Source organism: Hypanus sabinus, chromosome 6 (assembly GCF_030144855.1).
Source record: "Hypanus sabinus isolate sHypSab1 chromosome 6, sHypSab1.hap1, whole genome shotgun sequence".
In the NCBI taxonomy this organism is placed as follows: domain Eukaryota; kingdom Metazoa; phylum Chordata; class Chondrichthyes; order Myliobatiformes; family Dasyatidae; genus Hypanus; species Hypanus sabinus.
In genome coordinates, this window is record NC_082711.1 from 157,561,682 (window position 1) to 157,633,770 (window position 72,089).

The following is a 72,089-nucleotide window of genomic DNA, read 5'->3' on the forward strand; positions in this document are numbered from 1 at the left end:
CTCCTATACTTTTATAGTTTGTCATACATTGGAGTGACCAGAACTGATAATAGACTTCAGGAGAGGGATACCAGAGGTCCATGAGCCAGTAATCTGAATATCAGAGGTAGATAAGGTCAGTAACTTTAAATTCCTGAGTGTCACTATCTCTGAAGACAATGTCCTAGACCTATCATGTGAATATGATCTTAAAGCATGATGGTGCCTCCACTTCCTCAGGAGTCTGTGGAGATTCAGTGTGTTGTCAGAAACTTTGGCAATCCTCTATAGATGTGTGGTGGAAAGTGTGCTGACCGGCTGCATTACAGCCTGGTATGGGAACACCGATGCCCTTGAGCAGAAAATCCTACAAAAGGTCGTGGATTCAGCCCAGTACATCATGGGTAAAGACCTTCCAACGATGGAGCACATCTACATGAAATGTTGCCATAGAAAAACAGCAACTGTCATCAAAGATCCTCTCCACCCAGGCATGTTGTTTCTCCCTGCTGTCATCAGGACTCACACCATGAGGTTCAAGGACAATTACTACTCCTCAGCCATTAGGCTCTTGAACATAAAGGGATAACTACACTCATTCTACTTCTGGTGTTCTCACAATCGATGGTTTCACTTTAAGGACTCTTTTGTCTTGTTATTTCATGCTAATTATTTATTGCTATTTAATAAAATGTGCATTTGCACAGTTTGTTTTCCTTTGATCTTGTTTACAGTTACACTTCTATAGATTTGCTAAGTATGTCTGCAGAAAAAGAATCTCAGGATTGTACGTGGTGACATTTATGTACACTGATAATATATTTTACTTTGAACTTTGAACTCTGAACTGTTGGTAAAATATTCTTACATTATGCAGCATCAGTTGCAATGGCACTTTGCAATGTTTAAGGGGCTCATTGCCAGGGCTCAATTGATGATTTACTGTACATGGCTCTTTGTTAAGGGCTGGTAATTCAGTAGGTAACTTGCCAAGCAATAATACTGGAGCATACCATCATAAGGAGTAGCAGAGGTGAAAGGGACCTCTGATGAAAGAACGTGGACAAGTACAACAAGGGAAAAGGAATGGGAGGATATGATGGTAAGATGGAGGAAGATTGTGCGGAGTATAAATGACAGCATGGGCCCGTTCCCGAGCTGTAGGCTGAGTGAAGTTTTCTGTGGAGTACTTCTTCCTTTCATTTTTGCAATTTATAACCTTTTTTACCAATCTTTCTCTTCACCATCCAAATGGAAAATACTCGGATTGCTTAGTAGGTCAGGCAGCATCTGTGGAGAGACAATTAAATCTTCCAGATTGATGAAATGTTAAACTTGTCTACCTCTGTCATCCTCTCTACAGGTGCAATATGACCTGCTGCATGTTTTTAGCCTGTTGTGTTTTCATTTCAGATCTTTTTTTACCTGAAATAGTTTTATTTTGCGATGAAGATAAATTGCTGCACTGCAATCTGCCATCCCCACATACTGAGCAAGTTAAAATCGTCGCTGTTGCTTCAGTTTACCTGCAAATTTCTGACCAGTTTCAGTGTTTTACACCACTAGAAATCTCGGTGAAAGTACTATCCAGTTAGTTGTTACTGCTTCTGCAATATCCAATTGCAACAGAGTCTGTTTATCCCCTCATCCCTCCCTTTACTCTTCTGCTCGGTGTGATCTCTCTCTCTCTCTTCTCTCTCTCTCACTTGATTGTCCTCCACCCACTATGCCCAAATCAAAGATGCAATGGGCTGTAGTAAAGTGATAATTAAGGAAAATGTGTGAAATGTAATGGATGTGCAAAACACAGGATCCAGAATAGTTTACTTGGGCCCTTGTATCTGTTCTGCCATTCAATAAGAACTTGGCTGATCCAAACTTAGCCTCAGCTCTGCATTCTAATCCTCTCAAACTCTTGACCTGATTGCAATTCAAATACTTTCAGTCTCCTCTTTTAACATATTTGAAGACTCTGCCTTCACAGCTTTCCACGAGGTGGGGAAGGGTTTGGTGAGGGTAAGGACAGTGAGAATACCAAAATGTCATGAGAATAGCAACTTCCTCCTTATGACAGATAAAGATTACTTGTTCTGAAAATCTGTCCTCCCAGTTCTAGATTGTGGAATACCAATAGTGAAGGACCTCTAGTTAGAGTAACTTACATCAACCACTACCCGCTATGGGCACATCTAATCTGAATCCAAACCATGGAACACCAATGCATATTAATCAACTGAATGAGTCTCCATGAGTGACTTTGTCAAGTACCTTATTAAAATCTACGTAACTTCCCTACCACTGAAATTATGCTCACTCATCTATGTTTTTGATGATCAACCCTATTTCTCTTCCAGAGTAATGGAACAAAATTTGCTACTTGCCATTCCACCAGTACATGGGAGGACATGGTTAGCGAGGACATATGGTCAAGGCTTCAGCAATCTCTCTTGCCTCTCTCAATGACCTGGAATATATCCTGTTGGATCCTGGTTTTTTTATGATCCAAAGGTTCTTTCAAAGTCAAGAATGAAGAAGGCATAAAACTTCGTGCTTGTGGGCATTTTATTAAGTCATACAAAAACAATGAACAAACAAAGAAAGAGCTAGCCGAGAGAACAAAGAAAGATAAAGGAAAAAGCAATTGTGGTCACAGCATACTCAGACTAAATATAACAAAATTCCGGAAATAACAATTAACCTATAAACTAGCCGTATACAACTGGTGCGACACATGTTGAAGAAAGCTAAGAAACTTCTAAACAAATACAGAAGGAATTGTACCATAATTGCCGTAAAATTCACTGGATAATTATACGCATATGGATGATTATATAAAAACACAAGCAAGCACAAGAAAAGAAAACTACAAGGAACTCTACAGGCTAATCCACCAATCCCATTAGGCCCTAGGAATTTGTCCACCTCAGTTTTATTTAGGAGACCTCACACTGTCTCCTCTTACAATGTCCTAGCAAATTAGTATGCGTAACACTGATCTTCTTGGCCAACACATTCTTCTCCTTAGTCAATACTGATGCAAAATACTCATTTAGGACTTGGAGACTACTGTGGGATTTGTAATATAATCCCATCAGAGTAGGTGCATCTTTGTTATCTTTGAGTTCCTCTCAGTAGATGAACCTTTCATTATGTCTTCTCAGTCTACTGTTGTGATATTGTTCCTTGATTAGTAGTGCAACACCCCACACTCCTTATATCCTCTATATATTCTAAAACATCAAAATGTTAACATGTTCTGTCCACTTTCCCTTGATTTCCTGCCACAATCCACAGATATGCTTGAAAGATAATTGGTTAATGTAACCCTCAATGTAAAATAATGCCAAAACAATCAAAGGGGGATCGATGAGCGCTTGTGTGAGAGAGACTAAGTTTCAGACATCTAAGAGAATGCGGAGGTGGAGGAATGGAATTATTGGGATTGCTTCCCTAGGAGGCAGTTATGGGCTGAAGAGGTTGGAGTAATGCACAGATGTGGTCATGACGTAGGTAGAAAAATATGCATACATGATATTTAAATGGTTTACTGGAAGGCACTTAATGAAGACACTATAAAAGATACCAGTGAAGGATGAGGGCTGTGCAATTGAAAGAGACATTTTGACCTTGTGAGAAAATTAACTGTAGAGCAGGAAACAGCGAAGAGCAAATAAAGGATATGCAAACGTGAGAAAATCCGTGGATGCTGGAAATCTGAGCAACACGCACACAATGCTGAAGAAACTCGGCAGGCCGGGCAGCATCTATGGAAAAGAGTAAACAGTCGACGTTTCAGGCCAAGACCCTTCATCAGGACTCACTAAGTGAATCTGGATATGCACTTAGATTGGTAGGATGTGCTGTTGATGGATCTGTGTTAGAGTCACATTCATAAAGAACAGGATAATGACAAGAGCACAGAGATTCACAGAATAAGACAGCAGTGGAAGCAGACCGCCCACCCTACCAATCAATGACATCATAGCTGGCCTCCCCCAACTCCTCTTCTGCCAGTTCCCAATCACTAATCTTTCAGATATTTGTCTATCTCCTCGACAAACACCTCAAAGGTCTAACCTTTGCAACTCAGAGGGGAGAGAATCCCAGAGATTCACCATTCTCTGCGTCAAGAAATTCCTATGCATCTCACTTCTAAAAGATTTTCCCCTTGTAACTATGTCTTAGTACGAACACCTATGTCAGGATGTTGTTCATTGACTATAGCTCAGAATTTAGCACCATCATTCACACAGACCTGATTGATAAGCTATAGAACCTGGGCCTCTGTACCTCCCTCTGCAACTGGATCCTCAGCTTCTTAACTAAAAGATCTTAGTCTGTGCAAATTGGTGATAATACCTCTTCCTCGCTGACAATCAACACTGGTGCACCTCAGGGGTGTGTGCTTTGTCCACTGCTCTACTCTCTCTCTCTGCGCATGATTGTGTGGCTAGATGTAGCTCAAATGCCATCTATAAGTTTGCCGATGTTACAACCATTGGTGGTAGAACCTCAGATGGAGATGAGAAGGGGTACAGGAGTGAGATATACCAGCTACTTGTGTGGTGCTGCAGCAGCAACCTGGCACTCAGTGTCAGTAAGATGAAAAAGCTGATTGTGGACTTCAGGAAGGGTAAGATGAAGGAACACATACCAATCCTCATAGAGGGATCAGAAGTAGAGAGATTCATCAATTTCAAGTTCCTGGTTGTTAAGATCTCTGAGGATCTAACCTGGTCCCAATGTATCGATGCAGCTAGTATAAAGAAGGCAAGACAGCAGCTGTCTTTCATTAGGAGTTTGAAGATATTTAGTTTGTCACCTAAAGCACGTGAAAACTCCTATAGATGTTCTGTGGAGAGCACTCTGACAAGCCGGATTACTGTCAGGTATAGGGAGGGGGGCTACTGTACAGGACCAAAAGAAGCTACAGACAGTTGAAAAATTAGTCATAGAAACATAGAAAAACCTACAGCACAAAACAGGCCCTTCAGCCCACAAAGCTGTGCCGGACAAGCCCTTACCTTAGAGCTACCTAGGCTCACCCACAGCCCTCTAGTCAGCTCCATCTTGGGAACTAGCTTCCATAGTATCCAAGGAGCAGTGCCTCACATTGATGGCATTCATGATTAAGGACCCCCATCACTGGGAAGTGCCCTCTTCTCATTGTTACCATCAGGAAAGAGGTACAGAAGTCTGAAGGCACACACTCAACAGTTCAGGAACAGCTTCTTCCTCTCTACCATTTGATTTTTAAATGGACATTGAACCCATGAACACTATTCACTTATTTAAAAATATATATTATTTCTGTTTTTCTCTATGTTTAATCTATTGAATATGCATATAAGTATTTAGTGTAACTAATAAATTTATTTTTCTTTCTATATTATTATGTATTGCATTGAACTGCTGCTGCTAAATTAACAAATTTCATGACACATGCCAGTGATAATAAACCTGATTTTGATTCTGCTTCTCCTTGTTCGAGACTCGCCCATGAATGGAAGCATCTCATCCGTTGACAACTAAACCTCGACTCTTTCCTCAATGAGAAAAAAATCTGCATATGCTGGATATCCGAGTAACACACACAAAAAGTGCTGAATGAACTCAGCAGGCCAGGCAGCACCTATGGAAAAGAGTACAGTCGATGTTCCAGGCCGAGACCCTTCAGCACGCTGTCAACTGTACTCTTTTCCATAGATGCTGCCTGGCCTGCTGAGTTCCTCCAGCGTTTTTTGTGTATGTTGTCTGACTGTGACGTAAGCGGCTTTCACAGTCGGAGATTATGATATTTATTGAGCATGCTCTGTTTACACAAGGGATGGCAAAAATAAACATCTTGGAAGTACTGGGAGGTTTTGAAGTGGCCATTTATAGACTGACACCACACTGTACATGCACATCTGTCATCCCTGATCTAACCATTATGTGAAACTATTTTGGAAAAAGGTGTATCTTTCATTGCATTGATGGGAATTAATTCTAATTCTCTAAATATAAAGGTCCATACAGCAGGAGATATTGCTTGGGTCATGCAGAGGGAGATGGCTTCTTGATGAGTTTTCCAATGTGATAACCAGAAGTATTCTGAACTTCACATTTCAAATAAAGAGGAAGACCTGCCGGCGAATGCTTCGTCTCTGATCTGACATTTCCATTAATCTTATTCACTGATAACATCATGCTTACGGACACACAGTGAATTGCTTCAGTAGGGCTGACAGCTTTGATTTACCTCAAAACTTCAACTGAATATGTAATACCAACCTGGATCTAATAGGCACAGAAGGAAAAATTCTTCCTCCAATAGATTATGCCACCAACAATTTAACATCAATATATTGTATCAATATGCAAAGTTTACATTGTTAGTTTTTAATTGATTAGCACCAATATACAAATGATGAAAAGCCAAGAAAGTAAAGTTATTAAATATTTCCCTTCAGCATTAAGATCCAGTATTATGTTGTTACAATATCTTTATAAGGAATTATTTTGTGAATTTCCAGTCTTAAGCACAATACTCAGGCAAACAGTAAAAGTTATTTATTTTGGAAATACATTTGGAACTATAAGTTATCTTGATTTACCATGCCAGTTCCATTATCTCTTTTGGTTACACAGCTATTAGGTCATACAGCAAAAGCCTTGAAGCTTCTCAGGGCAATGTTAGCAACAAATTGGCTATTGCATTTTGAACAGGTTGATATCAGGCCTGTGCTGAAACACACAGACAGAATTTCAGGCATTTGCTATGATTGCAAGTTCAAGACAAATGTGTTACATTTGATAACATGCCAACAAGATACAAAAATCACAAACAATGTAATAGAATCAAAAGTATTAAATGATGAGAATAGGATTAGGTTCACACTTATGATTATGGAAATAACAATTACTAATTGCTATAACAATAATAGTGATATTAGCCATAATTTAAGAATGTCAATTAATAATACTCTAAAAATGAAATCAATCTAACAGAACTACGGGAGTAACCTCAAGTAACCTCAAGTATTGCAGGAGTCCAAGAAGGTGCTTCACATCACCTTTTCAGGATCAATCAGAATGGACTTTCTAGCAAAGAAGGTATCCTGTACATAGATTTCAAAAAGGGATGCTTTCATCTTGCCTTCTGTCCTAATGAAATTGAGAACAAAAAACTCTTAAAAGACCTGTCAATGGTGATCTCCCTTTTATAGATCCATGTTAACTCTATGTAATCATAATTGCTCTTTTTGCCATTTTCGTAATAATAGATTTCTGCATTTTTCCTACAACTGAGGATAGGTTAGCTGGTCTATTATTCATCACAACTGTCCTAAATACTGTGGTACCAACATACTGTACTACCTTCCATACTAGGGTCACCCCACTGAAATCCATAGAATTTAGGAAGATGATAACCAGCACATCCATTATGCATCACTACCTTCCTTAAAGCTGAGAATGCAAGTCACCAGTTCCTGGGGATTTATCACATTCCTGACTCATCAACTTCTCCGTGACTAATAGATTAACTAATGATACCTCACATTCATTACTTCCAGGATATATTGCATACCTTCTTCCATGAAGACAAACAGGGAAATTATTTAATTTCTCAGCCATTTCTTCATCACTTTGACTATCCTAGTCTGTAAGGTAGCCACACACTTTGGTTAATCATTTGGGGCTGCACGTAGCATAGCGTAGCACTACGACAATGCCAGTGACCCAGGTTCAATTCTCACCGCTGTCTGTAAGGAACTTGTACATGCTGGTTCCCCCCACATTCTAATATGGGTTAATTCATCACATGGGTGTAATTGGACGGTGTAGGCTCTTGGGCCAGAAGGCCCTGTTATTGTGCTGTATCTCTAACAAAATGAAATAATAATTTCCATTATACACTTCTCCAGAAGCTGTTACAAACTTCATTTGCTTCCTCCTGCCCACTCTTAAGTTCTGCTTCCCCTTTCCATATCAATATCTTGATCCTTCTATGCAGAGAATTTTCCAATCAGCAGAAGTATTTATTTGGTTTAATTCTGTCTTTATAGTCACAGTTGGGGTTATTTGACTGATATACCTCATTACTTGTAAACAACACTAACCATTGTTGTTTGCTGTCAAACTTTTTAATGTATTTTTCCAAATCATCCAATGCAGCTGATGCTTTTGTGGTCTGTACTGCTCCTTGTAAGATTAGATTGAACAAATGCCACATATAAACTACATTGCATTTCCTTCGCCGAGCTGTTCAGTGCTTCATCCAAAATTTCTATCAAGCTAATCAGTTACTATTTGACTTTAACAAATCTATGCTACCTTTCTTTAATCAAGCCACAACCAGTGACTTAACTGATTCAGTCCCGAATCAACATTGCTTGCTCTTTCCCTAAATCCAAGGTTATTGGTTATCCCAACTCTCTTTTCTGGACAGGGCTGCAAGGGTTGCTATAATTCCTGTTCTCAGGAACCACCCTATAAGCATACCGAGATTCAAGGCTCTGCAATTTTCTCCGTTACTTCCCTCAATAAAGTCAAGCATCCCATTTGTTCCAGGTGATTCATCCAGGTTAAGTGCAACCAATATTTCTTGTATCTCTACTTTCGATATATTTTAATTCATCCAGAATTTCATTCACATTTCCTTTGCTGAGTTTCCAGTAGTTCTTCTTCCTCAGTGAAGGGTCACCAATATACTCACATATATAAACGTATACTCACATTTTTATCTCCATGAGTCTATGTTCTTCATAGTTTCTCATTAACCCTGGCTCTCTTACAACCCTTTACATGTCTACATGTCTATAAAAGTATTTTGTGAAGCCTTTTAAATTAGCTGCAAAGTATTCTTCCTGCTTTCTTTCTCATTTTCCTGATTTAATTGTTTAACTTTGCATCTGAATTTCATGTATTTAGTCTGATTCTCTTGTGTTACCAACTTGCAATGTTCAATGTATTTTTTCTGCTCGCTTTTTGTCTCTTATCTTTTTGGCTGCCCATCGAACTCTGGCCTTATCTTCACTACCTTCATCCCTATAGGTATATAGCTAGACTGTAGCTGAAACATCTTCACTTCAAAAAGCTCCCACTGTTCAATTACACTTCTGCCTGCCAATCTCTGATTATGGTTTATCCAGGCAAGATTGGTTATCATCCAATTGAAACTGGCTATTATCCCATTGAATATGTTAACCTTGCATGATCTCTATCTTTTTGTTTTACAGCTATGGTATCTTAAAAATTAGCAGCCAGTGGTCTTGCTGATCTTATTTTTATGCCCAGAGTGATTTAACACTGTGGACCATTCTGTAACACTCCTATTGAAGCTATTGAGCAAGGTTCTTGGGTAAAATAGTTGCTGATCATTCAGCCATGCCTTCAAAGAGTCATTCAACTTCCATTTGGGAGTCCCAACCGACAAAACAAAATGCGTTAAAATTTCACTTAGTGTAATAGGTTGCTTGACAGACAGGTCTTGTAATTGTGGTCTTTTTTTTTGGTGTCTGGTAAGGCAATGTGTGAGCTAATACATACTGGTAGGGTATACTTAGCAGAGAAATAGATTCAGCATTTCAGATGAACAATCGTTCACCTGTTCTAATGCAGGTCTTCAATTTGAAACATTAACTTTGTTTCTCTTTCAACAGACGCTGCCTGCCCTCCTGGGTATTCCAGCAATTTCTGCATTATCTTTAATCTGAACATTAATAAAAGGTAATTTCTGTTAACACTGTTCCTTTTTTGATAGATGCCATCTAATCTGCTGAGAATTTTGAAGATTGAAAGGTTAAAGATTAAAGATTATCTTTATTTGTCATATGTACAGTCTTAGGCACAAATAAATATCTAGGGTGTCTAAGATTTTTGCACAGTACTGTAGTAATTGTATGTACTGCTGTCACAAAAAAGCCATATTTTATGAAATATGTAAGTGATGATAAACCTGATATGGGTCTTTACTGTGAATTGAAAGGTGGGAAGGGGCAGGGAGAGGAGAAGCATGGTTGGGAAAGGGGAAGGGAGAGGGAGGAGTGAAAAGTGCAAGAAAGACATTCTGTAACGATCAATAAACCAATTGTTCGGAACCAAATGGCCTTGCCGTGAGTCTCAGGGCAGGGTGTGTCCAAACCTATGCCACCCTCTGCTCCTTGCAATCCTTCTCAGCGTAAGTCCCATACCCCTCCCGCGGTGCTCCACCCTCACTATTCCCAACATCATTTGCTCCCACCAGAGTTATAAACTCACTCTCCGCTCCATGTTGACAAACACAGTACTGTGCAAAAGTCTTACATACCCTACATATGTGTCTAAGACTTGTGAACAGTACTGTATACCAAATTTTTGGATTCATTGTCTTGCACTGAGACTCTGAGGGAAGTACATAACAGCGATCTATTCATCGATTAAAATTATTATCTCAGCCTGAACCCAATTCAGCCATGGCCAATCTGAACCCAATCCAACCATGGCCAAGGTCAACCCAATTGGAACCCAAGGATCTATAATTGTGAACATATCCAACCCAACCAGAGGACATTTGCCCACTGCTGAGGCCAGCCACTAGCATTGAATCATATTATAAAGTATGAACTGCATTTGCAATGTACATTTGCATGTATGAGGAATTTCCTGTGGTGCGTTTGGCAGAAGTGCAACAGAAACAACATTCATCAATTATAAAGAATAAAGTATTATATAAAAGTAAACTTAGAAGTACAAATATGGAATAAAATGAGTATAATTACATAAATACCAGCATGCATTTACATTATAAAAGTAGATTAAAGTGTTTGCAGTGCAGTGACTGAGGAAATAGATAGAGGGGGCTGGAGGGGCACACCCAGACACTTTCCAGTTATAAGAAATGGAAGAGGCAGTCACTGTCCACAATGATTTTTCCTGCTGCTTCTTTGTGCTGAACCTATACAAGTCCTGCAGTGATCATAGATTGAGCCAATGACTTTTTCTGCAGCGATACAAGTTCATTGTAGTTTACATAGATTGTGCACCAAACCAAACAGTAATAGCTGATGTGAGGATGCCCTCTGTGATAGCAGTGTAGAATTGCACTAGTATGTTCTGGTGAAGATGGAATTTTACCAACTGCCACAAGAAGTACATCCTTTGCTGATAAAGGACATTTCCCACCCTTACCCTTTAAAGTCAGGTGAAGTTCCTTCTCCTGTCCCCATGCCGTGGTCTGAGGTAGCACAGAGACATACTTGAAACCAGTGGTGTGAGTGCAAACCCAAGTCAAGACAAATTCTGCATTCACTCTCTGGCTGTGCATCCATTGCAGACACCATGTCACAGATATTACCCTCCCATTCTGCATTATCCATTGTCTGTTACCTGGTTGAGTGGGTGTTTAATGTAATTAGCACTCACTGAGAGTGAATCAAAGAGACCTGGATAAAATATTAAGCCTAGCTGGACAGTTTGGCCTAATGCAGTCTTAACTTGATTTCAGTTGCATATTCATGCAGACTGACCCTACCCTAACATGACTAACAATTGTTCCTGTCAGACTCGGGTTTGGGTACAGTATCCAGTTGTAGGGCCAAGCAAAGCAACAAAGAACTGAGGAAAGTCGGGATGTTAGTGTGCATCACACACAAACATACAGCAGGAAATCCTGCAACTTATTGATAGTCAGCACATTATTTTCAGATATTAGAGAGACAGGCATGCATGTTGAAGATAGGAGCCTTTTGAGGCCGCATTGTGGATGATGCCTAAAGCGAATCCTCAGAATCACAAACAGAGCTCATTGGTTTAAATACAAAATGCATGGAATATGAAAGGCCAAGAGAGTCAGAAGTTATGGAAATGTGCAAAAAGCATGATGGGAATAAAACAAGGAATACAGAAGAGATGAAATACTGAAGAAAGTAAGGAAAATAATCAAAGTAAACATAAGAGACTGATAAAATAAAAAAGGACTGAATTAATTATTACAGAACAAGATGACAGAAAATTTATGGAATAAATTTACCACCTGCACAGCAATCCAAAACCAAATGGAATCGTTTAGTTCATTATTAATGAACTATTAGTTTTGTTCTGATGGTTCAGTTTAACTGCATTTATAACCATAAGAGCACAGGTGAACTGTTTGATCCGGGAAAAAAAGAGGAAAAAACATCAGCAGAGTAAATTGCAGAGTTGGTTAGATGTAGGAGTTTTTTCTTAATATCCTGGTGAATGGTGATGAGTGAAGACAGCTTTTGCAGAACCTTTCCTCAGAATATGTAATCCGTCGTAGAACATAGAACATTACAGCACAGGCCATTCAACTCACAATGTCTGTGCTGACCATAATGTTGATCTAATCTAATCTTATCTTCCTCTACAGGATCCATATCCCTCTATTCCCCGCCTCTTCGTGGGTCTGCCAAAATACCTCTTAAAATTCTTATTGTATTTGCTTTTAGTGCTTCTACTAGCAGGTACCTACCATTCCTTGTGTAAAAAAAAACTTGCCTCATAAATCTTCTTTAAACTCCCCCTCTGTTCTAAAATCTATACTCTCCGACATTTGATGTTTCTGTCTGGGGATAAATGCTCTGACTTTCTCTCTTATCTACTTCTATCAGGTCACCCCTCGGCACAAAAGATCCAACTTTGTCCAACCTCTATCTTGTGCAATGTACACGGCACCTGTAATCTGATAATCCCCTGTAGGTATGTAAGTCTTCTCCTGGTTTTGAAGCTCTGGTTTTCAAATTAAATTTGATCCAGGGTTTTCTACACCTTCTCCTTGCCCACTGAAAGAAACCATTCTCAAGGAAACAGCTGTGAAGTTGTAATATTTAATGCCAACATTGTCCCTCAACTCTTGTAACCCCTCCATTGCTGTTGTGTCATTGATTTCACTGGGAAACCTACCTGCGTCGAGCAAAAATCCAACTTGATTTATCTTTTATTACTGGATACCATGCGGAAGTCTAATATTGAAATGAACATTAAACTTCTTTGATGTGCTAACAGGGATCCTAATGATGAAAATGAACCACAAACAATTTCTATCTCAAAGGATCCCAGAAGCATTTCTAATTATTTTTAATGAGGAATATAATACTTTAACTCTACCACGGATGGTTCCCAGCTTGGCTGAAAAAGGAGGAGGGTTGGACATGGGGGCTAGGAACCCCATCCTGTAAAATCCCGGACCGACAGAAACACCAACGACCTCATTCCTGGGAGAGGGATGATCTTTGCCTAGAAAATGTAAGAACTCGTGTGGTGAAAGTTCGAAGCCACAGGACACGCAACCTTCCATCAGCCCAGGAACAGAGGACTCGGGCAAGCTGCTGTTGGCAGCCGATGCCCCAGTAGGTCAACGGCCTTAAGAAGAAGGTAATCCTAATACTTCAATTCATATTTACAACTAGTCATTACAACTTAGACAGGGTTTGAATAATAGAAATAAAAATGTCTGCACTGTACATAAGTGCAGTTTATCCTGGGACATGAAACATTTGTTGTTCAGTCATTGTTTTCATGTAGAAATGGGCCATGCACTGAACCATGGCTTAATGTCCTGCTGTGCCAGAGACTCAAATCATTGTTGTTTGCTGTGTATTACCTGTGCTTATGATAGTAACCTTCTCATTCTGTCATACCAGCTTTCTGTTAAATGTCAGATCAGGGCTTATTATTAAAAATTAATTTAACCAGCTTGACTGGCGGTATATTAATTTTTTTTCTTCCTGATACGATCCTAAATCAATTTTGATAACTGGCCAGTACAGCAAATAGTTTTCAAAAAAATAAAGCTGGATCATTTGAAGACCAAACATTTCAGCTGGGATCTGGTGACCTTTGATCTAAGTGCTGAATATAGCAAAGGACAGCTAAGCCGATAAATATCTTCTTTCAAAAATGTTTAGTAATTCCTTTGGAATATGAATCCGTATCCCTGATCACTCTCCAACTGTATTTTGGTGAAAGCTACTAAATATAACTTTTTTATTTCCATTTAGAGTCTTGGAGTTGTGGATCAATACGGCAAGGATAGAAACATAGAAACATAGAAAACCTACAGCACAATACAGGCCCTTCAGCCCACAATGCTTTGCCAAACATGTACTTACTTTAGGAATTATGTAGAGTTACCCACAGATCTCTGTTTTTCTAAGCTCCATGTACCTATCCAAGTGTCTCTTCAAAGACCTTATCGTATCGTAGCCAGCACATTAAACACATTTTTCTACCCATGACACCACTTTCAATGAACTATGTACACGTAGTCTTAAATCCCTCTGTTCCATTACATGCCCTGGTGCACTGCCGTTCATAGTATAAATCCTAATCTGGTTGGACTTTCCAAATGCATCACCTCATAGTTGTTTGTATTAAAACCCATTTACCACTCCTTGACCCACTTTGCTAACTGATCAAAATCCCCTTGTAAACTCGGATAACCTTCACTATTAACAATACCTAAATTTGTGTCATCTGCAAACTTCTGATCAAGTTTTGTGCATTCACACCTAAATCATTTATATTAAAATGAATAACAAAAATGACCCCTGTGGTACAGCAATGGTCTCTGTTCCTAGAAACAACCTTCAACCACCATCCTCTACTTCTTGCCTCCGAGCCTACCTTGAATTCAATTAACTACAGTAGCTCTCCCTAGATTCCATGGGGCCCAAACTTCCAGACCAGCCCACCATGTAGGCCTTGCCCAACCATCATCTACTCTTTTGGTTATTTTCTTCAAAGAACTCTAAATAATTTGTCAAACATGACTTCCCATGCACAAAGGTACAACAACTTCTCCTAACCAGACTCTGTCATTGTGGATGATCAGCCATGATCACATTGAATGGCGGTGCTGGCTCAAAGGGCCGAAGGGCCTACTCCTGACCTATTGTCTGTTGTCTATTGTCTGTCCATCCAGCTGCTGGAAGTTTAGTGATTTATGCCATTTACTCATCTATAAGGGCAGCCCGCGTTCAGACAAAGAGACTTCCGCTTTGATTTTTTAATATAATTATTGCTAACTCTAATTTCTGTTTCTGCTGTATACTTTTGAATATATTTTTCTGTCTATCCTAGTTGTGCTTAGATTTTTGTTCTATTCTTCATTACACTCCTCTTGCATTTATTTTGGATTTATTAAGTCCCATTACCTCTCGCCCCCTTTAATCAGTTTAATCCTATCTGTAACCCTGGTTATGCAATTTAGGACACTGGTCCTAACTTGGCTCATATGAAGCCCAAAGAGACAGCTCTCTCTTCCCTCAGTGCTAAGTGAACTGGGACCTATTTCTCCCATATCATTTTGGTGTGGTCTGCTTTTCGGTTCTGTTCTGATCTGTTCACAGTCCTTGAGCAAAACCTTCTTCTACTTCTCACCAACTTTGTTAATATTCACATGGACCATCACATTCAGGTCTACCCCTCTCCAATCCCACAGTTCCTCTCTAATTCAGAGCAGACAGCAGAGCCCTCAGGAATCTCTGTCTTTGCTGCCCAGAATAATGTCTGTTCCCCTAACTGTGCTATGCACCATAATTACTAGCTTAAGCACAACAGATACTGCAGATGCTGGAAAGCTTGTGCAACACACACAAAATGCTAGCAGAATTCAGAATCTAGATGCTGCCTGACTTGGTGATTACTAGCTTTCTCTTTTCTTCCTCTGTTTGAATGACTCCTGTGCTGTGGTGATCTTGATAGTTTGCTCTCTGTGCATCCCTACCCTTGTCTATACAGAGAGCAAGGATCTTGTACCTGTGATAAAAGTTGAGTCTCTCCCAGAGCTACTTTCTGGGTCTCTTGATCTGCATTTTCTCATCCCTGACCACTGATCCAATTCAAGCTAAAAAAAAAAACTAAGGGCTGTAGAAACAGGAGAACCTGCAGATGCCGGAAATCTTGAGCAACACACACAAAATGCTAGAGGAACTCAGCAGAGCAGGCAAGCATCTATGGAGGGAAATGAACAGTTGATGTTTCAGATTGAGTCCTGATGAAGGGTCATCAGTATATCAGGACTCTGCCCAGAACATCAGCTGTTCATTTCCCTCCGTAGATGCAGCTTGACCTGCTGAGTTCCCCCAGCATTTTGCATGTATTAATCTAAGACATGGCTGCTTCACACAACCCACCCCAGAGATTAATGACCCTGAATTCGATCTCCCCCTTTCCTGATGTGTCTGAAGTTTGGACTTGAACTCATCATGGGTTCCTCAAGTCGCCAATGCTTGCTGCAGTTACGATCACAGTGAACCACTTCTGAGTCAACCAGTTACACATACAGCCTCCAGAACACATCACTTGTTGAGTTATCTCAGTTCTATTTTATTAATTGAGGACTGCCCCCAGCATATCCCTAGGGAGTGTTGGTTGTTGAAGCAAGCAACACATTTCACCGTATGCTTTGATAATGTTTGATAAATAAATTTGAATCTGAATCTGAATCTAATTATATTAGATTTAATTATTTTGAAGGTCTGCTAATTGCAGTACTAATGTCTCTGAATTTAAAATCCCTTGTCTCATTTCTTGTGTCTTCTGCCTATTGCTTTAAACATGCTGCACAGCCAGAGTAACACATGCAAATGTTGGAGGAACTCAGCAGATATGGAGAGAAATAGAGAACCTTCACCAGGACTCCTACATGGGGACTATACAACCAAAGGACATTTAGTAGTGCACCCACATCCTGGAGCAATTGGCCTGTCTAAAAGTTGTAAAATCCGTGAAATGTCTTCAGCTCATGCCTTGCTTCTCCCTCCGGACTTTGTAAACCAAAACAGCTGCGGAGATCACCAATCACTCATAAAATTACAGCAGTTATTAGAAGACATCAGGGTGCATCTAACCAGAAAACAATTGATGGTCCATTCCAGTAGTGGTGGAAGAATCAGTCTTTTCTGCTGTTGAGAGCACAATTACTCAGGCAGGTGTGAGACAGGGCATTGGCCAGAATACTGAGATCTGAAATTGTAATGCCAGCGGTAATTCATCTGAAGAGAGAAGTAAGCAGCTTTGGGAAAAGGAGGATATTTCATTACAGCTCTGTAAGGGAGCCAAGAGGAGTGACAAGCTTATATATTTATTTATTGAGAATCAGTGCAGAATAGGCCCTTCCAGCCCTTTGTGCCACATTGCCCAGGCAAACCCTTGATTTAACCCTAGCCAAATCACCAATCAACCTAATAACTGGTACCTCTTTGTACTGTGGAAGGTAACCGGTGCCACCAGAGGAAACCAATGCAGTCACAGGGAGAACGTGTAGACTCATTATAGGCAGCATCGGGAATTGAACCTGTAAAGCGTGGTGCCAACCACTGCACTACCAGGCCGCCCAGTTAGTCTTTCCTCTCAGCTCACCCATCTCTGCCAGAAACCAAAATCAATGATCAAAATAAGTAAAGATTAAATATTGCAATGGGAGAGTAAAAAAGTGCCTATCTGGGCAAGGAGTAAAGACTTTGACAATTTCATTGTGCCATGATTAAGGGCAATGCGGATGGAACTCTAAGCCTGCTGGAATTCAGAATAAAAATATTGCCCGTGCCACTCCAACCTGCTACAACAACCTGATATGAATCAGTATTGTTAAAGTTTGGGTAAAATCTTAATCCTCATAAAGGAGTGTATTAGAAAGAGTTAATATTGCTGATATTTAAATGGGACCAGATCTGTAGTTTAAAAGCCTGCTTTGCACTCCGTGGAAGAGTATGGAGATACTGCCGAGGAACCTGCTGACTGAAGTCAAGCTTGGATGGAGTCGGGTGCTCATTGATGCATTCAGCATCCACAGGACGTATTAATGAGGCTCACAAAATTGTGCAACATAAGTTTCTTGAGGCTCAGGAAGCTTATCAGAGAAATGGTCCCGAGACTGAGCAGCTGTTCTCATGGATACTTAAACTTATCTATGTCCCAAATGAATAAAATTGCACCTTAAGCAGCTGCTGCCTCTGTTCCCAAAGGCAAGCATTTGGAGGGGGGGTTTTTAGTGGCTGCTGCATTTATTGAGGACTTCAGAATAATACAGTCTGGAAAGGAGGCGTCTGGAGAGTGCTTGGCAGGGGATCAGAAAGCGAAGACCCTCCCTATCTATTGCAGCGATGACATAGCAAGGATTCATACAGTTAGTGGAAATGTTCAGCAGGGACAATGTCCCTGTTGTACCCTTGTTGGTCAAAGAAGAGATAGTCTACTCCCACCTTTAAGTATTGGGTCTGTAACCCTTCAAATCATGGCTCAAAAAGTTCACACTCAGCCATAGTTTGAACGTTCCAACATGTGAGCTCTAGACTCCCACTATCATCCAGATGAAATCATATTTTCCTAATCTTCTCAGATTCAAATTCATTTATTTATCATAAGTACACTGAAAAACACAATAAAATTTGCATTAACACTCAACACAACCCAAGGACGTGCTGGGGACAGCCACACACCCCAGTGCCAACATGGCATGCTCATAATGTTCAGCAGAGCAACAGCAATGAAACAACAATGGCAAAACTAGACCCTTTCCTCCCTCCCACCAGCTCACACACACTAATCTTTCTCCCAATTACATTGAACTGACATTTTAACTGCTTGGCCAAGATAAATAGTCCATTATACTTACACTACCTAGACTCTTCATAATCTTATACACCTAAAGAAGTCACTCCTCAGCCTTCACTCTTTCAAAGGAAGCAATCTGAGTTTATTCTGCATATTCTTAAAACAATTTTCAAATGCTGGCAATATTTTCATAAACCTCTAGATATTCTACAGTGTACAATGGCAAGAAGTGCTTCCAGCAGTCCAGCTAATACTTATTCTTCATTTAAAAGTATTAAAATAGAAGTAACAAATAAGACCGTCTTTTCCTCCTACCACCAGCACCATCTTAGATCAATCCTGAGCTTTGAGCAAAAAAGCCTGCTTACCTATCTCTGGAGTCTGTCTAATGGAACAAAAAGCATCAGGAGACACATGGAACAGCAAGTTGATCCTCAGGTTAAAACCACAGTGGAGGTTTAGAAGCGTTACTTTCTAATAAATGTTGTGTGCCATTATTTAAATAATGATAAACAGCAAACAATTCATGTGCAGGAGCTCAGTGAATTCCTTCAACTTATTCTTCCTCTCAACTCTTCATTGGAAGGACAGACAGCTGTTCTGAGTTTTGACACACTGAAATTCTTTTATGGTGCAGGAGGTTGTTAGATATCTTGCCAGATTGCTTCATCTGCACCAGTATGGGGGCAAACTCCACCATTAGGAAGTAAGACAACATGTCATGGACTAAGAGATCAGTAGGTAAGAACAAGGCATGCTCTGAGTAAAGTTGACACTCCAATGATTTTTTTCACCTTTGTCACTGATGTGAGCCAGCAGCACATTAAATTACCCTTCAGCTCCAGACCAGCATGGCAGAGATTAGTGAGCATCATAAGAACACAGATACCATAACTGTCATCTTGTTTAAGGTAGCAGGTAAGCTGTCTTCTAAATTGGCTGAAGATCTTGCTTCAAGCTCCACGAAAGTGGACTCCTTCCTCTTGTAGACACTCCTACCACTTCCTGATTGAGTTGATTCCTTCATTCATTTTTATTCAATGAGTTTTCAATGTACCCATGGCTCTGTTGGGAGATTAGAGAGTATATCACCCAACAGTTTAAGTGTGCCACAGATGTTACTTGTGTGAACAAAATTGTCAGATGAAAGCTCAGCCTACAGTCTGGTCAGTGTGCACTGAAATGCCTATTTTGGCACTGGCCTGCACATCCAGCCACAAGGCATACTTTGAGGAATTGTCCTCATGGATAACCTACCACATTTGTTGCATTCATTAAAGGTTTGGGAGAGAGAAGAACATATGATTTAAGCATGTCAAATTCCTAATTTTGACAATAATATTTAACTTACTGATGAAATGTAATCAGCATATGTACAATAGAGACAACTTTAATTCTATTGCCAGTTACCACTTAATTCTCAATCTTCACCTCTCCAAATTTAGCTCCTTTAGGATAAGATTCGGTGCCATAGAAAGGAATTGTGTGTTCTCGCAGGTTCATAACATGTGCTTTACATTGTTTTGCTCGATGGGGGCTAAAACAAAGGCATTAAATGTGTGAAGATAGAGATGTGGTAATCACCCATTGGATGAAGTGCTTTACTGAAATGGATGAAAGCTGATATATCACTTTGCAGAGGATAGGTTTGAGTTTTAACATGAGTGATTAAAAGGGAGCTGATGGCATACTTAGAATGCTATGCTTATGCAAATTAATCCAGAATGAAGAGTGGTATGATAGAGAATGTGATGAAATGGGGGCTTAAAGAGTAATATATTATTCAGTCAATTAATCTATTCAGTATTCCTGATGTGGTTATGTCATTAAACTCTCCCTATGGTGCACTTAATATATACCTACAGTACTTCTGCCTCCTGAACAAAATTAACTGATATAATTGAATGCAGAAGCTTAGGTTCCAAACTGCTTAGTTGACTTTTGGGCTAATATGTTAAAATTCCAACGCAATCCTTCTACTCCCCAGCCAGACCTTCTTTCTTATTCTATTCCATTGCTCCCTCCTCAAAGTCTGTTTGATACTACTATGGACTCTTTCTTTGATAGTCAATCAATTTATTGTCGGGACTCTTTCACCTTTTCTGCCTTACTCCACCTTACCCAGAGACCTCCTTGACCTTCTAATTCCATCATTCTAGGAGCTCTGCAACAGTAAGAAATGTAAAGGAAACATCTGACAAAAGATGTTCGTATGGCATATTCCTATCTCACATCTGGAACGTCAGGCTGAGGAAGGTTTATGAGTTCAAGTTTCAATGTAAGGTTATTATGGAAGTACATATATGTATATTTACTAACCTGAATTCATTTTCTTGCATTCACAGTAGAACAAAGAAATACAATTGAATCAATGAGAAGCTATGAATGAGTAAAGATTTCCTTCTACATCAGATTCAGGTTTTTTCAGATTTTTTCTGCAAATGACAGGGTTGGGGATTGTTATTGTTGCTGTTTATTCTGCTGTGGAGGGGGGCATATTTTGGGGGTCTCTACATTTTGTTTCTTTCCTTTCTTCCTGCAGGACTGGGTAGTTGATGTCCTTTCTTTCATCATCACCCTTGATCTGTCTGTATTTAATGGCTATCTGGAGTAGACAAATATCAGAGAAGTATTGTACAGGTGTATTTTGCCAATAAAATGAACCTTTGAACCTTTGATTCATTTATTTATTCCATATATATCAAAACATACAGTGAAATACATCTTTGTGTTAACAACCAACACGACATAAGGATGCGCCAGGGGCAGCTCACAGAGGTCGCCGCACATTCCATTGCCAACCTTGAATGTCCACCATGTACAGCAGAGCAACACAAACAACAACGATAGTAACAAAACAACAGCAACAAAGCCACAACCACAACAGTACAACAACAACAGAACAACAGCAAAACAAGCCTCTTTCCTAACCTTGAGCTAATATTCACCTAACACTGTATTTAGCATAATTACATATTAGGGAATTAAAAGTATTTGTTAATGCTTCACTAGTCATCAAAGTATTAACTTAACATCTAACACTACCAAAAACTCCTACTGAAACTAAAATTAGATGATTATCCAATTTGAAGTTCTGATCATTTTAACCATATGTACAGTTAAATCAGACAATGTTCCTCTCTGACCAACTATTCTTCTAACAAAAGAACAAATTTGCAATTGCAACTATAGAGGTGGGAGGGCAACAGATTGAGTACTGAGAAGCAATTGCCATATTTTATTTGTTTATAGATATGCGCAATGCCCGCATGTATTAGCTGTCCCTAATAGCATTTGAGAATGGTGAGCTGGCTCATTGAGCTACTGTGTCCTTCTAGTACAGATCTCCCCTGTATGGTCAGACAGGATTAATTAATATTCATTAAAAATAAAGGATTTTCTTGGAAGGAGTGTTCATGATGTGATATAAACTGTAGTAGCCATCTACAAGGGTTCTTGGCGACTAACTCACCTCATAACTACTGGAAGCCTGCCAACTATCTGCAGGTCTCAAGTCAAGGGCATGATTGACTTGCCTAGATATATTATTTATTTATTGAGATGCAGCATGGAATATGCCTACAGCCCTTTGAGCCACACTTCACCTATTCAACCCTAAACATGGGATAATTCACAACGACTAATTAACCTACCAGTTGGTACCTCTTTGGACTATGGGAGGAAACTAGAGAACCCGGGAGAAACCCACATGGCTACAGGGAGAACAAACTAGCTCCTTACAGACAGAGGCAAAAATCGAACCCGGGTTGCTGGTACTATAAAGTGTTGTGCTAACCATTATGTCATGGTTCTGCTTAGTGTGGCTTCAACAAGACTCAACAAGGACATCATACTGGACAGTGGCAGCTCTCTTCATGGGCACCCTATCCATAACCATTCACTCCACCATCAATGCACAATAACAGCACTTTGCAAAGCAGTAAATCGCCAAGCTTCCTTAGATAGCCTTTTCCAAACCTACGACCTCTACTACCTTGAAGGACAGGAGCAGCAAAAACATCAGAACACCATCATCTAAAATTTGCCCTCTAATCCATGCATGACCATGACTTGGAAACGTATTGCTGTTCCTTCCATCACTGGGCTAACGTCCTGGAATTCTCTCCCTAACAGCATTGTGGTTATACTCAAGGATGGTCATGGTTCAAGAAGGTAGCTCACCACCACCATTTCAAGGGCAACTTAAAGAGACACAAGAGATTTGCCAGATGCTGGAAATCCAAGGCAATACACACAAAATGCTGGAGGAACCTAGCAGGTCAGGCAGCATCTATAGAAATGAATAAGTATTTAACATTTCAGCCCAAGACCCTTCATTGAGACTGGAAAGGAAGGGGGAGAAACCAGAATATGAAGTTGAGGTGGGGTGGGGCTGGAGTGCAAGTTAAAAGTTGATAGATGAAGACAGATGGGTGGGGGAAGGGGATGAAAAAAGGAGCTAAGAGGTGGTAGGTGGAAAAAGGTAAAGGGGTGGAGAAGAATGAATGTGATTGGAGAGGAGAATAGGCCATGGGTGAAAGGCAGGTCAGGAGAAGAGGTAAGCAGAGAGTCAGAGTGAGGAATTGAAGAAGAAGGAGGAGGGGGAAAATTACCAGAATTTGGAGAAATTAATATTCTTGCCATTAGATTGGTGGCTACCCAAATGAAATGTGAGGTGTTGCTCCTCCAATCCATGCCATGGTCCAACATCTTGGAATGGGAATGGTGATTGAAATTAAAATAGTTGGCTACTGCAAAATCCGACTTTTTTGCAGATGAAGTGAAGGTGTTCAACAAAGTAGTTCCCCAATCTATGCATTCTAAACATCCACCAATGTAGAAGAGGCCACGCCACTGGAAGCACCAGATACAGTAGATGACACCAACAGGTTCACAGGTGAAGTATTGCCTCACCTGGAAGGACTGTTTGGGGCCCTGAATGACCAATTAAATGCTGCCTCAGCCTGCAAAGCCCACATACCTTGAATAAATACAAAAATAAATTGAATTCACATTGAAAATGACAATCACATGTAACAATGAATCTGGTGACTGAATCTTCAAACTTAAGTGAATATATAGTTCCTTGAGGAATTGAGACTCTATAAGAAGGACAATCCATCCTTAAGGAAACAAGTTAGAAATGGTATAAATAATAGGATGTTACAAAAACTTAGAGATTGGAAAGTGAAGTTTAGGGTGACTAATAAAATAACAAGGGGGGAAGAGATTGTGATGGTGAATGAGCAGAAAATAATTAAAAAGTAGTAAGAGCTTCTACAAATTTATAAAAAGGAGATGAAAGAAAAGGTGGTTCAGGTACTGCTGACTAAGTGTGGACTAAATGTGTGCAGGTAGGAGGGGACTATATAGAAAAATAAATGTACTAGGTTTTCTAAAATTGACTCCTTCTACCTTAGGCCACGAACTTATCAATCACCTCTCGTATACCCTCTCTTTTGCTTTTACATTGAATTCCCTTGTCTGCCACAGTTGTATTATTTTGCCAATTGAGAATTTGTTTGTTTTTGGAAGACGTCTATCCTTCACCTTCCTCATTTTTCCCCAAAAATTCAAGCCATTGCTGCTCTGCTGTCATCTCTGCCAACATCTTCCTCCAATTTACTTTGGCCAGCTCCTCTCTCATACCACTGTAATTTCCTTTTCTCCACTGAAATACTGCTATGTTGGATTTTTCTTTCTCCCCATCAAATTTCAAGTTGATCTTAATCATATTGCGATCACTGCCTCCTAAAGGTTCCTTTATTTTAAGCTCCCTAATTGCCTCCAGGTTATTTACATAACACCCAGTCTAGTCTAGCTGATCCCCTAGTAAGCTCAATGACAAGCTGCTTTAAAAAAACATCTCACAGGCATTCAACAAGTTCACTCTCTTGAGATCCATTACCAACCTTATTTTCCCAATCCACTTGTATGTTAAAATCCCCCTTGACTATCATAACGTTGCCCTTTTGACATGCCTTTTCTATTTCCCCTTGTATTCTGTAGTCCATATCCTAGCGACAGTTTGGAGGCCTGTATGTAACTCTCATCACAGTTCTTTACCCTTGCAGTTTCTTAACTCAACCCACAAGGATTCAACATCCTGCATCAAATCTTTTTACTGATTTGTTGCCATTCTTTTCGAGCAGAGCTACGGGACTCCCTCTACCCATCTTCCAATCCCTCTGATACAATGTGTAAGCTGGGACATTCAAGTCCCAACTACAACCATCCTTCAGCCACAATTCAGTGATGGCCACAACATCATACCCGACAATCTGTAGTGCAACAAGATCATCCACCTTTTTTCTTATACTCCATGCATTAAGATATAACATTGAGTATTGTATTTGCTACCCTTTTTGATTCTGCAGCTCTAATGTCTGAAGCTCACCCTGCTGCCTCTAATTTTGTCCTCTTACCAGACTGCCCTTCCTAACAGTCTGACTGCACTCTATCTTTCCTTTTTTACCATCCACTCTATCCTGAGTCCTTTCATTCTGGTTCCATCTGCCTGCTTAATTAGTTTAAACCCTCCCCAGCAGCTCCCAAAAATCTGTCTGCGAGAATACTAGTCCCCATCAGGTTTAGGTGCAACCCATCCCTTTTGTAAAGGTCATACCTCCCCCAGAAGAAATCCCAAGAACCTGCAGCCTTTCCCCCTGCACCAGCTTCTCAGCCATGCATATATTTGCTAAATCATCCTGTTTCTAACCTCACTGGCATGTGGCACAGGTAGCAATCTGGAAATTGCTACCCTGGAAGTTCTGCTTCTTAGCGTTCTGGCTAGCTCTTTAAATTCTCTCTTCAGGACCTCTGTGCTTTTCCTTCCTATGTCATAGTTAGCAATATGTACCAAGACATCTCGCTGTTCTCCCTCCCCGTCTAAAATGCTGTGGACACAATCTGAGACATCCCTGACCATGGCACCTGGGAGGCAACACATCATCCAGGTGTTCTGTTCATGGCCACAGAATCTCCTCTCTGTTCCTCCGTCTATTGAGTCCCGTATCAGTACTGCTCCCCTCGTCTCCCGCTTTCCCTTCTGCATCACGGGCCCATGCTCAGTGCCAGTAACCTGGTCTCTGTGGCGTTTCCTTGGGAGGTCTTCCCCTCAAAAATATCCAAAATGGTATATTTATTATATTTATTTCTTGCTGGGTTTGGAATTCAAGGGTTTAGATTCAGTGGCAATGCAGGAATTGCAAAGCATTTCCAAGTCAGGTGAGCAACTTGCATGGGGTGGCTCCCATGCACCAGTTGCATTTGTCTTTCTAGTGTAGATGCCCTACTATAAGATGAGATGAAAATCTGCAGTACATTTTGTAAATGATGCACGTTACTGCCAGTTGTGCTAGAAAAGATTTGAGGGGGTCAGATGGTGATTCACCAACTGCTCAATACACAATTTCTATCCTGTTCTTGTAGCCGCAATATTCATGTTCTTGGTTTAGTTAGGTTTCTGGTCAGAAGATAAATAATGGAAGGCAGTGAATATATCATTGTATTTTCAATGATGTTATACATCATCTCATTGGAGATGATCAATGCCTAGCCTCAAAAAACAATTTCACTTCTTAACCTTGTTCTGATGTTGTCCAGGTCTCGTTGCATTGATCTTGTGGCATACTGTGTTTCATTTTCTGAGTAGTTGTGAATGGAATTGAACAATCTGTCACCATCAATGAATATCTTCCCTTCTGAACTTATGATGGAAAGAAAGATCGGGAATCAAGTAGTCTGAAGATAGTTGGGCTTAGAACTAAGGAGTGTGATAGTGTGAACTAAGCTGTAACAATGCCAGCTATCTTTTGTGTGATAAATAACTCAAACCACTGGAATGTTTTCCCTTGTTCCTTGAGTTTGTTTTACTGAGGCCCTTTGACTGCAATTGTCAGATGTTGCCTTCATGTCAAATATACCCTAACTAACCTACTTCTGTAATTTAAACTCAGATCGGTGTTTGACTCAAGGCTGTAATGAGACCTGATGGAATCTAAACCTGGTATCAGATCGGTAAGAAGATTATTATAAATGTTGCTTGAGAAACTGATGAGGTAGTAATTAACATTTCTGTTGACAGGACATGGACCCTATACAGATTACTACGGAGTTGGTGTTTGCATTCTTGAGGAGGCAAATTAAGGCAGATAAATCCCCAGGGCCTGTTACAGTATTCCCTCACACCCTGTGGGAGGCTCGAGCAGAAATTACAGGGGCCTAGCAAATATATTTAAAACATCAGGAAGTGTGCCTGGTTGAGGGAAGTGCCTGGTGTGAAAGTGCTAGTCTTTGGCTCAAGAGTCTTCGGCGAGGAGACTACGCCAGGCACAATTGCAGAGGGTAAAGACATGACCGCTAAGCTGATTCAGTGTGCTACGTGCATGATGTGGGAGGTCAGGGACACTGATGGTGCCCCCCGCTGCTACAGATGTGGAAAGTGTGTCCAGATTCAGCTTCTGAAGGAGCATGTTGCAGCACTGAAGAAAGAACTGGATGACCTCAGGTTTATCCACGAAAACGAGGGTTCTCTGGACAGGACCTACAGTGAGGTCGTTACACCGAGGATACCGGAAGAGAGAAAGGGGGCAACAATGAGGAAGGAAATGATACTTGAAGTACAGGAGACCCCAGGGGATGTACCTCTCGTAAACAGGTTCACCTTCTTGAAAGATGTCAGGACAGAAGATACTGCCAGTCTGAGAGGCAGACAGGTCTGCGAGCCGAAAATTGGTGCAGAAGTAGAGCCGAGGAGTCAGACATCAGGAAGAGCCGTGGTAGTAGGGGACTCCATAGTAAGAGGTACGGAAAGGGGTTTCTGCGGCAACAGGTGAGATTTAAGGATGGTGTGTTGCCTCCCTGGTGCTAGGATCCAGGACATCACGGACCATTTGCAGGGAATCCTCAAGGGTGAAGGTGAACAGCGGGAAGTGGTAGTTCATGTCGGCACAAATGACATCGGCAAGAAGAGGAAGGACATTCTGCAACGGGACTTCAGAGAACTCGGAAGAAAGCTGAAAAGCAGGACTTCCAGGGTGGTCATCTCCGGTTTGCTTCCAGTTCCTCGTGCTGGAGAGGGCAGGAACAGTGAGATAATGGATCTGAATGTGTGGCTGAGGAGCTGTTGCAGGAAGCAAGGATTTACATTCTTGGACCACTGCGATCTGTTTTGGGGTAGGGATGAATTGTACAAAAGGGACGGGTTGCACCTTAATAGGCGGGGGACCAGCATTCTGGCAGACAGGTTTGCCACTGCAACACGGATGTGTTTAAACTAAGTAGTGGGGGGGAGGGGATGAACTGGAAATATAAGGATGGAGTTAAAGGGAAAGTGAAAATAAGAAAAGTTAAGAAGGACAACAGAATCAATGGAGTAGAAAGCTCAAGAAGAGATCATACAGCATGTCCAAGTGAAATAGGAATTGATATGAAAGGAGAGGGGAGTACTGAATTAAAAGTATTATATATGAATGCACGAAATATAAGGAATAAAGTCGATGAGCTTGAGGCTCAGTTGGAAATTGGCAAGTACGGTGTGGTGGGATTAACTGAGACATGGCTTCAAGCGGACAGGGCCTGGGAAATGAATATTCAAGGATATACATCTTATCGAAAGGACAGGCTGACTGGCAGAGGGGGTGGGGTGGCTCTGTTGGTGAGGAATGTTATTCAGTCCCTTGCATGGGGGGACATAGAATCTGGGGATGTAGAGTCAGTATGGATAGAACTGAGAAATTCTAAGGGTAGAAAGACCCTAATGGGAGTTATTTACAGGCCCCCAAACAGCAGTCTGGATGTAGGGTGTAAGTTGAATGAAGAGTTAAAATTGGCATGTCGCAAAGGTAATGATACAGTTGTCATGGGGGATTTCAACATGCAGGTAGACTGGGAGGATCAGAATGGTACTGGACCCCAAGAAAGGGAGTTTGTGGAGTGCCTCCGAGATGGATTCTTAGAACAGTTTGTACTGGAGCCTACCAGGGAGAAGGCAATTCTAGATTTAGTATTGTGCAATGAACCGGAGTTGATCAGGGACCTCGAGGTAAAGAAACCATTAGGAGGTAGTGACCATAATATGATATGTTTTAACCTACAATTTGAGAAGGAGAAGGGAAAATCGGATGTGTCAGTATTACAATTGAACAAAGGGAACTATGGAGCTATGAGGGAGGAGCTGGTCAAAGTTCAATGGAACAATACCCGAGCAGGGAAGATAGTGGAACAAAAATGGCAGGTATTTCTGGGAATAATGCAGAAGGTGCAGGATCGGTTCATTCCAAAGAGGAAGAAAGATCTTAAGGGGAGTAAGGGGCGGCTGTGGCTGATGAGGGAAGTAAAGGGCAATATAAAAATAAAAGAGAAGTATAACATAGCAAAGATGAGCGGGAAACCGGAGAACTGGGAGGCTTTTAAAGAGCAACAGAAGATAACAAAAAAGGCAATACGCCAAGAAAAAATGAGGTACGAAGGTAAACCAGCCAAGAATATAAAGGAAGATAGTAAAAGCTTCTTTAGGTATGTGAATAGCAAAAAAATAGTTAAGACCAAAACTGGGCCATTGAAGACAGAAACAGGTGAATTTATTATGGAGAACAAGGAAATGGCAGATGAGTTGAACAGGTACTTTGGATCTGTCTTCACTAGGGAAGACACAAACAATCTCCCAGATGTAATAGTGGCCAAAGGAACTAGGGTAAAGGATGAACTGAAGGAAATGTATATTAGACAAGAAGCGGTGTTGGATAGACTGTTGAGTCTGAAAGCTGATAAGTCCTCGGGACCTGATGGTCTGCATCCCAGGGTACTTAAGGAGGTGGCTTTAGAGATCGTGGACGCATTGGTAATCATTTTCCAATGTTCTATAGATTCAGGAGCAGTTCCTGCTGATTAGAGGGTGGCTAATGTCCCACTTTTCAAGAAAGGAGGGAGAGAAAAAAAGGGAATTATAGACTGGTTAGCCTGACGTCAGTGGTGGGTAAGATGCTGGAGTCAATTATAAAAGAGGAAATTACGACACATTTGGATAGCAATAGAAGAATCAGTCTGAGTCAGCATGGCTTTATAAAGGGAAAATCTTGCTTGACTAATCTTCTGGAGTTTTTTGAGGATGTAACTATGAAAATGGACAAGGGATTGCCAGTGGATGTAGTGTACCTGGACTTCCAGAAAGCTTTTGATAAAGTCCCACATAGGAGATTAGTGGGCAAAATTAGGGCACATGGTATTAGGGGCAGAGTACTGATATGGATTGAAAATTGGCTGGCTGACAGGAAACAAAGAGTAGTGATTAACGGGTCCCTTTCGGAATGGCAGACTGTGACCAGTGGGGTACCGCAAGGTTCAGTGCAGGGACCACAGCTGTTTACAATATACATTAATGATTTAGATGAAGGGATTAAAAGTAACATTAGCAAATTTGCTGATGACATAAAGCTGGGTGGCAGTGTGAAATGTCAAGAGGATGTTATGAGAATGCAGGGTGAATTGGACAGGTTGGGTGAGTGGGCAAGTGTATGGCAGATGCAGTTTAATGTGGATAAATGTGAGGTTATCCACTTTGGTGGCAAGAACAGGAAGGCAGATTACTATCTAAATGGAGTCAAGTTAGGAAAAGGGGAAGTACAACGAGATCTAGGTGTTCTTGTACATCAGTCAATGAAAGCAAGCATGCAGGTACAGCATGCAGTGAAGAAAGCTAATGGCATGCTGGCTTTTATAACAAGAGGAATTGAGTATAGGAGTAAAGAGGTCCTTCTGCAGCTGTACCCCACCTGGAATATTGTGTGCAGTTTTGGTCTCTAAATTTGAGGAAGGACATTCTTGCTATTGAGGGAGTGCAGCGTAGGTTCACAAGGTTAATTCCCGGAATGGTGGGACTGTCATATGTTGAAATACTGGGCTTGTATACACTGGAATTTAGAAGGATGAGAGGGGATCTGATTGAAACATATAAGATTATTAAGGGATTGGACACACTGGAGGCAGGAAGCATTTTCCCACTGATGGGTGAGTCCAGAACTAGAGGCCACAGTTTAAGAATAAGGGGTAGGCCATTTAGAACAGAGATGCGGAAAAACTTTTTCACCCAGACAGTGGTGGATATGTGGAATGCTCTGCCCCAGAAGGCAGTGGAGGCCAAGTCTCTGGATGCATTCAAGAGAGAGTTAGATAGAGCTCTTATAGATAGCGAGGTCAAGTGATATGGGGAGAGGGCTGGAACAGGGTACTGATTGTGTATGATCAGCCACGATCACAGTGAATGGCAGTGCTGGCTAGAAGGGCCGAATGGCCTACTCCTGCACCTATTGTCTATTGTCTATTATCCTTAGCCATGGCTGAGGTGCCAGAGGATTAGAGGATAACTAATTTTGTTCTATTGTTTAAGAAAGGCTTTAAGAATAAGATGGGAAATTATTATTTAAGAAAGGATCTAATGTTAAGTTGGGAAATTATTGTTTAAGAAAGGCTTTAAGAATAAGGTAGAAAAGCTTAATATCAGTATTGGAAGGCATTCTAAGGGACTGCAGTTATGATTATTTGGATAGATAGGGACTGATTAGGGATAGTCAACATGGTTTAATGCCTGGTAAGTTAAGTCTAACCAATCATATTGAGTTTTTCAGAGAACATTACCAGAAATGTTGATGAAAGCAAGGCAGTGGATGTTCTGCAACACAAGAAATTCTGCAGATGCTGGAAATCCAAGGCAATACATATAAAATGCTAGAGGAACTCAGCCGTCAGGCAGTATCTATGAAAATGAATAAGCAGTTGACATCTTAGACCAAGACCCTTCATTAGGACTAGAAAGAAAGATGAGAAGCAGTGGATGTTGTCTACATGGACTTTAGCAAGGCCTTTGACAAGGTCTCGAATGGGAGGTTGGTCAAGAAGGTTCAATCACTTGGTATTCAAGATGAGGGAGTAAATTGGATTAGATATTGGTTCCGAGAAAGAAGCCAGAGAGTGATTGCAGATGCTGCCTCTCAGACTGGAGTCCTGTGACTCATGGTGTGCCACAGAGATCGGTGCTGGGTTCATGTTGTTTGTCTTATATGACAATGATCTGGTAAACTGGATCAGCAAATTTGCAGGTGACACCAAGATTGGGGGTGTAGTTGACAGTGAGGAAGAGTATCAAAGCTTGCATTGGGATCTGAACCAGCTGGAAAAGCAGGCTGAAAAATAGCGGATGGAAGTTAATGCGGACAAGTGTGAGGTGTTGCACTTTGGGAGAACCAACCAAGGTAGGCATTACACTATGAGTACTAGGGTACTAAGGAGTGTAGTAGAATAGAGGGATCTGGAATACAGATCCATAGTCCCTTGAAAGTAGTGTTACAGGTAGATAGGACTATAAAGAAAGCTTTTGACACATTAGTCTTCATAAATCAATGTATTAGTTGTAGATGTTAGGATGCATGTCGAAATGGTATAAGACACTAGTGAGGCCTAATTTTGGAGTATTGTATGCTGTTTTGGTCACTGACCTACAGGAAAGATATAAGTAAGATTGAAAAAGTGCAGAGAATATTCAGTAGGATGTTGCCAGGACTTGAGAATCTCAGTCATGTGGAAAGGATGACTAGATGAAGACTTTATTCTCCAGAATGTAGAATATTGGGGGGAAATTTGATAGAGGCATGCAAAATTATGATGGGTATAGATAGGGTTAATGCAAGCATTCGTTTCACACTAAAGTTGGGTGAGACTACAAGTAGAGGTCATGGGTTATAGGTCAAAGGTGAAATGCTTAAGCAGAATATGAGGGGGAACTTCTTCACTCGGTAGGTGCTGAAAGTATGGAACGAGTTATTAGCACAAGTGGTGGATATGGATTCAATATCAACAATTACGAGCAACTTAGATAGTTACATGTATGAGTGGGGTAGGGAGGGCTATGGTCCAGGTGCAGGTCATTGGGACTAGGCAGGTTAATGATTTGGCACAGTCTAAATGGTCTGAAGAGCCTGTTTCTGTGCTGTGGTGTTCTATGATTCTATGACATTCCTAAGTAATTTTGTTCAATGTCAGGTAGATAGCAGGACTGTAATTAAAATGGAATTGCTTGGCTGGAGGTAAGACCAGCTCTGAAGCAAATATTTCTGCAAGAACTGTCTACACTTCCTTATTCCAACATGCCAAGGATAGATACATCTCCAATGGTACATTAGTAAGGGCGAGGAACTCACCATCAGGCTCAGGCAGTCAGCTGTTTCCTTTAGGAGTTAGCCAGCTCAGTTAGTGGTAGTGCCCCCAGAGGATCTTTTGGTGATGGAGATCATAATCCATCCAGCAAAGTACATTTTGTGTCCCCACTTCTCATTGTTTCTTCCGAATATTGCTCAACATAGAGAAGCTGTGATCTGATGCCTTGAGATTTCATAGGTCTGCGCCTAGTTGCTTTCCCACCTGATTAAAATACCTTAAGTGAAGCTTCCCAGTTATTCAAGGTGCACTTCAAGGGAGCTCATTGTTGGAACTGAAATAGAACATGCGGTTGTTATTGTATTATTCCTATGAAGAATTTCTAGGTAAGATATTGGAAAAGCTTTCAAATTAAACAATTTTAACATATGCAACATAGTGGTATATTGAAAATTATATCATTATTTTCATGAGGATATTTCTAGAAATATCTGGAGTATGTTGAAAGGACTAGATAGAGTGGATGTGGAAAGGATGTTTCCTATGGTGAGGGTATTCAGAACCAGAGGGCACAGCCTTAGAATTGAGGGGAGACTCTTCAGAGCAAAGGTAAGGAGGAACATTTTCGCCAGAAATTAGTAAATCTGTGGAATGCTCTGCCATGGTCAGAGAGGCCAAGTCTGTGCGTATGTTTGAGACGGAAGTTGATCATTTCCTGATTGGTCAGGACATCAAAGGATATGGCAAGAAGGCAGGTGTATGCAGGTGAAGGCAGGTGGATCAGCCATGATGGAATGGCAGAGCAGACTCGATGGGCTGGATGGCCTAATTCTGCTCCTAAGTCTTATGGTCTTAGAATGCAAAGTAGGATTTTGCATATATACCTCAACTATCTGTCAGCCAATAGCACTGTTGTCTCTGAATTATTCTGATAGAGTTGTATTCACAGAATCCTATCCTTATGTCAATATTCCAGATCTTCTAACACACGTCTCTTCAGCATCATCTGAAATTCTGCCAACAATGGCTGTGTCTTCGGCAATTTTAGATGGTGTCTGACCTGTGCCTAGCCACAAAGTTGTGGGTATAAAGAGCGTAGAACTGTGGGCTAAGCACACGTACTTAAGGTTGTCAGTGAGGGGGAAATGTTATTTCTGCCTGCACTGAACTTGCTTTGTAACTGCGACACTTTATTACACATTCTGTTATTCCTTTCCCCTTGTGCTACTCAGATGTGTGACGGGGGAGTTTGCTACATGGCTGCAGCTTGTTCTCCCATCATACTGCCTAGGTTTGCCTATCTAGACGGCTAGGACACAATATCCATGGTCAACTCTGACCGATGGAGGCCTCATACATCACACACCTCAATGCACAACTGTGGTGAATTGATTTGTATGGACAACATGTAAACCCAAGATTTCCATTGTACCTTGCTACATGGGAAAATATTATACCAACAAGCGTAACTCCTGCTTCAGCATCTCTTTGGGCAATCCAAGGGAAAACCAATGGACCATTAGAACCACGAACACTTTATTAGGATTCTAAAACATTGCTCTGTCTTTCTGAAAAGAACGTGCCTGTCTAGCTTTATATTGAAGCTCATCTACTTGAGTGTCTGACTGCCTTCATAACCCTCCGCTTTACTCTACAGCATGTAGCCAACTGTAGGGAGGTGCTTAAATGGCACAGATGCATTTACATCTCTTTATGACACATACTACTCTACTCTGACAAAGAAACTATTCTCTTCCAATGAGTCACAGGGACAGAGATGAGCAACTCATTCTGTAGGAGACTGCATAAAATCTCCATGTCATGCCCATTGTCCTTTGAATCATTCTGTCTGCAGAGTGTCAAATGTAAGTGTAAAGATTATAAAAAGATAAAAAATTATAAAATATAATAAAAATGTAAACCTAAGGTTAATCAACATCAGACATCCCACCCTGCAAAAACTAATTTCAGGGAGGTAGCACCACCACCCCCACCCCCCACAGCATTTTGCCGGAAGTCTCAACCTCATAGCGGTCTGTGTCAATGAATTTGTCAATTTGGCCTCATCAGCTAGGTCATCAATAGTGTAGCTCCTTAGCAGCCAGCCAGCTAGTTTAAATAACATTAGCTATACTAATGAATGAATGACACCTGTTAAACTCACCTCAACATATCTTTTGCAGTCATTTAACCCACTGTGGGCAATAGAAAAGTCACTGCTGCAAACAGTGCAGTGAGCAACACTGCCATTATTTTTTACTCCTATTAGGCTGGGGTACACTTTAGTGTAGTCTGGGGTGAAGTACATTTTATATTTTCTTTCTTTGGAACACTCTGCCATGGTGCTGGAGGACACTAAATTGAACTGATGGACAATGAAAGAGAGAGAGAGAGAGGTCAACTGTAAAGCCCGCCCACAGAGAAAACTGATAGGTCTACTTAGCACAAAGAGAGACCAATCAGGATTCTCTCTCTGTCACTCTCTCGCTACATCTGTCACTCGCTCTCTTGCTCTCTCTCGCTCTCAGAAAAATCGATTTCGGGGATATTGTATATAAATTGCGAGTGCCAGAGAGCCGCTATCAATACGTGGGAGACTCCTGGAACTTCCGGGAGAGATGGGAAGTCTGTATTATGTAGTTGCTACTATTAACTGTAGGCCCCAATTTAAGTGTGAGTGTAGGTATTCCATGGAATTTGTGAAATTACATTAGCTCAATGACTTACAATTTCTAGAATTAGACATATTGTATTCTACTAAAAATTGAAATGCAGTTCACCAATTTTACAAACATAAAATGAGCCCATTATTGTGGAAATCACATGCAGATTCTGTTATGTAGTGTGCTGTTCACCTTATGGAATTGATTTTAATGTTTTCCTGACTTTCATTTTGAAAATACCAAGTCTGATTTCTCTCTTTCTAAATCCATTTGCCTTTCTAACTCTCTCTCCTCCTTTAGAATGAACCTCCAAAAACCAAATACCCTCCAAAGGTCAAATTTGTGATTAGTGTTTCAGTCAAGATCTCATCTGTTTGCAGTGGTGTGAAGTGTAATGTTACTACAATGAATATGTTTATGCAGTATGGAGATTATCATTTATGTTATATAACTCCAATCGATGAAGGCCCTGAAAGTGCAATGCAGCCTCACCTGGTAATTTACAGAAGATCCCACAATGAAGTAATGTTATTGGTTGAAAATTGTTTCTCTACAGGGTTGTCACTGAATTATCTGAACCAGGACTGAACCATCATGGAAACTTGTTAAACGATTCAAGAAAGAAAGTTTGCAACAAATTTATAACTTAACTGGCCAATTAGTAGTTTGCCCTAATACCTATTCTTAAAGTTTTGGTTTCAGACGGTCAAAGCCAATGACCCTTCAGAGATGTAACACTTGCAATGCTCCTATTTCTGTATTTATGGGAAGACTTTCTGCCTGATCAAAGTTTCCAGTCAGGTTTTACCTCCCTCCTTCTCATGTATGGATATCAAAATCATTCATGAATGTTACGTCCTTGCTGGGTTTGACAATCTCAAGAATAAGGAATCAAATCAAATCCAAATACAGTGGATTCCAATTAATTGGGACACATTAGGACCAGCACATTTTGGGTCAATTAAGTGATTGCCCCAATTAGCTGAAGTTTCATGGAAAGTTGTAACAAAGTCAAGCTACTGTTTAACTGAGTAACAAATTAAGCATTTAAGTGAAATACAGAACAAATTAGAGCACCACCAATACTACTACAGTATTATAAAACTGTATATTAGTTCCTAATAGTTATTGATGAGAGAATTCATCACTGCCGTGTTCTTTTACTTGACTGGAAATGATCAAAATCAGCATAGATATCACAATTAAAAAGAAACGAAGTGATGAAAAACATTGCATTTTGAATCGGCATCTTCAGTTTAAACAGTTAACATAACACAAGCACGTGCAACTGATGCTATTTAAAAAAACACTGTTTGCTCCTTAATGTCAAAACACCCTTTCTGGCACCTCCAAACCTGAATGTTTGAAACCCACGGTGAGTAAAATAGTTCTGAACTGTCTTACTGCTGATTTCTTACCAACTATCAGTGACCAAAATCACTGCTTTTTGAACACAAACACATGCAACTGGCACTTTTTAAAAACTGTGCACTCTAAGCATAGTGTAGAGTCTAGCAGTCTCACAAGAGTTTGAAACAGTTCAGTAACAGTTCCCTGTCCCAATTAAGTGGCATAGTGTCCCAAATAAATGAAGGGAATCCCAGCCATTTTCTTGATTAGCTTTAGTCCTTTATGAGTTGTCTCAAATAAGCAACTAACCCCAATTAACTGATGGCCCAATTAATGGAATCCACTGTAATCCAGTTTGAATAACAAACAGAACTCTTGTATTATCTATACTTCAATCTTATTTTCCAATAATTCATTATGTTCACTAACTTAACAGGGAAAGTAGAAATCAAACTTTGATGAAAATCTTATAAAAGAGATCAATAAAATTCATTTTTTGATTCTATTTTAAAATAGCTAACTTATTTCACTGATGTAAGTAAGTTTTCAATTTTCCCTTCAATTAGTTGTCAGTGTGAAGATTCGGCTGTGATTACATGTCCTACCACAAATTACTCAAAAGCTCAAATAAAACTTGATTCATCCATTTAGTTTATTTTGCATTATTCAGAACTTTCTTCTGTCTGCTTCTTGGTAGACCAGGATAAAAGGCAGTGGAGGATCAAAAAGATTAGAGTTATGGTATTAAATGAGATATGAAGGTGTCTGCAGGATTTAGGTTTAATGGAGCTGAATCATTGTTGCTTCTCCTGGCCGGGTGTATTTTGTGCAGATGGAATTATACATTCAATCATAGTCCAATCAAAATTGCAATCAGCATTTATAGGGATGATATACACAGGAAAATTCCATTATAAAATTCTTGGTGTTGGAGTCTATGGAAGAGGTTTAGATTTAATAGTATAAAGTGAGAGAATATTGGTTTTCACAGTCCTATTGTACAGATGTGAAAGCAAAACTTCTTGAGAGAGAAAATCAAAGCTTTTGATGCATGATACTGAAGAAGACTGCTGTAAATTCCATGGGCAGCAATGGGAACCAATCATCCAGTTGTGGATCAAATAAGGTCAATGTTCCCATGGTGCTTATGCAGAGTTTGACATATCTTGGACACATGAGTCCAGCACGGAATGAAGAATATTATCAAACTTGGCAAAGTGAGTGAAGATGAAGCTGGTGATAGGTCCTGAATGATAGAAACTGATCGAATGATTCACCATGAGCTGGCTCCAACTCAACGGCACTTAGTGGATTATCTGGAATTGGCTGACCAGAAGTTGTTATTCCACTATATATCGTGGCCACGTTTTGTTAGAAATATTTCAATAGATAGAAAGCCCATTGAAGCTATATAACAAGGGAACACATTAGCCCAGCAGCAGGAGATGCTGCCATGTCACTGTTCCAATAGATTGGTTTCAATCTTGACCATGGGTGCTGCTTGTGTGAAGATTGCATATATTTTCCATGAGTGTGTGTGTGTGTGTGTGTGTGTGTGTGTGTGTGTGTGCGCGCGCGCATGTGTGTGTGTGCGTGTGTGTGTGCGCGCGCGCACATGCGCGCAGTCTTGTTTCTTCCCATATTCCAAAGATATGCAAGCAGGTTAATTGCTCACTGTAAATTGACCCTAGTGTAAAGGGTGTTGGAATGAGTTGAAAGCAACAAGTGAAAGAATAGGTTGCACAAAGGCAGTTGAGACATGGTACTGATGGGTGCACTCTGAGTGCTGGCAGAGACTTGACAAGCATAATAACTTCCGCCCATGTTGTAGTATGAAATTCAAATGATTATAGCCATTTTACACTCTCTCCTCTCCACTTGTGTGCAGGAGGCTTACCAGATCTGACTTCTACATTCAGATGTCTCTGAAGCATAAAAGTAGGTAACCACAGTCCCTCCTGTTAAACCATAAGATTTTTTGATGTATAAATATTTGGTGTTTGAAGGAAGTCGAAACTGATTATGAACGCTTTAGGAAATGAACTTTATGGGACGCTAGTACATTAATGGAATCGATATTGTGAACATTCACATAGCAATGCTAAGCCACAACAGCAAGCAATCTACCAGTGACTCTTTCAGCCTATTGATCTGTTTAATGATATTTGTAGATGCTGAAATAGGTCAGGGGTGGGTGCTGGAAGCTGAACATCTCAGACCCATCTACATGTAGAGCGAAACAAAAAATGTCACAAGATGAACAAGATCTATAACCTGAGACATACAGTATTTTACTATAGAAAAGGACAGAATAAAACCAAGAGACAGATTAGTTCATACTAAAGTATAAGGATTATAGAAATGAAATCCTAAGATTATTCAACACATTATGTAGTTGCTACGATTAACTGTAGGCCCCAATTTAAGTATGAGCGTAGGTATTTCATGGAATTTGTGAATTTACATTAGCTCAATGACTTGCAATTTCTAGAATTAGACATACTGTATTCTACTAAAAATTGTAATGTATTTCACCGATCTTATAGACACAAAATGGAGCTTATTATTGTGGAAATCACATGCAGATTCTCTTGTTAGGTGTGCTGTTCACCTTATGGAATTGATATTCCTCCCCAGGCATTTGAGGCAAAGTACCAAAAGAATTAAAAGAAGATCCTTATAACATTTACACAATATTTACATAAATTTACATTTCCCCTGGAAGAAGGAAGCGAGTTAATGAGCATTTTGTAAGGTGCTTGAGATTCCTTAGTCAAGAAGCTTGTATGCTGTGTGCAGGATAAAAGTGTATGAAGTGCTAAGTAGGTGAATAGGAGAAAAATAACTCAGTGCGGAAGCTGGATACTTAAGCAACTGGAAAGTCAAACAATTACACCACAGAGAATTGCAAGCAAACGTGAAATGTGACTATGGTTTACATTTGAGCGGGAGATAAATGACAGAGAGTAAAGGTAAAGGAAATATTCCCTGGTGTGATGTAATAATTGGTGTTCTCCAGAAATGTATAGATGGACCTCAACGTTTTGTCATTAATATTGTTGACATGGATAAAGAAATAGAAGGAAATATGCTGAAGACGGCAGATAATCCTAAACTAGGAGGAATGCACAAATGAAAAGTTGGGATGAAGAAGCATCTGTGTTAACCACACATAAGTGAAACTGGAATGAACAACCAGTAGATTCAGAATCAGAATCAGATTTAATATCAACAGCATATGTAATGAAATTTGCGGTTTTTGCAGCAGCAGTATAATGCAAAACATAACAATAGAAAAACGTGAGCATCAAACACAAAATGCTTGTGGAACACAGCAGGCCAGGCAGCATCTATAGGGAGAAGCACTGTCGACAATTCGGGGCCTGAGTCCTGACGAAGGGTCTCAGCCTGAAACGTTGACAGTTCTTTTCCTTATAGATGCTGCCTGGTCTGCTATATTCCACCAGCATTTTGTGTGTGTTGCTTGAATTTCCAGCATCTGCAGATTTCCCCGTGTTTGTATAGAAAAATGTGGACTGTATTAAATATATTTAAATAGTTAAATTAATTAAGTAATGCAAAAATAGAAGTGAATGTAGTGAGGTAATGTTCATGAGTTAATAGCCATTCAGAAATTGTATGACAGAGAGAAAGAAACTGTTTCTGAATCACTGAGCGTGTGCCTTCAGGCTTCAGTACCTCCTTCCTGATGGTAGCAACGCGAACCAGGCATGACCTGGCTGATGAGGACTCAGAGGGCTTAGGATATTTATCACTATGGGTCAATAAAAGTTGATAGTCAGGAGCAAACTGTTAAGATAAAGGATAATTGAATGCTGGCCTTCAACATAAGGGTGCTAAAAAATTTTAAAAATAGAAGATTATCCTTTGTGCACTGCTTGATTGAGTCCTATTGACATTGCACTCAAGAAGTTTTGTCTGCAAAGTTTGCACAACACAGACATGCCAGAATTATACTGCAACTCTATAAGTTAAGTTATGAGGGACAATATGAAGAAAGCTAACTTTAGAATTCATTCAGTTTTACATAGAGTTACACAGCAGGGGAGCAGCCCTTTTGGCTATGTCAGCCAAAAAGCACCCATCCATTCTAATCCCCGTTTCCAGCATTTGACTTGGAGTCTTTATGCTATGGCATTACAGGGGTTCATCTAAATACTTCTGTGAGGTACTATCGCCAACTCCTGCAATGTATTCCATATTTTGACCACCCTTTGCTTGAAAATATTCTTCCTCAGATCCCCTCTAGATCTCTTATTCCTTGCCTTAGACATATAGTATGTGCTCAGACTACAGATAGTTCTACTATGAGGAAAGTTTTGCACCATACCACTCACATATATCAGTGCCAGGTGTTTTCTCAGCTGCTTTGTTCCATTTTAACTAGAATTTTACTTATTTCTTATTGCAACTTATAGTATATTTCAAGTTTTGCTCTGTACTGCTGCCAAAAAACAAATTTCACAACATATGTCCTAATAATAAACGTGATTCTGATTCTGATTTAGTCTGATTTAAAATATCCTGTTGAATTTTCCTTTGTACTCTCTCCAGTTAAATAGCATTCTTCCTTTAATATGTCAACCACCACTGCAATTCATTGTACACGCCTGATTTTATTCATCCTTCCAAAAATGCCTCACTTCATATTTTTCTGGATTAATTTCCATCTACCATTTACGATATTTCACCTACTTATCAGTAGAAGTTTGAGGAATTGTGTAATGGTGCTGCAGAAAGGAGTTCAGTAGGATTCTTGGAGACAGAAGAAACTGCAGATGCTCTAATGTGAAGTAACAGACCGGAGGAACTCAACGGGTCAGATATCCTTTGTGGAAAGAAATGGGCAGTAGATGTTTCAGCTGGACTATGGACTGCACATGGTTGCTATCAAATATCAATGAATCCAGAACAATGTGCATAATCTTAAATTGGACTTTTCTGAAAAGGAATTAACAATCTTTGTTTTCACAAAAAGTGTAATGAAAATCAGGTACCATTCAGTGATTTCGCTGATGATTTCAAGATGTGAGATTGACACTTTTTTTTAGATACACACAAACAGAAATTAATAAGCCAGGGATATATGTTTTTAGACATAAATTACCCAGGATATAATTAAAATACAGCACAGACTCAGTGGGTTGTTTATCATTTTGCTGCCCATGCTCCTCTGACAAATGGTACTCAGGATTAAAACGCATTTGAATAACACAGTGGAGAATGAAGGACTTGTGTTTCTGCAGCTCCTTCTTCCCACAGCTTCTGGAAACATCTCAAACCATTCAATAAATTACTTATCAAACTGCCCAATGAATTATTTGTAACTACGATACCGCTCGTTCTTTAAATGAACTTGCACCCATTTTTATATGGTTATCTCAAGTGGCTCCGAGAGGAGTAACTAGTTCACCTGCACTTGATGGCATTTGAAAAGGGCAGGATGTTGGTTAGGACAGCATGAGAACTCCAAAACCACTTTCTGTAAAGATGCAGCAATATCTGCTTGAGATACCAGAAAGCCAAATGAAGCTTTATTTTAAGTCTTCCTCAAATATGCAATGCTTCCTTAGTGCTGATGGATGAGCATATGTCCAGTTGTGTATACCCAAGAACTGCTGCTTTAAGGTAAACACAGCCAAGTTAATAAGCCCAGGTGTTACTCCCTGTATTGAGTTTGGGGCTAAAACTAACTTATTTCTTAGTTGAGCTGAAGCGTATGTGTAACTGCTCTGGAGGGAGGTAGCAAAGGATTTGTTTTGAACCTGTTAAAACGAATCAAGCTGAAATCTTGGTCCATTGAATTCAATTTTAATTTATAACAGAGCTGCAAGGTACTTCAGATTCAATAACTTATTTTTTTAAATCTAATTTAGCATAACTAAATTAATTACCAGATCAGCAAATGAGGCATATTATTATTAAGTGTAAACGCAGGTTATTCGTACAATGTTTTGGAGCTAACAGGTTTTCAGATACTAGAGTATTGCTGAGTCAAGTTGAAACAGTCCATGTTACTCGTTTTTATTGTGAGATGACATGTGGACATAGCTATTTCAAAATATAGGGAAAATATACCTTCTCCTACACATGTAATTCCCCTAATACCTCTTGTAAAGCACATGGGCAAGAAAGATGATCACAGGGGAGGTGAAATGAGGCTCATCTCATTCATAGCCCAATCTCTTAAATAATGATTACTAATACATGAACCAGAGTCTGAAATTTTGATGAGGTTTGTTTCTCTGAGATACTAAAGAGTCTGTTCATTATACCAACTGAGGGACAAATCTGAGAGTTGCTCTCAGGGTCAGAAAAGGTTAAATAGCTTTGGATCCCCACAAAACACGGAGTTTAATATTTCAAGATTTCATGCTAAGAGACACTTTAATATAATGGTATGAACGCCTTCACGGCATATCAGAGAGCAATTACCATTATAATGTGTGTTAGCTGTGTTTATATTGAACTAAATTGAGTTCTAACAGAAAATAATTCTTTACTTTACTGCAGCATTTGATCTACTCAAATGTTTTATGCTTATTTGTAAGCTAATATCAAATGGAAAAAGCTTCTGACTGTAATTACAGCTGAAGTACAACATGTTCAAAGCACAAATGTGATTCCTTTGAGTAATAAATGAAGCTACCTTAATAGTCCTGAAATATAACTCCTTCTAAGACAAAACAGCCCATTTGATTGGTGCCCCTAACCTAAATATAGGCTCACTCACCAACAGCGTACAGAGCCTGCAGGGTGTATCACCAACAAAGGCAGTGCAGCACTTTGCCAGGGCTATTTTGACAGAACCTCCAAAATCTTCAAAACCCTCACCCCTAACCCAGAAGATCAATTACACGATTACACAGGTGCATGGAGACACCACCATCTGTAGGTTTCTTCTAAGACGTTCACCATTAGGTCTTGGAATTATATATCACTGTACTTTCATTGTTACTGGATCTAAATGCTGGAACCCCTGAGGTGTGCCAGTGTTGATCATCAGCGAAGAGGATGTATTATCACCAATCCGCACATACTGTGGTCTTCCAGTTAGGAAGCTGAGGATTCAATTACAGAGGGAGGTACAGAGGCCCAGGTTCTGAAACTTCTCAGTCAGGATTGTGAGAATTATGGTATTAAATGCTGAGCTATTGTCGATGAGCAGCATCCTGATGTACGTGTTTGTGTTGTCTAGATGGTCTAAAGCTGAGTGAAGAGCCATGGAGATAGCGTCTGCCATTGACCTATTGTGACGATAGGCAAACTGCAATGGGTCCTTGCTGAGGCAGGAGTTCAATCTAGTCATGACCAACCTCTCAAAACATTTCATCACTATCGATAATGTGTGCTAGCGGGCAATAGTCATTAAGGCAGCCCACATTATTCTTCTTTGACACTGGTATAATTGTTGCCTTTTTGAAGCAAGTGGGAACTTCTGCCCATAGCATTGGGAGGTTGAAAATGTCCTTGAATACTCCCTCTAGTTGGTTGGCACAGGTTTTCAGAGCCTTACCAGGTACTCCATTGGGACCCTCTGCCTTACGAGAGTTCACTCTCTTTAAAGACAGTCTAACATCGGCCTCTGAGACAGAGATCACAGGGTCATCAGGTGCAGCAGGGATCTTCACAGCTGTAGTTGTGTTCTCCCTTTCAAAGTGTGGATAGAAGGCGTTGAGTTCATCTGGTGGTGAAGCATCACTGTCATTCATACTATTGGGTTTTGCTTTGTAGGAAGCAATGTCTTGCAGATCCTGCCAGAGTTGCCGTGCATCTGATATCGCCTCCAATCTTGTTTGAAATTGTCCCTTCATTCTTGAAATAGCCCTCTGCAAACCATACCTGGTTTTCTGATACAGGCCTGGGCTGCCAGACTTGAATGTCACAGATCTAGCCTTCAGCAGACAACGTACCTCCTGGCTCATCCATGGATTTTGGTTTGGGAATGTACAGTAAGTCTTTGTAGGCACACACTCATCCACACAGGTTTTAATGAAATCGATAACATCTGCAGCATACTAATTCAAGTTCAAAGATGAATCCCTGAATACATTCCCATCCACTGATTCAAAGCAATCCTGTATGCACTCCTGTGCTTCCCTTGTCCAAAACTTCTTGATCCTCACTACTGGTGAGCCTAAAGGCACAAACTCAGTGACTCAGGAACAGCTTCTTCCCCTCTGCCATTCGATTCCTAAATGGACATTGAACCCATGGACACCACCTCACTTTTTTTTTAATGTACAGTAGTTCTGTTTTTGCACAGTTTTTAAAATCTATTCAATACATGTAATTGATTTACTTGTTCATTTATTATTATGTTTTATTTTATTTATTATTATTATTAGTTTTTCTCTCTCTGCTGGATTATGTATTCCATTGAACTGCTGCTGTGAAATTAATAAATGTATTATCACATGATTCTGATTCCAACTTTGATGATTTACAACATTTCAAGGCAATGGTTCACCACCACTTCTCAACGGCAGTTAAGGAAACATGATAAACATGTGCTGGAAAGGTGTCAGGTATCCAGGAAAGAACATTATACCCTTCCTCAAACCCCAAACACAAAATCCCACCCTCACATCTGTGAGAATTACAAATGAATATGGATACTATATTTGCAATTAGATCCATCTCTTCCCACCTGAAGGGTAAAAAAAGAATACAAGGAATTGGGAGAGATACAATAGATGATATCAGATATTTTACTCTAGCCCCATAACAAACAAGCATGATTAGAACCAGAGCAACACACACAAATAGCTGGAGGAGCTCAGCAGGCCAGACAGCATCTATGGGAAAGAGCAAACAGTCAATGTTTCGGACTGAGACCAGCAACTATTTACTATTCTCCATAAATGCTGCTTGGCCTGCTGATCTCCTCCAGCATTCTGTGTGTGTTGCTTTGATTTCCAGCATCTGCAGATTTTCTCATGTCTGTGATTAGAATGGGTCATTTTATTTCACTACGACTTAAATCATGAATAGGAGCTATTGCTTTGAAACATAGTTATTGTGCAGAAAACTTGCAGTATGAAAGGAGGATAGCAGGCACACCTAAAATGAGAATTTAAAAGCTTCTCTGACCACAAAGAAGCAGACTAAACTAAAGCTGGTGTGTCTGATTTGGGTCAAATTCTGACGCTATCAGATATTCTGGCAAATGTTAGTCTTGATTGCTCAAAATTTGCTAGCTAGTTCAATGCTTATCACTTGCAAGAGAATCAGTATTATACACTCAGCTGCCACTTTATTAGGTACACCTATACACCTGATCATTGATGCAAATATCTAATCAGCTAATCATGTGGCATCAACTCAATGTATAAAAGCATGCAGACATGGTCAGTTGTTGATCAGACGAAACACTAGGATGGGGAAGAAATGTGATCTAAGGACTTTGACTGTGGAATGATTGCTGATGGCAGGCAAGGTGGTTTGAGTACCTCAGAAACTGTTGAAACTGGGATTTTCACATACTCCAGTCTCTGGAGTTTACAGAGAATGGTGCAAAAAACCCCAAAAATAAACATTTAGTAAGCAAGAGTGGATAGACCTTCTTGTATTCAGTCAAACGAGAGAGTGTAATACTGTTTCTGTATAATCTATTTCCGTATATTGTTCTGTGGGCAAAAATGCCTTGGTATAGAGAAAGGCCACAGGAGAATGGCCAGACTGGTTCAAGCTAACAATAGCTCAAATAATCACCCGATACAGCAGTGGTATGCAGAAGAGAGTCTCTAAACACACACAACATGTTGAACTTTGAGGTGGATGGGCTTCAGCAGCATAAGGCCATACACACACATTCAATGCCACTTTATTACTTACAAGAGGAATCTAATAAAGTGGTCACTGAGTGTAAACTAATAAAAAGCTGAAATGCTACAAATACTGTCAGGCACCATCTGTAGAGCAAAAATGAGCTATCATTTCAGGTCAATGACCTTTCGTCAAACTGGATTAAAGAGGAGTTTAGGAGAGACAATGGCATCTAACGGCAACTCCTTTGCTTGCATCTTCAGAAACAGCTCTATTTCCATCTTTAATATCTCTATTTTCCCCTCTCAGGATTCTTTTGAAGACCCTGACCCGGAGTTACATGCTGACTATAGTTCTTTGTGGGAATAGGACCCACTCTTGGGGTCTCACGACACGCCGTTATTTGATGTGCCAAGGATGCGGCCTAGGAGGGGTCAACTCACCTTCAGAGTTCCGTGATTTCATGGCTCTGGAGGCAGACGGACTGAAGGTTGGTGCCTCTGCAGAAATCCAGTGTGTTGGGAGAGATGGAAGATTGATAGCAGCAAGCTGGCCATTGACTGTGTGCCCAAAGACCCGAGTTCTTTGGGCACAGAGCTTGGAAAAGGCGACACAACGGACTTTTAACATCATAAATCAGCGAGTTGCTTGTTATGTCTCCCCTCTCGCTGAGAAACGGAGACACCTTTTTTTCCCTTATTAGGGAGAGAGGAAACCTGTGGTATGTCAAATACTGGGTAAATGAGTAATCTTAAGGGTACTGCGACTGTGTTTTTATTGATGCTTTGCTGCACGCTTGAGTGCTTGGTGGGTGGGGGCCGCCGATGCTTTTTTTGCTGGTGAGGTAGGGGAGATATTGTGGCTTTGCTGCTGCTCACGTGCTGGAGAGAGAGGAGTTGGGGGGTCTTTGGGGTTCTAACATATGACCATCGTTCATTCTTTGGAGCACTCCTCTGTTTTTCTGGATGGTTGCGAAGAAAGGGTATTTCAGGATGTATATCATAAACATTTCTCTGACATTAAATTGTACCTTTGATACTTGTTTTCTCATTTTTCCAAGTTCTTATGAAGGACCCAAACTATTAAATTAGTTTCTTTCTCCACAACATTTCTAAACTTCTTTGGTTTGGAATCAGATTTTCGGCATTTGCATTTTTCCTTTATTTTCAATTCAGGATTAAAAGTTGATTGCACATCAGATGACAAGGCCCTACGAACCATATATAGAATCATTTTTTCCTGGTGTAAGGGGTTGTAGATTAAATAAAATCAATACTCAGAAGTATAAACACAAGACTTTCTGCAGATGCTGGAAGCTCACATAGGGTGCTGATGAAGGGTCTCACCAAAAAATGTTGACTCTTTATTCCTTTCCTTAGATGCTGCCTGACCAGTTGAGTTCCATTGCATTTTTTGTGAAATACTCAGAAATAGTAGTGTTTTGGATTGGTGAACAATGAAAATGGGAAGATAGCTGGGGAAGGAGAGGAGACAGGGTAGGCATGAGGAGATTAGCATGCGTTTTTTTTTACTGCTGAAAGCACCTCTTACATTATAATATTCTAAATATACCAAAGATTCAAAGTACATTTATTATCAAAGTATCCATGCAGTATTGCGTGGTGGTCCTGAGTTCGAATCCAGCTGGCTCCTTGCACACTTTCCATCCCTGCTGGGTTGAGCATTGAGCTGGCAACTCAGCCTCATAAAAAAAACATACAGAAATGCTAAAGAAACAACAAGGGTGCCGCTAAATATACCACAACGCGGAGAGAGGAATAAGATAGGATGTATGCAGTATACAATCCTGAGATCTTTTCTGCAGCCACCAATATGTTGTGTTCTAATGTTTGATGTTGGCATAGAATTGAGAGAATCACTCTCCAATGTAAACTTATGTGGCCTTAGATTTTCCTAAAATGATTCACCATGAAATTCTTCTGAAGTAAGTATGCTGTTGGAAATCTAAGGAATCACAAGGCAGCCCTCTAATGAAAATTTAACAGTCATTGCAAAGTTTTGAGTCTGAAATGTAAGGAATGAACTCATACATTTAAAAAAGCTTTCTGTTGAAGTGCCTATGCCACTGAAATTTGATGCAGGGGAACTTTGTCCAGTGGCTTGAACACAATGGAAAAGATGTAAAGAAGGTTGGATGGGACTGTATTGTATGAAAGGTAAGCTCTGACCAAAAACTTTTCAACTAAATTTCTCTACCTCTACCTTCAGTGGGAGAAACAGCATGATTTTTTTTTTCTCTCTAACTTCTGAAGGCACCTCCGACAATGCAGCACTCACTTGTTATCTCCTTTGATAGTGCCAATAATATCTTATATTCAGGTTTTCAGTGCTTCAATAGAGCTAACAATGATGAGTGGAGCCATTATCTCACTATCTAGGTAGACAGGAGCTGGACAGGAAAAATCCACAAAGAGAGCCCCAAGGAATAAGTTATTTGAAAACTATGTTTAAAATATCTGAATGACCTCACACTGAAGCAGCCTGCAATGATAACTTTTAGCTTACCTTTCCCCCCTCTGCTCTATCTTGCAAGCTAATGGTGGATCATTTCATGTATGGAGCTAATTCATGTGCCAACATTGGATGGTTGCATCTAGCATTGACTAGATGAGTTGAATGGCCATACTCCTATAAGTAGAGAGATAACTTTGTCACTTAGTCCACCTTCAACCATCCTACCAGCCCAATCAGCAACCAATTTGAGTTTAGATTGCTAATATTTCTTCATTAGAAGAGTCAAAAGCTGCTTAAATTTACACAATGTGTTTTGAATGGCAGTATAACTTTTCATCTAAGTGACTCACAGCAATTTCTGTGTTAACGTTCAGCTCCTGGCAGTCCTGGAGATTTGGTGTTATAGCACCCATTTGAATCTGAATTTTCAGTGACTTGTATGTTCAAGCAGTTACGTACAATGTTTGAGGAGGTCTGGTGGGCAACCCATTCACAAACCTATTTGTACTCCACATGTGATGGTTTTTGCATTAACAACATCTCCTGACCTAGCTTCTGATTCCCCCCATCCATCCAGAAGTGCCCACCTCTAGTTCATTATTGATGAGTGTGATGAGCTAAACTTCATCTACCACAGTCAAATGCAAGAGTGGACAGACCTTCTTACATTCAGTCAAAAGAGAGAGCTGTAATAGCTTAACTTCATAATACTATCTATGTATAATCTATATTCTGTATACTGTCTGTATCTAGATGCAGGTAAGGCTGCTGCAAGCAAATTTTCCATTGTACTTTAACAATAAACTCAACTTGACTGTTGGGGCGGCATGGTAGCATTGTGGCGAGCACAGTGCTTTACAGTACCAGCGACCCAGGTTCAATTCCTCCCACTGCCTGTAAGGAGTTTGTACATTCTTCCTGTGCTCATTCTTCTCCAGGTGCTCTGGTTTCAAAAGACATTCCACTTAATAAGTTAATTGGTCATTGTAAATTGTCCCTTGATTAGGCTTGGATTAATCAGGGGATTGATGGACAGTGCAGGTTAAAGGGCCGGAAGGGCCTTTTCTACGCCGTATCTCATTAAGTAAATCATTTATAAACTGAAGCATGAAGAAATAAAACGACACAAAGGCTATATACTGCATGGAGTGAAGTCATTTGCCATCTGTGGAGACAAACTTCGGTCAAGAGGCTTTTTCTGATGAAAGAAGTCCTCCTGGAAAGTCATCTCTGCCTGTTTTCACCATTTGCTATTTATCCTCCTGCTTATTCTCTGTTTTGTTCTTAAATAAAGAAGACTCATCTACTCATTTGTATTAAGCAAGGTGAGAAGATAATGCATTGGAACTATTTAGATTAAGGAAGAACAAATTAAAGAATTGTAGAATTCTTTGTAGAAACATAGAATTGTAGATATGAGCTTGTCTGTGAATGAACAATGGATGAAATTATTAGTGAAACTCAGCACCTAGGCTGAATGTGCTCAAGCCTAGGAAGACTTCTTCCAGCTATTTGCTGAATGTTTTGCATTGTCATTATGAAGCACAGTGACCTGAAGTGATGGAGTCGTGGAGGGCTGAAGGGCGGAAAGTCACGCTTCATTATTTTCTTACACTGAAGTTAGTCTAAGGATGCTTTCTCAGTAATTGCTTCACCTGAAACAGATAATGACCCTGCTGCCTGCATAACCAGCCCATTAATAGAAAGTATTATGACTATCCAGAGAATAGACCGCGGCATAATGAGAGAGAACTAAGAATAGAGGCTGGAAATGGGAATCTGTTAACATTATTAAAACAGTGTGTTCCTTCAGTGAATAAATTGTCTATAACAATAAGAACAGTAAAAACGCTCGCATTGAAGAGTTCTCACAAAAAAATGTATGGTCCCCCTGGCACTTCCTGTCATGCATGGATCTTGGCATGACCACCAAGCTATAAGATATTTGCAAACTTGATTCTTTTTTAATTCATCGAAGGAGAAGCAGTTTGTCAACAATCACAAGGACTGCTTTAATTTATTGGCATTATGCTGAATTAATTTACATCCAAATGCAATGTCAGTGCATGTTCTATTGCTCTCAAGAGTTTACCTGCTAAAACAATCTGAGCCTTTGACAAATGTCATCACATTGCTTTCAAATAACATCAATATTTAAATTCTTTGGGAAATGTTATTTCTGATTTTAAAACTCAATGCATTAATATTAATTTTGACTTCCTTCATAATGTCCAGTGACACATTACAGTACAGAACATGGGAAACTGTGGTGAACTACGTGTGCCTGTCTGGACACACCCCCTGCTGACTGCTCCTGTGGCTCCTCCCACAGGCCCCTGTATAAAGGCGATCTGAGGCCTGATGCTCGGCCTCAGTCTCCAGGACGTAGTATGATGGTCACTCACTTCTGGTTCCTTCTTCCAGTCAATAAAAGCCGATATCTCGCCTTACGTCTTAGAGTGAGTTATTGATGGTGCATCCGAAACATTAGGTAGCAAGGTGACCCATGGTTAATGCATCAAAATCGTGGCCTATCCAATTTAGTAGTAAGGTGGGCTACTGACTAATTATTAACTTATCTGTTTCAAATCTGCTGATGATGACTTGCAGTCCAAAGGCATCCCAATCCTAAAGTTTGAGGTCTGGCACACCCATCAGCAGGACAATACACCATACAGCAACAGGCCAGAGCAACGAGGCCTGTCTAAACAATATCTAAAACCAGCTTAGACATTTGTTTCATCCTGCCTGCCAGGTCCAACATGCTGACTAAGTGGTCAAAGACATTGAGTCTTCCACTCAGAAATTTAAAATGTACCCTATTGTAAAATAAATCAATGAAACAGTTTCTAAAATGCACAGTGATATTAAGGAGCTGCTTCCAGCCATCTAACTGCAGTGGACCACAAACAAAAAAATTGTGGCCTCAAGACAGGGTCAGAGGCCGGCGGACCTGTTTTGAATGGCTCATCTCCTACCATCTCAAAGACTTTCACCATTAATGGCACTTCAAGTACCCAAGTATCTAGATGAGTGCGGCGCTAACAATGTCATCATTCAGAACAAAACATACCGCATGACTGGCCACTCGTCAATGATTCTAAGCATTATTTATTCCCTCCACTAATGAACCATCTCTATAATGTGTGCATTATCTTCAAAGTACACTGCAGAGGTAATCTGACTGCACCCAACAAATTCAAACAATCTTTCCCATCAAGGAGAACAAGCACAGCCAGACACACAGCACCACAATTTCCATTTTCAATTGGGAATACTTCTCTGTTCCATCATCTCTGGATCTAAATCCTGGAACTCCCTAAGCAATTAACACTGTTTAAGAAACATTTTCCAAAGGAGAGTCACCACTCCTTCGAAAGGGCAACTAGAAGTGGGCAATAAATGCCCACCTCCCTCAAAACAAATTGGGAAAATGTAGAAAATGAGAAAACCTGCAGTGCTGGAAATCCAAGCAACACACACAAAAAGCTGAAGGAACTCAGCAGGCCAGGCAGCATCTATGAAAAAGAGTACAGTCGACATTTCAGACTGAGACACTTAATCAGGTCTGGTGAAGGGTCTCAGCCCAATATGTTGTCTGTATTCTTTTCCATAGATGCTGCCTGGCCCTGCTCAATTCCTCCGGGGCAGGGGTGTGTGTGTGTGTGTGTGTGTGTGTGTGTGTGTGTGTGTGTGTGTGTGTGTGTGTGTGTGTGTGTGTGTGTGTGTGTGTGTGTGTGTGTGTGTGTGTGTGTGTGTGTGTGTGTGTGTGTGTGTGTGTGTGTTGCTTGGGAAGATGTGCACATGTATTGTGAATTCCATGGGCTTGGAACTCACCAGCAGATTCTGCGGCTGAAGATGTTAATTCACTCTTTGCTGGTGCTTGATCCATCAGACTTGGTGTAAGGCATAGGGAGAACAGAGTCTATTTATCAGATGCTTTAAGTTTTAATAATTATTTTATTAATAGTTCCTCTGCCTCCAAATGTCAGGATTTTTTGAAGTTGCCACAGATTTATCAAGTGGCACTTGCTAGTTGCCAACTTTGCCAGCTATCAGGGACTGTCAGGGCATTTCACGGACAGTTTCCATGCACCTCCTGCACATGGCCAAGTCGCCAATTGGGCCATGCCGTAGGATTCCTGGAAGCAAAAGATAGCAAGATCAGTCATCCAGCTGAAGTTCAATGAAATGAGTTCAGTGCAGCATAAATTGCACTCAATTATTTTCAAGGCAGAACAATCATGAAAGTTATAATGGCACCAATTTAACTTCATCTCTATATATTATGAATACCTCAAAAGCAGACATATTCAGGAGGACAAGAGCTCAGAATATGCAATTAGGTAGACAAAATAGTTAATTTTACAAAAAGGTGAGGACTGCGTGAAGAAAATAAGAGGAATTAGTGTAGACCATTAATGGAAGAATAGTAAGATCTAGTACTCAAGTGATAAAGTTCAGAAAGGAGAAGCAGTTACAGAAAAAGGCCAAGGCCATTTTAATGTTTGTATGTAGAGATGAATGTGTAAATAATGTCTATAAACAATGTTGATTGGGATGCACTTGAGGACTTCGGGTAATTTGGCCATTGCATTTCAGAAGATAAAAGAAATATGAAGGTTAAGGGAAAAACCATCATATAAAGGATTGTTGGGAGCATTGGATGTTTTGGCAAAGGGTTTAGTTGAGACAGGAATCATTGCATTGTTTAGTGAAATGTTAGTAATTTTAACATTAATAGATTACAGATGAAAGTTGAGCAAATGGAATTTTTTTTTCAGTAAAGAGCTGGTTCAGGGACAAGATTCTAATGACCGACTTGTTCCCGTGCCAATATCTCTGTGGTTCAATACATCGAACTCCAAGGATTTATCCACAGATGAAAGTGTTTATTATATACTTTGTATTGGATATTGTCTCCTGCAGCAGGTTAGATGATTCAATATTTTACGTTCAGCACTGACAATCTGATATAAAACTCCAATAATAGCACAAGAAACAGGAATATTTGTCAAAGCTGGTGATTAGAAGAAAGGTGGAGAATGTAGATATGGCAGGAAGCCTGCGAGCTTTCTGGAATTGCACTGGGCTGTGGTTTATCATAGGGTTTAAGTCTATCATGCATGGTTAAGCAGGAGCAAATGCTATTCAAATGGATGCTTTTTTGCATTATCTTCCACACAGCTATTATTTTCTCATCAGGTTCAGTAGAGAGGACAGTAGTAGAAGAGAACATTATGCTTGTGTCATGTAAGGCCAAATAAAGGGAAGTGTCACAAAAGAGGTTTAAAGGTTCAAAGATTCATTAATTATCAAAGTAAGTATGCAATATATTACTTTGAGATTTGTCTTCTCCAGATAGCTGCCAAGCAAAGAAAACCTCAGGTCGTTCAAAAGAAAAAACAACAAACACACACTCCCCACACACAAAAAAATGGCAACCCATCATAAACGCCCCCATCCCCACTCCCTCTGCACAAAAAAAATAACTAAACGCAACAAGGTGCTGAGGCTTACTTTCCAGCAATAGCGAGTGATCGAACCCACAGACACAAGCAACATCAGAGATCCGCCCCGTCAGCGACTCCAAAGGCAGGCAGGCAGCGCTAAACCATCCACATTTGCCCCAATGTTTCAATCCTCCTCGATGCCTGAAGCAGCGAGAAATGGATGTTTTCTTCAGCGAAATGGAGTTGATCATGGTCTCTCACCCTAAGTTTCTTCGCTTGCTTCCTGGAAACTTCTCAGAGACAGCAAAGCACTAGGTCACCCAGTCGATCTCCAAACTGTAAATCACAGGCTTTGACAGTTCCAGTAGCACATTTACAATGAAAAGCAGGTGTAGAAGAGGTGAAATAAACATTTTTGTGGACTATCTGGATGGTGTCGACCAAGGGAGTGTTGTACACTGGTGCCATCTTGACTGGGAGTGAATAAATTATGTATTTTTTTGGAATGTCTCAAGAAGAACTTTTGATTTTCAGCAACCAAAGCAAAAAGTGCAATAAAAATCAATTAATGTGTGGCAGCAGAACTCATGGAAAAATAACACAAAATGCTAGAATAAGATGGTAAGCAATAAACTTGTTTTATGTCTCATGATGCTACATCAGAATGATTTGTCTACTAGCACTTGGCTAGACTGAGTGTAATTAGGAAAGTGCGTGGGAAATCATGTGTAATGAAACATTTAGAGCTTTTTGAAGAGGTAACCAAAACTGTAGATGAGGGGAGGGGAGCAGACAATAAGGGCTTCAACAAGGTACTGCAAGGTAGGTTGCTCTGGAAGGTTAGGTCCCATGGATTTAAAATTGGCTCAGAAGTAGGAGGCAGAGGGTAGTGGTTGAAGGCTAAAGGTTGTTTCATAGAATAAAGGCCATTCCACGAATGGAGGGTGCCACAGGGGTCAGTGTGGGGATTCTTGGTATTCATTATTTATATAAATGACATTGATGTGAATGAACAAGGCTTTATCAGTAACTTTGTGAATGATATGACATTAGGAGGTGTTGCTGATAGTGGAGAAGGTTATCTTAGAAATAAAGGGGAATCATGATCAATTCGGGAATAAGAATCAGAATCAGGTTTAGTATCAACAGCTTATGACATGAAATTTGTTAACTTTATGGCAGCAGTACAGTGGTTTTATATATATATAAAACCAAAACTGAATTCCATTAAGTATACATATATGTATATTAAATAGTTAAATTAATTAAGTAGTGCATAAACAGAAATAAAAAGTAGTGAGGTCGTGTTCATGGGTCTTGTGTCCCTTTAGAAATTGGATGGCAGAGGGGAAGAAGCTGTTTCCAAATCACTGAGTGTGTGCCTTCAGGATTCTATACCTCCTTCCTGATGGTAACAATGAGAAGAGGGCGTGCCCTGGGTGATGGGAATTCTTAATTATGGATGACATCTTCCTGAGGCACTGGTCCTTGGAGATGTTCAGATACTACGGAGGCTAGTACCCATGATGGAGTTGACTAAGTTTACAACTTCGATCTTGTGCAGTTGCCTCCTCCCCCCATTCCAAACACTGATGCAGCCAGTCAGAATGCTCTCCATGGTACATCTGTAAAGGTTTCGAATGTTTTAGGTGACAGACCAAATCTCCTCAAAACCTAAAGAAATACTGCTACAGGAAGCAGGTTAAGAAGTAGCAAGTGTTTTCATTACAACTAAGTGTGAGGTAATGCATTGTGGAAGGTCAAATCAGCATAGAGCTTATACTATGAGGGAATGTAATGGGGCAAAGGGACCTGGGCATACGTTGTTCATTGAAAAGGAGTGTCACAGGTAGATTGAGCGGTGATGAACACCGTCCGTCACCAGTCAGGACCCTAAATATATGTAGGTGTTGGGCCATTATGTTGCAGTTCTGCAAACTTTTGGTGGCACAGCGCTTGGAATACTATATACAAATCTGTTCACCCTGTTAGAGTGCAGAAGGAATTTACAAGGAGGTTACCAGGATTAGAGGGCTCAGGTTATAGTAAGAGCTTGACCAGGCTAGGCACTTATTCCTTGGGATGTTGGAGAATGAGGGGTAACTTTATAGAAGTGTTTTAAATTATGAGGGGCATAGACAAGGTGGATGGGAACAGTCTTCTCCCCAGGCAGGAGAGTCCAAAAGTAGGGGCATAGATTTAGATTGAGAGGGGATAGATTTAAAAAGGACCCAAGGAGCAACTTCTTTTAGACAGAGAGGTTGGTGAATCTGTGAGAATGGGGCTGACAGAGGGAATGGTTGAGGCAGGTAAAATTATATTATTTAAGAAGAATTAGCATAGGTAAGTGGAGAGGTAGGCCTTGGAGAGATTTGGGCCTAACACAGGATATTAAAACTAACTGGGTGGACACTGTGATCGGCATGTTCTTGTTGGGCTGAAGGGTCGGTACTATGCTGTATTGCTATGAAAATTGAAAGAGGTGACAGTGAGGTGTATTTCTCTAAGGGACATCTTAAGGGTCAATGACACATCCAGGAAAGAAGCCGCAGCGAAGGTTCAGGTCAGGGCTCACCATTTCTGCTCCTGGAGACACCAGTCCGATGTTCAATGAAGCTGCTCCAGGGTCTTCTTCTCTGCCAGGCATGTGTGTCATGCCTGAAGAAATAGCTAGTGATACCTGACTGGGTCTGGTTAACTCTTAGTTAATTTGCTATGCTTTCTTCAAATACAGTATGATATACTGAAAATGGTTAAATAATGCATTAGGTTATCTACGGTGGCAAGTTCCATTAGAAAGATGTGCCCACGTCTGTGCCATACTGAACACATATACTTCAACTCCCATTGTACATGCTGTATTGAAAGTTCATCAGCAAGGGGCACCACAAAAGGCAGGATTTCCTAGTGGCCACCCATTTAAATTCAACTTCCCATTCCCATTCTGACATGTTGATCCATGGCCTCCTCTACCGCCGTAATGAGGCCATTCTCAGGTTGGAGGAGCAGCACCTCATGTTCTGTCCAGGTAGCCTGTCACCTGTCAACTTGAACTCCTCCTCTCCACTTTCTTCCGTATTCTGGCTTCTTCCCCCTTCCTTTCCAGTCCCGATGAATGGTCGTGGGCTGAAATGTCAAATGATTACTCCTCTCCATAAATCCTGCCGGATCTGCTCAGTTCCTCCAGCCTTTTGTGTGTGCTGCTCGAGATCTTCAGCTTCTGCAGAGTCTCTTGTGTTTATGAGATGGCAGGCCTAATCTTGATCCTTGGCTCCTCTTCCTCATCAGGGATCTTCATATTGGGGAAACTTATTGGTACCAGGATAGGTAAAATAATAATAACAACTGAGACAAAACCTCTGCCACAAAGAAATAAAAAGAAATAATGACAATAAATCACAAGTCCTTTAATCTAAAATCTCTAATTAGCTTCTTTTTTTTCCTGAAGGTCCACCCTTCATAGCATTCAATTTGGTACCCAGCACTCACAAAGAGCAAGGCAGGCAAGTGTTTCTGCTATGTATTCTTGTCCTTACACTAACTGATATCAGTGAAATTAAGCAGCAACTGATTTATACACAATTTTATCATCTACTCAGCACCCATTTGAAGCACACATTAATTCCAAAGCTGTTCCATATATTGCTGTGCTCCCGTTCAGTTGCAACCACCTGCATGGATGTCTTGAATTCTCATTGCTCACTTTATTAGTTAAGTTAGCTGCTGATCGCTATATTTTTGCTGGGAATCAAAATAGGTGGGAATCAGAGCATGGCCTCAGGGTGATTAAATCTCTGGATTTGGGATACTGTACTGGTGACTGGGCACAACAAGGAAGGTTAAATTCAGATAATTAAATTTCCTAGAATTAAAAGCCAGCATCAGTATGAAGAATTAAGCTGTTTGTAAAGTCTGGTTCCTTTGAGGACAGCCGTCACTTTCTTTGATGTGACTTCAGGTCTACTTGAAATATGATTAACACTGAAATAACCTAATGGGCCTCTCAGCTCAAGGGCATTTAGGGTGGGCAAATCATGGCTGATATCATGAAAAAATAATAATATAATCCAACTGAGTTTCCCCAGCTGAGTATAAGAGTTCTCAATTTTTCAGCTATTATAAAGCCTTGACTTTAATCACACAGCTGCGTGTCTAGGTCTGTGTTAATTGATGTAATAAATAAATCACCAACTCAAAGTTCAGCAGGCAGATGGACAGAATAATGTCCTCAACAGGTTGGGGAGTCTATACAGTGGAATCTTGACAGCGATGGTATCCCTGTAGAAATGCTCTTTATGAATTAAGCCATTCGATGCACTGTTGCTCTCAATCACAAAGGCTAATAATAGCAATTGCATGCTTCTGTGACCCAAGAGGATGTTTGGCAATTAGAAAATGACGATCGATTGCAAGAAGGAATGAGCAGACTTGCTTTAAAGCATCTGTATCAACTAAATTACAGGCTCAAAGTTTTAGTTGAAGCCACAGACGGGGATGAGGGGACTTAATCTAGGCTGGCTCACGTGGTACTGAGCTGGTGTGATGATAAACTGAGTCTTCACCTGCTTCCACAGATCGGTGCAAGAGGTCCCAAGGCTATATTTCAAACAGTTCAAAGTATATTTGTTATCAAAGTATGCATACATTATACAAACTCGAGATGTGTCTCCTAACAGGCAGCTAAGAAACAATAAAACCCAAAAAAAATCATTAAAAAGAATACTGTCAAATACCCAATATGCAGAGAGAAAAAACACAGATCAGGCAAGCAATAAATGCAAGCAAATAGCATTTTGAACTGAAATTCACAGGGAGACAATCCCCAGACCCTTAGTTCAGTGCAGAGCAGAGCAGCGAGCTGAACCAGCCCCACCCTCACCTCCAGTCCCGACACCCTGACCTTCCCAGTCTGGCCCGGCTGTATTTGTAAAAGGGAAGAACATTCACTCTGGGCCAAAATTCTTTGCCCAAGTTAGTAGATAATAAACAAAAAAAATACACTCGTCCATTTCACTTACTGTCACTCCCATTCACAAATTAGTGGCACATTTATTTACATAATCATAAAGTATAAGATTTGGGTTAGGCATAGATGAAAGCAAGACAGAATGGACCATTGTGGTACATCAGTAAAAGAGCAGTTGGAACATTCAGCACAAGTGGATAAAGTAAACTTTGTTTACTGGTACAACAGTGCCAGGAGGAAGCTAAAATTACTTTCACTTTTGGGATTAGGATATCTTGGTGAAAAAGCAATTGATAAATGGAAGTTCTTATTTCCCACAGTAATGTATTGATAAGGCAGTAAACCAGATAAAATGAAAACCATGCATACACTCAATACCCATCCCTTTACAAATATGATATTCTGAAATGAAGTATAAAATCAGATAAATCTGATTTATATATGTACTATATTTAACAAAATATATTGTGCTTGTTCTAATTCAGCGTGCATTTTAATGACACTTTATTATCTCTGCTGGCTTTTATGGCAATGGTTAGAAAACGTTGAATTATATTAAATACAAAATAACCTTGTCTGCCCTCAAAGAGCAGAACATCAGTGGAAACTTCATGATTACAGCTGATCATTGAGAAATGGAGCTGAATGTTTTCAATATACATTTGCCACTGAATTAACACTTGACACTTACTAGTTTCTGCTTCTGCATTAATGATTCTTCAATCCTGTTTGGCTGAAATGTTAGAGAATTGTTTATCATGTTCATCCTTCTGTCTGATCCAATGCAGAGGGCAACACATTCGAAATTGTTTTTAATCAAAGAAAAGCACATTAGAAAATCTCTGAGTAACTGGATATGGAAAAGATGCCTAAAGCTATCCAATAAACATCAATAAGAAAATTCAGCCCAAAGCATGAAGCATTTGATTCCTGTGATGTTGTGTTTGCTCTGGCCTTTCCTGGTTTCTAGATTGTCTATTATTCCTCAAATCTTATATTTTAGAATTGACTAGCACTGGTAACACAGAATAAAGCTGAAATACATTCACATAAATTGTGTTCACTCTTGAGAATGCAATAAATTTGGAAAATAAAGTGATGAAAACTTTATTTTTTATAGCACTACCAAAAGTGGCATTAAGGGGCTTAAATATACACTGAATGGAAGAGATAGTGATCAGTTATAGACATATATATTGAATAGTTCTATACTAATGCTCTATACTTCTATACAAAATGAAATCTGAAGAAAGGTCTTGGCCTGAAACACTGACTGCTTATTCTTCTCCATAGAGGATGCCTGGCCTGCTGAGTTCCTCCAGCATTTTGAGTGCGCTACTTAGAATTCCAACATCTACTGATTTTCTCGTCTCTATACTAACATTGATAGGTGTTTTCTGGGGGATGACTTTGAAATGTTTGGTGATGAATTCTGATGTTGATTTTCTTGGATTCGCTTTTCCACTGCCTTGTGCAATCGTGAACTTAGACACACGATGCTGAGCAAATGGATGGCAGCTGGGTCTTAGATCTCAATGTTGCTCTAAGAATACCAGGTCCCACCAAAACATGGAATTGTCTCTCATTCCCCCTCTGGGAACAGCTTCCCTCTTCCTTACACTCCTTGTTGATGGATCATTTGACACTGAGAACTCTCTTCAGTGGAAAACATCAGAAAAAAACTGGGGCTCTATGACATTGAGTACCCATAGAGTTGTAATGACTTGGCAATAGAAACATGTCTCTTATTGATTTCTCTTGCAGGCAACAGTCTTCCTGAAGACTCAATTCATTCATCATTTCCAGAAAATTCAATAGTAATGAATCTAGTCGAATAGCAATCTCAATAGAGCTGAAAATGTATGTTACTGTTTGGTCTGATAGATTTCCCTTTGTATATATTTAATATGACTGTTAATCAAAATATATGTTTTATTGTGGTCTATAATATGTGTTGGCATTTCTCTTCTCTTTGCCTTTTTTATGACATCTAAAGTATTTTAAGGTTTAGATCAGTCTCAATTTTTTTGCAGAGTATTTTGAATATTGTTTTATTTCTCTTCCATGTTTAGCCATGTCCTTGATAGTAGATTGCTTCCCTTGAGGAGTATTTTTCCCATTTGTCAGGTTTGTTTCTGGTTCAAAAGTTGAAAGTTCAGAGTAAATCTATTACCAAAGTACATATATGTCACCATATACAAATTTATTTTCTTGTGGGGTAACTCAATAAATCCATAATAGAATGGAAATCGTAAAGGAATCAGTGAAAGACTGCACCAACTTGGGTGTTCAACCAGTGTGCAAAAAGCATCAAACTGTGCAAATACAAAAAGAAAGAAATAATAATAATAAGTAAGAAAGCAATAAATCGAGAACATGAGATGAAGGATCCTTGAAAGTGAGTCCATAGGTTGTGAGAACATGGGGCAAATGAAGTTGAGTGAAGTTATCCCCTTTGGTTCAAGAGCCCGGTGGTTGAGAGGTAATAACTGTTCCTGAAGCTGGTAGCGTGATTCTGGGGGGATCCTTTACCTTCTTCACGACGGCAGCAGAGAGAGCATGTCTAGAGTGGTGGGTGATGATGGATGCTGCTTTCCTGCAACAGCGTTTTGTGTAAATGTGCTTAATTGTGCAAAGGGATTTACCCATGATAGACCGGGCTGTATCCACTTCTTTTTGTAGGATTTTCTGTTCCAGGGCATTGGTGTTTCTATACCATGCTGTGAAGCAGCCAGTCAATATACTCTCCACTACACATCTATAATCTGTCAAAGTTTTAGATGTAATGCCAAATCTTTACAATCTCCTAAGGAAGTTTAGGTGCTGCCTTGCTTTCTTTGTAATTGCACTTACTTACTGGGCCCAGATCCTCTGAAATGATAATTCCAAAGAATTTAAAGCATTCAATGTCACTACTATAGTCAAATAGATCTAGAATGTACTTATCAATTCTTGCACGAGAGTTTTAGGGAGATAATAATAACAACTTTATTTTAAAGAGCACTTTTTATATAGATGATGTAGTTCAAAGTGTTTTACAATGGAATAAAAGTACAAATATGAAAATAAAATTTAAAAAAACTAAAAAATAAAATCAACGCCATAATATAAATTAAAATAAAATAAATTTTGCAATACAAATAGATACACTATGTAAAGATGATTAAAGATTGTCAACTGATCTATGAAGCTGCCACCATTGTTTCTATAAAGCTGCTTATACTTCTACCTTTTTCATTCTGATGCAGATTACCCCATTCTGCTTTGCCAGCTGAGTCTCACTGGTGCACTTACATCCCTGAGTTAGATGCTTATCAGTTCATGAACCACTCTAGAGAAAATAGCTGAGTCTATTGAACACTGGGAGAAGTCTTCACTGAGGAGATGACATCTTTCAGGTCAGATGTTAAACCACAGTTCTTGTCTGTTCTCTTAGGTACCTGTAAAAGGTAGTTACATTTCAAACAAATTAAGAGCAGATTATCTATATTACATTTTTTTTTGGGGGGGGGAGCATGGTGTGAACAAATTGGCTTGTATATTTTCAACATAACAACTGAGACTAATGCTTCTTTGATTGAAAAGGCTTAGGACATGGGATTGGGAGGACAACATATAACATCAAGTCCTTCCTTTTGTTAGTCATACTCCTTATTGATACTTTGTCAGTCAACTGAAAAAATTGGTTCCTTCAATATGAGAACAAGAAAATATCAGGTATAAATTATACTCAGTGGCTACTTTATTAGATAGGTCCTGTACCTAACAAAATTGGCCACTGAGTGTAGGTTCATGGTCTTCTGCTGCTGTATCCCATCTACTTCAAGGTTCGACATGTTGTGCATTTAGAGATGCTCTTCTGCCCATTCCTGTTATAACATATGGCTATCTGAGTTAGTATTACCTTCCTGTCAACTTGAACTAGTCTGGCCATTCTTCTCTGGCCTCTATCATTCATTAAAAAGATTATTTTTTTGCCCACAGGACAGACACTCATTAGATTTTTTTTGCAACTTTCTCTGTAAACTCTAGAAACTATTCTGTGCGAAAATCCCAGGAGATCAGCATTTTCTGAGATACTCAAATCTCTCCATCTGGCACCAACATTCATTGCTTAGACAAAGTCACTTAGATCACATTTCTTCCCCATTCTGATGTTTGATCTGAAAAACAACTGAACCTCTTGACCATGTTTGCATGTTTTTATGCAATGAGCTGTTGCCACGTGATTGGCTGATTAGATATATTAGATATATCAAGCAGGTGTACAGGTGATTGGCTGATTAGATATATTAGATATATCAAGCAGGTGATTGGCTGATTAGATATATTAGATATATCAAGCAGGTGTACAGGTGTATCTATTAAAATAGCCATTGAGTGTATATTCCTCTTCAATGAGAGTGTTAAATACTCACACAATAATGATAAAAGTTAGTGACATTTAGAATTACTACCCAAGAATTACATTAAGACATTTATAATGATCAAAAATCAAGATTCAATAGAATATTTTTGATTCAGATTTCTTTCTTTCTGTAAATTTGATGTACTTAAAAGTAGGACTAGATTTTGTTCATATTGTCTGACATTGTCTGAATATTGATGGAATTGCTCTGGGACTACTCATTCAAAATACGGTGACTGTATTAAATTGTTCCTTCCACTTTGATTTGATCTAATCATCTGGCCAAGTTCCTGTGGTCCAGGCAAAATTGCCATTCCAAAAAAGGAGATATGACTGATTATAATGACTTCTGCACAATCAGATTCATCAGCCAACCTAGCAAGCTGCTGCACATTACCATTTTAAACTTTGTGGAGAAGAATGTACGGAAAATACTATTGAAAATAAAGTTGGTTTCCATAAAGACAAGGGAACCAAGAATCCTATTTCAAAATTTCAGTAAGTCATTTGAGTAATGATTGATAAGCATAAGGTAATATGCATTTTTTCAAAATCAGCCACATTCCATCTTCATAATTATATTTTAATATAGTTTCTTTATGGATCAAAGGACACTTAAATGCTACAAAAGTGTGAAAATTTTTTAGGCCTGGTTCTATATTCTTAGTGTCCAAGGTTTCACTTCACAATGCTCTCTAGCACTGACAGCATCTATAGGTGCTGTTGCCTTAAGACATCCATCATCCAGGATCCCCTGCATCTGGGCCATACCCTCTTCACGCTGTTACTGTTAAGCAGGAGGTGCACAAACCATATGCCACCAGGTTTAGAAACAGCTACTTTCCCACAACCATCCAGTTCTTGAAGTGATCTGCACAACCATAACCCTACCTCAGCAAAAAAAAAATAATAGGTGCTACCTCTTATAAGAACACCTTATATTCCATTGGATAGCCTCCAACCTGATGGCATGAAGATCGATTTCTCAGTCTTCCTCGGTAGTACCTCCTACCACCCTCTCCTTCACCATTTCCCATTCCCTTTTCCCTCTCCTTGCCTACCAGCCACCTCCCTCTGGCACTCCTCCCTCCTTTTCTTTCTTCATGGCCTTCTGTCTCTTTCACCTAGCAATTTCCCAGCCCTTTACTTCATCCCTTCCCTTGTAGGCTTCACCAATCACCTTGTGCTCTTCTCTCCCCTCTCCCCCCACCTTTTATATCTACTTCTCAGTTTCTTTCCTCCAGTCTTGCCAAAGGATCTTGGCCCATAATGTCGACAATACTCTTTTTCCATAGACTCTGCCTGGCCTGCTGAGCTCCTCCAGCATTTTATGTGTGTCGCTTGTATTTCCAGCATCTGCAGATTTTTTCTTGTTTGTGATCAAACTACCTCTTTCACACTTTGTCTTCATCTGTGCAGAAACAAGACTTTACTTCAAAAGTCTCTTTTTACTCTCTCTCTCTTTTCATTATCTTGTAAAACTTTTATATAATTCATATTATATGTTATGCTACTGTAAGCTTGTTTCTTCAATGCACCCATACCTCACCTTATACAGTAGACTCATCTCAACTTAACTTGAATCCATCTTTTTCTGTCATTGACTGCAATATTTTCACAAGAGCATTGAGGTACAGTACCTATCCAAAGAGGTAGTTATTTATTTACTAGGGCAACATTTAACCTATTTGCATGCTGAGTCTTTAAACTGTTGGCATAGCCCAAATGTTAAGATTGTCTCAGGTCTACCTGCAAATCAGGCAGACCACATGTTTCTCTTTTCCAGTCATGATTACAGCTTATACATACATGTGTGTGTGTGTTAAAGATCTACTACACCACTCTCCATTTCTTAAAACAACAGGCAAGTACAAGTAATGTCACCTTGTGCACCAGATGAAGAGCAACCCTGCATTCAGATTAGAGTTGAGTCTTCAGGGTCTTCCACATCTCCTTGCAGGTCTCAGTAGTGAATCCACGACATGACTGTCTGGTTCTGGAACTGAACTCTGAGAAGGTGCTGATATTTTGTCAGACTTCAACCATACATACAGTATGTATACAGCTCAATGAAACATCATTCAGTGCATACAGACACACATAGCATGTGTGGTTATGATAGTGGTTGCCAACCAATCGATCACGATCGACCGGTTGATCTCTGAGAATTTCCTAGTAGATCCCGAGAAAGAAACAAAAAATAAATACACAAATACTGTTGTAATGTCAGCATTATAAAAATAAGTAATACTAATGAGGATAATGGTAATATAGCAATACTCCCGCTACGGAAAGCTGTTTGTAAAGAGAGGTTGTTTCTGGGGTTGTGGGGTTTTACTTCCGTTCTTTCTGCCCGGTGCGCACGTGTGTATAGCCTCTTCATTCAGTGGTTGAGTCGTGGCAAAATGCTGTAATGACTTGTTGACTTGCTGCCTGAGATAAAGACTTTTTCGTTGACAAGAAACGAGGAGCACGAGGAACTGTCGGATGATGCGTGGCTACTGAATTTACGTTTTCTGACAGACCTAATGGCTAAATTAAACACGCGTAACAACAAGCTCATAGGAAAAGACTGACACCTGCCCCACATGATAAACGCAGTAAATGCGTGTAAGGCCAAGCTCGGTGTTTGGATTTCAAATTTAAAGAACAGGAGGCTGACACATTTTCCCAACTTGAAGATAATGTTACAGGCCATCAAGGAAAAAACTGCTTTTTGCCCTGAGCAGTACTGTGCTTTCCTAGACAAACTGGCAATAGAATTCGATCAGCATTTTGGGGAGTTAAACGTCATGAAAGATATTGCTGCATTTATTTCAAACCCATTTTGCAGATCGATATAGAACAGATAACAGCCAAATTCGAGCAAGTATTTGGTGTACCAAATGATATTGAAATGGAAATAATTGATTTGCAAAATGATATTGAGCTTAAAGCAAGATCAAGGGATGGTGACTTATGGGGGCTTGTCAGCGGGGAGAAGTTTCCTCATCTCACTACATGTACACTAAAAGTCAGTGCCTACTTCGGGTCAACTTATCTGTGTGAAATTGCATTTTCACAGATGAAAATTATTAAATCTAAGTACAGGAGCTGTCTTACAGACAGACACCTCACAGACTGTCTCAGACTGGCTGTCTGTAGTTATGAGCCAAATTTCAGGGAACTAGCAGAAAGTATTCAGCCCCAGTCATCGCACTGAGTGCAACAGTCAATTTTTACTCATTTATTTTTCGTGTTGAAATAAAATTAAATAATGAAACTTAGAATTAAAGGTATGAAGTACTGTAATATTCTTAAAGAAAGACAGCTATGGCCTGTTTGATATGCTAGTTACAGTAGTTTCTTGGTTGAATTAATTTGAAAGTTTGACAAAAGCATCTTATGTAATTCAAATACAATTAGCCCAAATAAAAGGCCTCAAGTTGGAAGTACAATCTGAGCTGTTTATTCTCTAAATGATTTAGTAAGTCTATCTTGCCTATCACTAAGGTCGAGGTAGGCGATCTTGGGCTTAAAAAGGTTGGCGACCACTAGTTACGATAACTCATACAGATACAAAATAATATTAGTACAAGTCCCTGAGTGGCCGGTACTTCTTGAAGCCTGCACTGAATTGAATTTAGACATAAAAGGATATTTATAGAATTTATAGATTCTATCCCACGGTAATGCTTGTTACTTCAGTAAAAAAAAAGTTGAACTGGTGATTCATGCCGAGATTTGAAAATCCATTCAAATCTGAGTCTTGAGAGTTTCTTTTTTATTTTCAATGGTGGCTCAGTGGATTATACTCTAAGGTAGATGATTGAAGCTATGTTTGATTACTGATTGTTTCATAAAGTTTAATTAGCATTATGCCTCAAGACCAGGTGATATTGTCTGCTGCATGCTTTCCAGATTGCCTCTGATTCGGACATGTAGACCGGAGTTCATGAGCTTTATGTTCAGTAATGGTATATGAATCATGTGTTTCACTTGTTACAAACCCCGTAACTGGGTCACTTACCAGCAAAGATAGAGAGGTCCGTTGAAGTTTGATGGTACTATTTTTAAAAGTATTTATTGAAAAAGGGGCACAAAAGTAAGATTAATGCAAACATACAGATAATATACGTCGTCAATACTAAATCTACAAGCGCGGGTATAATAATGACCAATAAGAAGTAGCTCTATCATTGTCTAGGGGATAATGTATTGTCCGATGGAAATATAAAAGTCACTGTTAGTTCATTCAAGCTGCAGTGTTTTGGGTTTAAGAGAGAGACGGTTTAAACTTGCCCAGGTCTTTTATGATGCCAATCCTTTGAGTCAGGGAGTGGGTTTCCCCGTTGTTAGCTAAAAGCCGTTTTCCGTGATACAAGCCACCAGTCCCAGGCAACGGAACTGAACGCACTTGGCCTCCTTCAAATGGCTTCCCCGATTACGGGAGCGCTAGCGTTTCTTCTGGTGCATCTGAGGGGCTGTTCCCACAGACCCCCTTTTATCCTGACTCACAGGGTCGTAGATGTCAATCAGGTTGGGGGTGATACAATCTCTCCCTCAACCAGCCCACTTTGCCTGAGGGCTTCCACATTGTACAGTCTCCAATCCACAAATTCGCCTTCCGGAGACAATGGCCATGTCCCGTAGCTTTACATCGCCAGGGGAACGAGACATTCCGCACGTCTCTCTCTCTCTCATTTCCTGGGCCCCCTGACCCAACCCAACAGTGATCTTGCGATTCTCATAAAGGAGGGGGCTGCAGGCATAACACACTCAAATCACTCTGAAGGACTATTGACCAACATCAGAAAATTGTTACCCTTTTATGTTTACTGAGTCTACGTGCTCTCACTAGTAAAGGTACAAATGTGTTCCAACAGCTTCTTTCTAACACTGTACAATTGTGCTCACCTCTTGTGTCAGAATGAGCGAAGAAAGCAGAGAGGTTCCCTTGCCCTTCACCCATCGTGTAGGTTTTTACTGCTGCTTCCCCACTACACAATGAATTGGATAGCAGGAAGTTTTGTGATGAGTAAGGCGAGCTCTGCTTCCTCTTCTTTCCTTTCCTTCCCTCTATGCACTTCATCACTCTCTGCATTCATTTCACATCTTTTTCATTCCAAACTGGATGCAATGATTGGATGTGTAGTATATGCCTACAAAGTAATCAACACTTTACTTGAAAAGTGTGTATTACTCAATATGTTAGTGTCTTTAACAAAATACAAAAAAGTCCCTGTAGCATTTTTGGAAAATGAATGTCTGGAAATCAGAAATTTACTCTTTTCTACCGACACACAGATGCAGAAGACAAAAAATAATCGTCAAAACCAATTTTGTTTGAAACATCTTGGGTGCCAAAGACTTTTGAGTAGTACAGTATATGAAATACTGCAACATCTCTCAGAAAAACCTCGCCTCTATGAAGTTTTCAGGTTTTTCACTGCTACGGAACATTTGGGGGTTATGAAATTATGGATAGCATTGTTATAGATTAGCTAAAAATGAAATGAAATAAAAACTGTCCACAACTTAACTCTTGATACTCTCTGGCTAGTGAAACCAATAACTGGGTTTCAGATATGCTCTGCCCCACTGAAATTACCCTACATAGGGAAAGACAACAGACAAATGCTCCTGCTATTACCTTATTGTCAAAGGTGAATCCCTGCCACTTCAGGCACAGATCCGGTCAGATCAATTTTGTCATTTAAACGTTGGGTTAGTTTTATCTTCAGGGAGCCGTCCCTCCACATTGTAACAAAAGGATGCTTGGAGTTTGTACTCAAAGGCTTTTGGAACAGATACCAGGATTGAAAATTCAAAGGGATTCTGCTAGTTGGGATGTGCCACCATTGTAAATATGTCATCCTATAAATTTACTTGACTGTATTTAAAATATTAAAGTTAAGTAGGTGACTACAGTAATTAGAATTGTAATTATTTAATCTTATATTTGTGTTGAAGAAACATAAAACATCATGTTAGAAGAATGAGATTCTCGGATTTCCCTGGACTGCCTCTCTTCTAGAGTTCTGCACCATGAATAAAAATGCTTATTTTCCCCATTTCCAGTTTCCATGTGGCTGAGTTTTAATCAATCCCAACATGGATATTGTGATCACCTCCGCTTTTTCCTCCACTTGGCTGTGAGCCATGAACATCAACTTTCATACCATCAACACTACTTTACATGGCAAGAAAATGCATTTGCTTCACTTCATCCTCAAGTTGGGCTCAGGTTATTCTTGCAATTTCTTCCAAAATAAGACAGATCATATTGGTTACATAAGCAACGATCCACTGCTTAGAAGATATTATCCATGGTAACCTAAAATAACTTGTTTAAAGACCTGAGTCCATGTGTGATATATACACAAGTAGAACTCTTTAATTAATTTATTGGTCTATTTATTTATTCAGAGATACACCACAGTAACAGGCTCTCCTAGCCCAATGAGCACGCACCACTAAATTGCACCATCTGACCAATTAACCTACTAAACCTGCACATTTTTAGACTGCAATGTTCCCTCTAAGGTGTGTGCATGCACACGTCTTTTGCTACTAGCACGCAAAGAAATTTAAACTGCTCACAAAAGGTTGTCACTCTTTACCTTATTGACAAGTTAAGTATATTTCACTATCATATATAATCGCATTTCCTTTTCCACTTTCTGATGCAGACGGTGTTGACAATGTGGATTTTGCAATGAGTTTTCTGCAGATTTTAGAATTGGTTACTCGTTTTTATTGTAGAAATTATTTAGCGTGCACATGTTGTTGTCACTGGGGGAAAAAATTGCACAAGACAAGATTTTTGCACACACTAGTCATTACAAATTAGAGGGCACATTGCTGGACTGTCAGAGGAAACTGGAGCACCGGGACAAATCCTACGCAGTCATGGGGAGAACATACAAACTCCTTATAGACAGTGGCAGGAAACAAACCCAGGTCACTGGCACTGTAATAAAGTTATGCTAACCACTATGCTACTGTACCACTCGTATCTGTGTTGATGGCCAGAACTGTTACTTTGTCAACATGTACAATGTACATTGACATGGGACTCCTTTTGATTCTTTTCACCTCAAAAAGGAGGTTTGCAAAGAGAATGGTGGATATTGCCCAATATCCATGGCTTGCTTTACTTTAAAATTTGATGTTGATGGGTCTGGAATCGAAACGTCAACTGTTTAGTCCCCTTCAAAGATGCTGCCTGACTTGCTGAGTACCTCCAGCATTTTGTATTTGCATTGTTCAAGATTTCCAGCACCTGCAGAATCTCTTGTGACTTTGAAGTTTTCATCTTCTGTAATACTTTTTGGTCAAGGGTGAAGCCTTTATATAACTATATTGTCTGTCTTTGCATAACTATTGTTTGTGTAGTTCACCATTTGTTTGGCTGCCACATTACATTGTCCTAGGCTAACCAATGTGTCTTTAATAAACACACAAATTGCTGGAGGGATGCAGCATCTATGGAGGGAAATGAACAAATTGATATTGAAACACTTCATCAGGACCAGAAAAAAAGGGGGAAGATAGCCAGATCAAAAAGCTGGAAGGAAGGGGGAGTGCAAGAGTGGCATATGTGGTTCCAGGTGAAAGTAGTTGAGAGGGAAGTAAAGAAGGAGGAGAATGGGAATTTTATAAGAAGTTGAGAGGTGATAGGTGAAAGTAACAAATGATAGAAGATGGAAGCTGTTGGGAGAGGACATTGCTCCATGAAATAAAAAGGAGGAGGAGTGGGGAGGATGGTGTGGATGATGGGTAGACCCAGAGGTTGTGGAGGAGACTCTTTATAACAGAGTGGATGTCTTTGAGATTACAATAGACCAAAATTGTAATTGTCTCTGAACACTTCCTACCTTCCCTGCAAGGTCTCAAGGTCAATTTTGAATTGTCAATACAGAGTATATTCACCCAGTTCATAATGGGCTGTCTTTTCCCTTTAAAGTTTTCCCACTTTCACAGTTTGTTCCAATGATGGGTTGTCTATTCTATTGCACGGTGAACACAATTTGTCTTCATGCCCGTAAAACTTAACCGGAGCAGATCATCAGTTGAGTGGATTTTTTCCTGATAGAATTATTTGACTAAAATTGATAGAGCAAATGTTTGCACTCATTATTAACTAGTCTGTAGTAAGATCAATTTGCATGTCTTTTCTGAATATATTTACTCAAAAGTGTTTTTTTGGCTGAATATTCAAAAAGGGAGAGAAGCAGAATAAAGGAAATTATAGGCCAGTTAGCCTGACCTCAGTGGTTAGGAAGATGTTGGAGTCAATTGTTAAGAATGTGGTTTGGGGTTACTTGGGGAAA